General features: G+C 46.7%; 4 protein-coding genes and 1 long non-coding RNA gene across 9 annotated transcripts; 1 reads left to right on the top strand and 4 right to left on the bottom strand.

The window, feature by feature from the left end:
• Positions 1-5,726: 5,726 nt before the first annotated feature.
• On the top strand, positions 5,727-7,489 carry LOC134813624 (uncharacterized). Its single transcript, XR_010160042.1, has 3 exons — positions 5,727-5,876; positions 6,228-6,413; positions 7,437-7,489. It is a non-coding gene; the product is annotated as an uncharacterized LOC134813624 (long non-coding RNA).
• An 8,023-nt stretch (positions 7,490-15,512) lies between these two features.
• LOC134813134 (uncharacterized) lies at positions 15,513-27,206 on the bottom strand. Its single transcript, XM_063820821.1, has 3 exons — positions 27,133-27,206; positions 21,579-21,741; positions 15,513-15,626 (listed from the first exon to the last, which is right to left on the bottom strand). Exons 1-3 carry the CDS (start codon positions 27,204-27,206, stop codon positions 15,513-15,515), a joined length of 351 nt encoding a protein of 116 aa, XP_063676891.1.
• A 2,030-nt stretch (positions 27,207-29,236) lies between these two features.
• On the bottom strand, positions 29,237-37,882 carry LOC134812108 (alpha-mannosidase 2x-like). Its single transcript, XM_063819297.1, has 19 exons — positions 37,497-37,882; positions 36,759-36,908; positions 36,503-36,548; positions 35,280-35,357; positions 34,935-35,044; positions 34,499-34,792; positions 34,256-34,328; positions 34,039-34,124; positions 33,602-33,823; positions 32,984-33,354; positions 32,632-32,869; positions 32,374-32,504; positions 31,824-32,029; positions 31,498-31,620; positions 31,188-31,313; positions 30,774-31,043; positions 30,322-30,594; positions 30,036-30,168; positions 29,237-29,866 (listed from the first exon to the last, which is right to left on the bottom strand). The coding sequence occupies exons 1-17, from the start codon at positions 37,590-37,592 to the stop codon at positions 30,323-30,325; spliced, it is 2,892 nt and encodes a 963-aa protein (XP_063675367.1). The 5' UTR covers positions 37,593-37,882; the 3' UTR covers positions 29,237-29,866; positions 30,036-30,168; position 30,322.
• Positions 37,883-48,559: 10,677 nt separating this feature from the next.
• Positions 48,560-63,209, bottom strand: LOC134812417 (paired box protein Pax-2a-like). 5 transcript variants are annotated; one of them, XM_063819823.1, is made up of 14 exons: positions 63,002-63,209; positions 60,899-60,940; positions 59,718-59,841; positions 58,193-58,254; positions 57,496-57,568; positions 57,141-57,222; positions 53,540-53,644; positions 53,186-53,285; positions 52,615-52,706; positions 50,286-50,322; positions 49,684-50,073; positions 49,477-49,561; positions 49,095-49,306; positions 48,560-48,991 (listed from the first exon to the last, which is right to left on the bottom strand). In XM_063819823.1, exons 6-14 carry the CDS (start codon positions 57,195-57,197, stop codon positions 48,753-48,755), a joined length of 1,317 nt encoding a protein of 438 aa, XP_063675893.1. In that variant the 5' UTR covers positions 57,198-57,222; positions 57,496-57,568; positions 58,193-58,254; positions 59,718-59,841; positions 60,899-60,940; positions 63,002-63,209; the 3' UTR covers positions 48,560-48,752. The 5 variants fall into 5 exon arrangements, with proteins under 5 accessions (XP_063675893.1, XP_063675892.1, XP_063675894.1 ...); XM_063819822.1 differs by lacking the exon at positions 63,002-63,209 and adding an exon at positions 62,262-62,864; XM_063819824.1 differs by lacking the exon at positions 63,002-63,209 and adding an exon at positions 61,354-61,892.
• A 2,250-nt stretch (positions 63,210-65,459) lies between these two features.
• On the bottom strand, positions 65,460-70,918 carry LOC134813133 (mucin-2-like). The gene is made up of 2 exons (XM_063820820.1): positions 70,899-70,918; positions 65,460-70,677 (listed from the first exon to the last, which is right to left on the bottom strand). The coding sequence occupies exons 1-2, from the start codon at positions 70,916-70,918 to the stop codon at positions 65,460-65,462; spliced, it is 5,238 nt and encodes a 1,745-aa protein (XP_063676890.1).
• Between the last annotated feature and the right edge of the window lie 745 nt (positions 70,919-71,663).

Genomic DNA, 71,663 nt, shown 5'->3' with positions numbered 1-71,663 from the left:
GACGTTACCTGGGGACATCCGGCTATCGCGTAATTTTGTTGTTAATTGTGTCCTCGTTCCAAATACGTAAAGAATTAAGCGCTTATAATCGTTTATAATCGCTTATATACCCCGCTTACATAATCGCTTATATACCCCAAATAAATCAAATCAAAACATATTTTGATCGTAGTTTTAAAATGCGTCAAAAAGCGCTTTTCATCGTTTATAATCGCTTATAAGCGACAATTGAAGACAATAACATTTACGATACTTTATAATCACTTATAATCGCTTATAATATCTCGTACCTGACAATTTTTTCCTCGTTTCAAATACGTAAAAAAGCGCTTATAATCGTTTATAATCGCTTATAGACAGCAAATAAATAAGCGCTTATAAACGCTTTTCAGTAGGAAAATTTCAAGAAAAGCGGTTATAAGCGCTGATCATAGTGAAAATATCGCTTTTTAGCAGATTTCAAAAAATCGCTTATTGTCGCTTATAATCGTTTTATAATCGATTTAAACCGCTTATTAACTTAAAATAAAAAAGCGGTTTTTTAACGATTAGTAGGCGCTTTTTAATTTGGAACTTTCCCTAGTGAATATAATCGCTTATAGTCGATTAAAAACGTTTTAAAAACGGTCCAAAAAACGGTTTATAAGCGTTTTTTTGAAAAGCGCTTACGGAGCGATAATAATCGACAACCCTAAAATAAAAGCGTTTTTTTATCACTAATAATTTTAATTCGTGATTTATTATCGCTTTTAAAGCGCTAATAATCGCTTTTGCAAAAAAAATTTATGGAAAAAGCGATTATAATCGTTTTTAATCGTTTATTAACGGGACCGTTTATAATCGCTTTATAATCGCCAAATAACGGTGGGTTTTATCAATAAGCGCTTTTTTAGCGTAAAAAAAGCGGTTATTACCGCTGATCACAAAAAATTAGTTATGGAAACTTGCCGCATGGGGTCCCCAGGTAAAACTTTTAGTGCGCTGTTTTGTAGTAATTCGATTAGAAAATGTATAATGCTATTGTTATTTTCTTGGAGAGAAGCCTATAGAAGTATAGAACCATGATTGAAATTACGAGAGTCATGGGATTCAAGTTATAAACGTGTACAAGTTAGAATATTATTAAAAAGACAACGTTTGATGCCTAATTAACATTAACAAGAATTACAATACAGCGCGGCGCTCTTTTATAATCATTGTCATTGTTATTTTCCACTGCCAGCTGGACGTAGATCACAATTTCGAGTAAATTAATTTTCACTATAGCAAGGTTTATAAATGCATATTTTATATTACCAAGCAGTTCTTTGAGTAGCAACTTTGGTGATGTGTTAAAAGTTAACCGCTACTCAAGAATAAGCTAACGGATTATTGAGTAATCTTTTACTTTCGAGATTTATTCTACGATTCACCTGTTTCCTTTGTTCCTTATTGTTCAATACTAGCTTAGGAATCGAATTCCAGTCATTAAAATGCAAAAACTTCTAAAATATCAAATATTTTGAAATCATTTTTACAGGATCGTCATAAGCTTTAACTTTATATCTTAACGCATGACTGATGACGAAATACCCAATTAGACCCCTAAAATGTTTTGTCATCTATTAAATATTTGTTTCGCCTGACATCTTCACATCACCAAAAAATAAACAAAGCAATATATGACAATATATTATTCAATAAATCAATAAATCAATAAATCAATAAATCAATAAATCAATAAATCAATAAATCAATAAATCAATAAATCAATAAATCAATAAATCAATAAATCAATAAATCAATAAATCAATAAATCAATAAATCAATAAATCAATAAATCAATAAATCAATAAATCAATAAATCAATAAATCAATAAATCAATAAATCAATAAATCAATAAATCAATAAATCAATAAATCAATAAATCAATAAATCAATAAATCAATAAATCAATAAATCAATAAATCAATAAATCAATAAATCAATAAATCAATAAATCAATAAATCAATAAATCAATAAATCAATAAATCAATAAATCAATAAATCAATAAATCAATAAATCAATAAATCAATAAATCAATAAATCAATAAATCAATAAATCAATAAATCAATAAATCAATAAATCAATAAATCAATAAATCAATAAATCAATAAATCAATAAATCAATAAATCAATAAATCAATAAATCAATAAATCAATAAATCAATAAATCAATAAATCAATAAATCAATAAATCAATAAATCAATAAATCAATAAATCAATAAATCAATAAATCAATAAATCAATAAATCAATAAATCAATAAATCAATAAATCAATAAATCAATAAATCAATAAATCAATAAATCAATAAATCAATAAATCAATAAATCAATAAATCAATAAATCAATAAATCAATAAATCAATAAATCAATAAATCAATAAATCAATAAATCAATAAATCAATAAATCAATAAATCAATAAATCAATAAATCAATAAATCAATAAATCAATAAATCAATAAATCAATAAATCAATAAATCAATAAATCAATAAATCAATAAATCAATAAATCAATAAATCAATAAATCAATAAATCAATAAATCAATAAATCAATAAATCAATAAATCAATAAATCAATAAATCAATAAATCAATAAATCAATAAATCAATAAATCAATAAATCAATAAATCAATAAATCAATAAATCAATAAATCAATAAATCAATAAATCAATAAATCAATAAATCAATAAATCAATAAATCAATAAATCAATAAATCAATAAATCAATAAATCAATAAATCAATAAATCAATAAATCAATAAATCAATAAATCAATAAATCAATAAATCAATAAATCAATAAATCAATAAATCAATAAATCAATAAATCAATAAATCAATAAATCAATGAACCGCGTGTCACGCGGTTCATTGATTTATTGAATATCTTATAACTGTTACTATTATATAATTACTGGGCCGCGCTCAGCCTGTCATTCCGCCGAATCTCTATTTATGAACATAATACCCTGAGGTCCCCAGGTAACTGTTACTATTGTAACTGTGACTATTGTAAGCGTGAACTTTACCGGGGGTACACGATCTAATTCTATGTTTGTCTTAACACACGTTGAAACCTGCTGGCCGGAGTGCACGCCGGAGTGCACGCTTCGCTTGCACGAGAGATTAGGTATACAACGTGTAGCAATGTGTGTCTTGTGCACGCTAAAATACTTTGTGTTAAGTTAATATTCCATTTAATAATGATATTTTGATAATGATATTCCATTTCTTGTTTGTTTTATATCTTATTTCTTTGTCTTCAAAGAGAAACATTTCCATTTTGTCTCTTGTCTGGACGCTGAAAACCTTACCGTTCATATTTTTCTCCAAATTCTACTACAAACCTATTATCAGAATATAATAATATCATCGGATCAAAAGAAACAAGCTACTATAAAAATGTTAAATAAGTAACAAGTTGTGGCTAAAATAAAATCTCATTATGGCAACACTTTCTTCGGCTTCCTCGTTCATTCGAAAACGATCGCCAAAAATGAAAATCTACGGATTTTTAAGGTCTTTGAAACTCCTTCGATGATCAATCAGAACTATGTCTATTCACGCAATCTCCGCTCAAGTAACGTGAGATAAGATAGTTGTAAAAGGAAGTTGAAATGCCCCGTACTACCCCGGATGCAGGAATGTTCTGATCTACACTTTTATTGAATTTTAAGTGATGGTATTTGTAACGTTGGAGTTGGCCCTTATACTGTAATTCTATTAGCGTTACTGGAGTACAATTACCGCACTTATCCTGATATACGAAGGTGTACACACAACCCCTCAATATTTGTGTTGTTAGTGTTACTGTGTTTTTACATTCGTGTTTGTGTTGCCTCCCCAATCCCGTATCGGGAAATTATCCAACTCGGCTTTGAGTGTAAATTCGAGATTCGTGTGATAATTCGTGAGACAATATAAATGTCTGTCCCATTTAGTTGAAATATATTTTTTCACTCTTCTGATATCGGCTGCTGTGTGTCCTACATACTTCGAAATTTTAAATTTATCCCAAATTTGTGCACAATTTTACAAACAGACCTACACTTCGAGAAAAAAGAGACCCCCTCTGATGCCCCCCCCCCCCCCCCCCGAATAGCGGCCGAATAGCGGCCGATCCTTTGTTATGCCACTGCAGTTGTTCACTAATTGCTAAAGTGTAAGGCCCCTGAGATCCGGGGTACTCCCACAGTGATCGGATCGAGCAACCATGATCAGTGACGATTAACTTAATCGTATTTGCAACTTTGAACCATCCTGTAACTCTATAATGCCATAGCTTGACCTAATGGCATCTATTTCTATTGTTGCGATATATTTGTTGCACGTGTTGAATTTAGTTTTATAATAACTTTGCAACGGCGCAAATCGGAGTCTTAGAATTGCGCGGGAGATTACGCGGGAGATCTATTAGTTTAATTATTGGGCCAGTTCGTTTTATGACGTGTTGACTACGTTTCAATATACTTTATCCCTACCGTTTTATTACATTTTTACTTTATTTACCTATTACTATACATATTTAATCTTAAATTATCATTTTAGTGGAACTATGTAAAAGGGGATCGTTGCTAGCGTCGAGATTGTCTTAACCCTGCCTTAGTCAGTTAAAAGTCTGATAGCATATGTTCCGTTTGATTTGACCAAACTAATGCCTTTCATTGCTTTATTAGGTACTGCAGTATTGCCGATCATATCATAATAAAGACTAACTCATCCTACGTCATGTTGTACGTGTTGTTAGGGATATTTTGTTTTTACATTTGCGTTTGTGTCCCGTCCCCTATCTCGTCCCCTGGAAATCCGACTCAGCTTTGAGTGCATAACTGTAAATATAGGTTTTACCCGCAATATGGTGGTATAACGTTAAAGGTTTAAAGGTATTTTGGCCCCCCTACAGTTTTTTGGCGCCCGACCGCTGTGTGTCCTACATGCTTCAAAATTATAAATTGTCCTCAAGTTTTGTAAAAATAAAAAATAATGACGTAAGGTTATTCATTAGCTCAAAGGTTGGAAATGAGAAAATTGTAACTCCGATACCAAACCAATTATCAATGTTAAGCGTTCATGGCAGCTTAGTAGGTAGTTGATTCCTGGGTTGCAGTCCATGTTCCTTCGTTCCAGCAGTAATTTTAATTGTAAAGTGTGCCTGGAGGGAGGTATTGAAACATGTTGAGTGTGCGTTTAGTAGCACACTTGGAGTTAATCAATGCCATGATTTTTGTGTGCGGCATCGATTATCAATTATTAGCGAGTAGAAACATAATGTCAAAACAATCATCAGCTTCAAACAGACGTAGTTATATTATATATGTTATACAGGACTGCTTATTAAAAAAGGAGAAAGGAAGGCACTGAAATGATAAAGAAAATAACGAAACCAAAATTAAGGATACTTATGGAGCTGGTGAAATTAACTCCTTCCTTAAATACCAATTCACTGTTGACTTTGAGATAAAATTAGTAAATTCCTTTTAAGGGTCCTGCGTTATAATGAGAACCATTTCAAGATCACTAGAATGGTAGAATACAACGAGCATTGCATGCTCGTTTCTTACTGCTTTTATTTTGTAATTATTTAATTATTTAGCTATATATTATACAATATCTTTGTCGCATAGTAGCGGGGTAGTAAATAAAGTGTTTCGTTTCGTTTCGTATAATTCTGAGTTATCAGCATTGAATTAATTGAAACTGACTGTTCCAAATTTTCATTTAGGGTCACTGGTGTCACATGAGTATTGAGTAATGAGTATGAGGATTTGTACATTAAGGAAGATAGGACTGTTGGGTATTCTTGGTATTTTATCCATCTTCGCCATACACAGTTTAAATGACACGGTAAGTGATTTTTCATAGTTTAGGACGTGTTAGTTCATTTCAAGATAAAAGTTGACCAACAAATTAAAACCGGTAATTAACCTTTTGAGCTGATTTCAGGTGATCACGGGAATACTCACCAAATTCATTGAATTTAGTATTCAATATCCTTCTGCCCGCAAATTGCTAAAAACATTTTAGTTCTCATTCCTTTTCTCCCTAGAACATCCTAATTAAAATTTGAATTAGAAGCTTTCAGGCAAACTGACAAAACTTATAACACTTGTAAGTTGTAATATGCACAAGACTTATACTTATGACACTCGTATTTATATAATCCAAACAGGGCACAAATACAGCAAAATGTTTTAGTTTCAGCTTTATGGACAGTGTTCAACCCCTACCTTGGCATCCTTGACTACGAGTGAGTCTTCCCCTGTTATCACATCTCAAACCATCTTCTCATCCGGACACTGCACAATGGAAGGAAGAGCTGAAAGCGTCCAAAATAGATGTTCCCCTACTAAGGGTATACATCACAATGGGGCGGATCTGCAGGTTAGTTACTAAGGGCATACATCACAATGGGGCGGATCTGCAGGTTAGTTACTAAGGGTATACATCACAATGGTGCGGATCTGCAGGTTAGTTACTAAGGGTATACATCAAAATGGGGCGGATCTGCAGGTTAGTTACTAAGGGTATACATCACAATGGGGCGGATCTGCAGGTTAGTTACTAAGGGTATACATCACAATGGTGCGGATCTGCAGGTTAGTTACTAAGGGTATACATCACAATGGGGCGGATCTTTAGGTTAGTTACTAAGGGTATACATCACAATGGGGCGGATCTGCAGGTTAGTTACTAAGGGTATACATCACAATGGGGCGGATCTGCAGGTTAGTTACTAAGGGTATACATCACAATGGGGCGGATCTGCAGGTTAGTAACTAAGGCCAGGGTATACATCACAATGGTGCGGATCTGCAGGTTAGTTACTAAGGGTATACACTATACATCACAATGGGGCGGATCTGCAGGTTAGTTACTAAGTGTATACATCACAATGGGGCGGATCTTTAGGTTAGTTACTAAGTGTATACATCACAATGGGGCGGATCTTTAGGTTAGTTACTAAGGGTATACATCACAATGGGGCGGATCTGCAGGTTAGTTACTAAGGATATATATATCACAATGGTGCGGACTGCGGATCTGCAGGTTAGTAACTAAGGCCAGGGTATACATCACAATGGGGCGGATCTGCAGGTTAGTTACTAAGGGTATACATCACAATGGGGCGGATCTGCAGGTTAGTTACTAAGGGTACACATCACAATGGGGCTGATCTGCAGGTTAGTTACTAAGGGTATACATCACAATGGGGCGGATCTGCAGGTTAGTTGCTAAGTGTATACATCACAATGGGGCGGATCTGCAGGTAAGTTACTAAGTGTAGGTACATCACAATGGGGCGGATCTGCAGGTTAGTGGAAAAGAAGTTATACTTTGTTGCTTCTGATCGTGAAAGTCAATTATGGTCAATAAATATTTCTACGGCTCATAAATTCATTTCAGGTATCGGATTTGGTGGAAAATCTCCCATTCGAGCAAGGAACATTAGGTTAATTTGTTGCACTAATAGTACAGACAGATCCGTCTGAAAAAATCGATCTGCTGACACGCAAAGCTTACAAAGGACTTTTGACGTTTTTGAGTCCTAATAGATGTCCTTTATGGCTGACCAACTTTTCCAAACTTTTCCACGTGTCGTAAGGCCACTTTTTGCCACTTTACCACTTTTTACCACCTTTCTTGTTTGTCGAATATCTTTAGTTGTGAACATCGTAAAAGGTTGCGGATCAATCGAGTGTGTTCATATTATCAGGAAGAAAAACTTTTATTCAAACAATTTTTACGTCAGATAATAAGTTAATTGGATAATTATCAATTAACTAATTAGCAAAATTCTAAAAAAATTTTATTGGCTCAAAATGATCAAATAGGGTACAGACGGGGGCGGGGTGGGGGACGGACTATACGGGGCGGGGGGAGGACGACGGGACTGGCAACGGTTATAACTGGACCTGCGGCCGCGGACGGCGGGCGGGGGCGGAGGACGGACGCGGGACGGGGGTGCGACGCGGGGGGACGAAGGGGGACGGTGGCGGGGGTGGGGACGGGGGACGGTACACGGGGAGGTGGGGACGGGGGGAACGGGGGACGACGACGGGCGCGACGTGCGGCCGTGGGGGGGCGGGGCGGGGGGGGGGGGACGGACGCGGGACGTGACGATACGGGAGACGGGCGGGACCGGGACGGGGGGGGGGACGGAACGACTGCGCGGCACGTGGCTGAGCGGGCGGACGATAGCCGGACTTGCGATCCAGGTGGGTGGCGGATACGCGGGGGATACGGAGGGGGACGGCGTCGACGGGCGGACAGGGTGGTGGGTGAGAACGGGGGACGGGGGGATACGGGTACGACTGGCGGGGGCGGACGGGACTATCCGCGACGACGGGGGGGGACGACGACGAGGGAGGGGGGGGACTCGGGGGGATAAGGTACGACCGACGTTGGACGTATACGCTCGCATGTGACGGGGACGGGTTCGACGGACGGACGACGCGCGGGGGGACGGGACGAGGCGACGATACGGTACGGGGTGATACGGACGACGGGACGGGGGTGGAGGACGCGCGGGTACGGGGACGTATACGGGGGTTGGACGGACGCGGATACGGGACCGGGGACGACTGACGGGCACGGGACTCGGCCGCGACGGGGGACGGATACGGGTACACGGGGACGCGGATACTACGTGACGACGGGGAGCCGAGGGTGGCGGATACGGGTGGACGTGGGGGCGGACGGGGGACGGTACGGGGGGACGCGGGGACGTACGGTACGGGCGGGGGGGGGGGGGAGGGTACGCGGGCGGCAGCGCGGACAGCGCGGACGAACGGACCGGTGACGCGGAACGGTGGGCTGGGCCCGGTACGGGGGACGGATACGACGACAGGTCGGAGACCGGACGGGGACGACGACGCTGCGACAGGGGACACGTCGGCCAGGCGATCGCCGTGGACACCGGCGCGCGTGGCCGGGTACTGACGCGAGTGGCGGGCGCGAGGGACTGGGCGACGTTCGGACGACGGCGCGGAGCGGCGACGGGCGGACTGGACGGGGTGGAGACGCGTGGGGGTGGTGGGGGGGGGGGGGGGACGGGGCGTTATACGGGGACGGGGTACGGGACGGCCATACGGATACGGCGAGGGGAGGTGATACGGGGACGGACGGGGGGACGACAGCGAACGGCGGTTGACGACGATAACGGGGGGTGACGAAACTTTCGGGGATACGTACCGGACGACGATACGACGCGGGGGGGGACAGACGGATACGCGGGGATACAGGGGATACGACGTGGGGGGGGGGGACGACGCGGACGGGACGACCGATACCGACGTACGGGGGGAACCGGCCGGGGGATACGACGGGGTTACGGGGGGACGTGGATCCGGGATACGGACCACAGGGACGACGGACGGGGGGGGGGTACGGGACTCATGGGACGGACGGGCGCGGGGGGACGGGGACGCGGGGGGACGCGCCGACGCGGATATACGCGCGGGGGGGGACGGTGACGACGGTTGGGCGGGGGGATACGTGGCGACCGATGTAACGCCGACGGGGATACATGCGGGGGAGGCGCGCGGACGACGCGGACGTACGCGGGGGGGGGGGACGGGTGACGATACGGGTCGATACGGACGGAACGGCGGCGGGGGACGGGGGGACGTATACGGGGACGTGCGGCATAGGCAGTACGAGACGGGGTGACTCCGCCGGGACAGGGGGGACGGGGCGGGGGCGAGGGGGGGGGGGCGGACGAGGGCGGGTACGGGGGACGTGGGGTAATACGGACGGTACGGGGACGCGGAAGGGGACGGGGCGTGCGGACGCGAACGGGGGATACGTCAACGGGGCCAGGGGGGTGGGCGCGGGGCGGGCGGGGTGGGGGGGGAGGGACGACGGGGGCAGGTGCGGGAGCGACGGCCACGCGGCAGCGGACGGGCGGGTGGGAGGGGTGACGGACGTGGCGAGGGGGAACGCGCGGCTACGGCTGGCGTGCGGGGTGGCGGAATTAGGACGCCGGGGTACTGGGGACGATGGGACGGGTGGTACGGTGGGGGACGAGAACGGGGGACGGGACGCGGGGACGAGGGGTACGGGGCGCGGGACCGGGACGTGCGGGGCTGCAGGGGGGGACGGGAGACGGGAGGACGGGACGCTGGTGACATCCGGGGCCAGGAGGGTACGGTGGGGAGACGACGGTACGGGGCGGGGGACGGACCGGTACGCGACGGGGGGGGGTACGGGGCGGGGTGGACGGAGGACGGGGTGGGTGGTGGACCGTGGACGATACCGTCAGTACGACTAGGAGGCGGTAGGCGGCGCGGGACGACGGGACGACCCCGGGTGTGGCGTGGGGGACGACGCGGGGGGTGACGGGGGACGCGCCGACGGGCGGGACGGTACGGGGCGTACGGTACGGCGACTGGATACGGGCGGGTGGGGCGACGTTGCCGACGATACGGGGGGGGGGACGCGGGGGGGACCGACGACGGAGCGGACGAAGGTGGGGTCTGGGGCTGGGGGGGGCGCGGGGGCCGGGCTGGATACGGGGCCGAGATATACGACCGAACGGAACGTGACGCGGGTTCGTGGGGGGCGGGACGGTACGAGGGGACGGGGAGGCGGGACGGGGACGGGGACACGGGTGGGGTGGGGGGGGGGGGACGAGGGGGCGGGGGGGGCGGGGGGGGGGACAGACGGAGCAGGGGACCGCGACCGGGGGTGGGACGAGAGGGACGAGCGCGACGTGGTACAGTGGGGGGGGAATACGGGTGCGCGGGCGGGCGGGAGAACGGACCGGGGACTTGGACACGACACACGACCTGACGGACTCCGACGCCGGGGGGGTACCCGGACGACTGGGTCGGCCGGGACGGAGTTATACGGCGGCGCAGGTACGTTTTGGGGGCGTGGGGGAGGACGGGATACGGGACGGGGGACGGTGTGGTGGGGACGGATACGGGGGGGGGGACGGGGTGTGGGGGGGGGGGGGGGGCGGGCGACTGGGGTCGCGGGTGGTCGGGACGGGTGGGGGAATACTAAACGTACTGACGGGTGGGTGGGGGGGACGGGTGGGGATACGTGGACGGGGGGACGCGGACAGGGGGGTGCGAGACGGACGGGGGGACGACGAGGACGGGGGGACTACGGACGGCGACGACGACGACCGGGGTGTACGTGGAACGACGGGGGCGGCTGGGGCCCGGGCGTACGGGGACGACTGACGTGCGACGGGGGGGTGAAACGGGACGTGACGGACGGTACGGGGGGCTCGGAGGGGGGAGGATACTGGGATACTCCAGATACTACTGGTGGGGTATACGCGGCGTAACGGTGGCCGACGGGGCTGCGGCGCGACACGTGGACGACCGTGTGGTAGGACGAGGGGACTCGCGGCACGATACCTGCGACGGACGGGGGGGGGCGGCGGGGAACGACTACTTCGGGGGGACTGGGGCGGGTGGGCTGACGCGGTGGCGGTTCGGGGGGCGGGGGACGGGTGACGGTCGGGGGGCACGAGTCAGGGGCGATACGGGCGGGGGGCGGACCGGCGACGTGGCGCGGGGACGACGGGGGGTGGGCGGCCGCGGGGGGCGGGGGCCGGGACGTGAGGACGCGGGGGGGGGCAACGCGGGACGGGAACGCGGGGGGCGAGGACGGGCGAATACGGGGTGCTCGGACGGACGACGGGGAGTAGTAGGGGGGAACGACGACGGGGGTGGGGGTGTCAGGGCGGACGTACGGACGTAGCGGGTGGGGTGGGGGGGATTACGTACCGTACGGGCGGGGGGCGCGTACTGGGGGGGGGCGGCGGGCGGAGCGGGGCGGGAATCTGGACGCGCGCTGGGTGACGGACGGACGGCGGGGGGGGGGACGGACGGGACGGACGACGTGGGGGTACTGGGACCAGCGGGACGTTAGAGACGGACCGACGCGGATATACGACGAGGACGGGGCAGGGGGCGGGGACGGGGCGGGCGGCAGGACGTGGACGGCGACGGTGGGGGGGGGGGCGTACGCCCGGCGGGGGGCGGGGACGTCGATTCGGGACGCGTACGTCGGGGAGGGGGGGGGAGACGACGTTCGGGCGTGGGATGGAACACACTGGCCGTTACGGACGGGCGTGGCCGACGCTACGGGTACGGGCGGGCAGCCGCTACGGATACGGTGACGTGGGCGTCGTGGCGGGGGGGGTACGCTAGGGGGGTACTGAAACTGCGGAAGGTGACCGGCGGACCGGCGGCGGGACGCGACGTGACGTCGGTTGGTAACGGGGGGACGGGGACGGCGGACGGGGATAATACCGGACGGGAACCGGACGGTGACGGGCTGGCGGTTGCGGTAACGAACGGACTCGCGGTATGGTGGGGGGCCGCGTGGGGGGGGGAGCGTGGGGGGGTGTTGACTCGGTACGTCGGCTGGTACGGGATACGGGACCTAGTGGGGCGCGGGGACGGTTGACCGACGCGGGTACTGGACAACGGGACGCGGGGGGGAGGCGGCCTTATACGGGAACGGCGTCGTGACGCATGACTGACGGGGACCGCGGGGGTGGGACGACGGGGTGGGGGGCCGCAACGCTAACGGGGACGGGGGGGACGACGCGGCGGTAGAGTGTGACCAGGGAACACGGGGTGTGGACGGGGTGGCGACGGGGGGGGGTACGACGGGGGGGGCGGGGGGTACGGAGCCTGACGCGAACGCGCGGGGGGGGAGGGGGGCGGGACGGGGGGGGGCTCGGGGACGTACTGGTGTGGGGAACGACCTAGACGGGTACGCGTTTTACGTGGGGGGGAGGTACCGGGGGTGGGGGGCCTCGGCGGGACGGGACGGGGGGACGGGAAGTTGGTGACGACGGGGGGGGGGCGGGACGGGGGGCGGGGGGACGCGGGGGCGGGTGGGGATACTGGATGGACGGGGATACACTGGGGGCATTGCGGGGGTTGGGGACGTTCCTACGCGCGGCGGGGACGAGGACAGGGGGGACGTACGGGACCGGTCGGGGACGCGGACGCGTCGCGGGGGTCGACGGATAACTGGTGGCGCCGGGGGTTACGACCGACTGGGGACGGGACTACGGCGCTTCGTGTGGGGCCGGGAGACGTGGGACCAGCCGGACCAACGGACGGGACCTGGGGGGCGCGGTGGAAAACGGGGGCTGGGGGCGGGGGGTACGACTGGGGTACGGGGGCTGGCGTACGTCGGACGAGGGTACGAACCGGTGCGGGGAAGGTACGCGGACGGGCCGACGACGAGGGGGGGGGACGACGGGGGGACCGGACGGGGGTACCGGGCCGCGAGGGGCGGGGACGAGACCCGTCGGACGGCGGGAACGGGCGATACGGGGGGGGATTTGACGGCTACGGGATACTCTGGACGGGTGCGGGGGGAGGCGCGGCGGGACGGACGGGCTGCTGGCGACACGGGGGCAGGAGGGGGTGGTAAACGTACCGTACTTCCGCGGAGTACGGCGGGAGGGGGGGGACCACGGATGGACGACTGGACGGCGCTGGTGGACGGGGGTAAAACTCCGGACGCGCGTGTGGGACTGGGCTGACGGACTAGGACGTGTATACGGTACCGTTTACGTGGACTGGGGCGACGGGTATACGACGCGGCGGTACTGGGACGGGACGGAGGTTCGGGGCGGGCGGGGGGGACTTTACCGTCGACTGGACGACGGGGGCAGCGGGCGGTGGGGGTGGCGGCAGATACGGGACGTGGGGTACGATACGGAGGGGTACTCGTGTGAGAGGTGGCCCCGGATACGCCACGCGTTGGACGACGGGGGACGGGGGGGGAGCGGAGCGGGGTACGAGGCGGGGCGGACGGGGGGCGACGCTACGGACGGGTACGCGACGGGGACGAAAGCGGACGGACGATACGGGGGACGGGTGGTGGGAGGGGGAGTCGGGAACGTCGGGCCCGGGCGGGGGACTGGTACGACACGCGACGGTCGTGGGTAGCGGGGGGGGACTTCGTCGGGGACGACATCGGGGCGTGGGGACGGACGTGGGGAGGGGTGCGGTGACGGTGGACGGGTGGGACAGGGAAACGGTGGATACGGGCGCGACGGAGGGGGACGGGGACTGACGGGGCCGATACGGTGGCGGGGGGAGGGATACGGGGAGACGGGTCTGCGAGGGTGCGAGAGGGGGGGGGGAGACGACGCGGACGGCGACGCGGACGAACGGAAAACGGTAGCAGCGACGTCGACGACTGGGGGGGGGGGATACGTGTGGATACCGGCCGACGAGCGTCAGGTGGGCTATCGGGCTTGGACGACTGGGGACAGACGGGCTGCCTATACGGAGGACGTGGGGGACCGTGGCGGACCGCCGACGCGAGACGGGGGCTGGGCGGGGAGGCTTGTGGGCGGCCGGTGCGGAGGTGATGACGTCGCCTACGGTGGTATGGGCACGGGCGGGGGTGCGGGGGGGGGGGACGGGGGTGACGAGGACGGGGGGGGGGACGTGGGCGAACGGGACGTCGTGCTCGGAGAGCGCGGGGGAGGCGTCAACGGTGGGGGGACGGGGATACTGCGCGACGGAACGACGGGGACGGGACGGCGGGGGGTACGGGGACGAGGGGGGGGACGGGGACGTGGGTGACCGTACGGGCCGCGACCGCAGGACGGGCGACGGGGCGGGGGGACGACGGGGCAGACCGGTGGGGAACGGCGGACGGGGGGGGGGTACGGGGATACCGGGGGGGACGCGGTGGCGGGGGGACGGGGACAGGACGGACGGGGGCGGGGACGGGGTGTGGGGCGGGGGGGTGGGTGTACGGGTGGGACGGCGACCGGGGGGGGGACGGCGTGCGGGCGGGACGGGGGTTAGACGGACGACGAGGGACGGGGCATACGGGGCGGGGACAGCGGGACGCGACGGCTCGCAGGGGACTTCGGACGGCGAACGGGGGACGTACGGAGGACGGCCGTGACGCGTGTACGGGTAGGGACGGACGGTGACTGGGGTGACGCGGGGCGATACGGGTGGGGGGGACGGGGAGGGACGGGAGGGATTACGACTACGGACGACGCTACGGAGAACTCCAGGGCGTGGGGGCGAACGGGACGAACGTACCGGGGGCGGCGGGGGGGGGAGGCCGGCGGGCGGACTGACGGCGCGGTCGGCGGGGCGCGGGAGCGGGGTGGGGGGAAGGGACGCGCGGCGGGACCAGCGGACGCCGAGGGGACGACGTGGGACTAGTGGGGTACGGCGTTTGGGGCGGGTACGGGACCGGCGGGCCGGCAGGCGCAGAACACGACGTGGGGGACGCGGACGCGGACGAGGACGGGAACGGACAGGCGCCTGTACGGCCGGTGGGAGTCGCGGAGGGGACCTGGGATCGCGGGGGGGACGCGGAGGCGGGCGGGGGCCGACGACGGACGGACGTATCAGGGACTGTAGATACGTGGGGGCGGACGGACTGACGATACGCTCGGACGTGATACGGCGGGCCGACGGGGGGGGACGCGGACGGGACGACTGGGATACGTGGACTAACGAGTGGCTACGACTGGGCGACATACGGGGGAGGGGACGGGGTACGCCGGATAGACCGTGTGTACGGGGGGGACGACGTGAACGCGGTGGGGGATACTTTGGGTGACGGACTTGCCGACCACTGTGGGGGGAGTGATAGTGGTGGACGTACGGAGGGCGACTGGACGGGTGCGCACGACGCCGGGGACTTGACTACGGGCTTACGCGTCCGATACGGGACGATACGGCGGCCCGGGGTACGTCATGCGCGGGACGGGACTGACTGACAGGGGCCTGCGGTTGCGGGCTGGCGACGAGGGCGGGACGACGGGCTCCGTGACTCGGAGCGGGGGGGCGTGGACGCGACGGGGGGATACCCGCGGGCGGATACTGGGGGGGGGCGAATACGTGCGTACATACGCGGACGGTCATGCCCCTGGGTGGGGAAAGGAGAACGGGGGCGGATACTTAGGGGCGGGGCGAGACGTCGGGCGGGCGTCGGGGGGGGGGGGGACGATACGCGAAGACAGGGCGACGGGGATACGGACGGGGACGTGGGGGGTGTGGACGGGTACAGGGGGGGTGGGAGACCGACGCGGGGGGGGACGGAGGCGGCGGGGGGGGGGGCTGACGGGTAACGGGGGGGCGAGACGGGAGGGACGACTACGGACGGGAGCGGCGGTCGACCGGGGGGCGCAGACGGGCGACGGCGGCGGGTGATACGTGGGCGGGGGGCGCAGACGGGACTGGGGGACGCGGACGACGGACGGGGCGGGGGGGGGGGGGCGGGGGGCGCGTGGCGGACGGACGTGGGACGGGCCGATGGGGGGATGGGGGGGACTTCCGCGGGGGGGGCGGACGCGGGGACCGGTGTCGGGGGGCGACGGCGGCGCGTACGGTAGGACGCTGGTGTTGACGGATATACGGACGGAGGAGGGGACGGGGGGATGGGCGACGGCGTACCGTGCGGGGACGGGGGGGGTGACGGACGGTGACGCGGACGTGGCGCTGTGTCGGGGGACGTATACGTCGCGACGTAACGGGACACGGACGACGGACGGACGGGAACGGACGGTTGGGAGGACGGCGGGGCGGGGTTGCGGGACGGGATACGGTGACGGGGCACGGGTCCCGGCAATAGACGGCGGCGACGACCGGGGCGGGGGCGCGGGGGGGGGAATGACGGGCGGGGATACGACGGACTGATACGGGGGCTGGGGGGGGGTGACCGGTAGGGGTGACGTGGGGGGGGCGACCGTACGCGGGCGGGGGACGGGGGTGCGATGGGCGGCGTGCACGGGGGGGCCGGGGTGATACGGGACGGGGGGACGACTGGGACGCGCGGGGGGACGGGGACGAGGCGGGGGTGTACGGGCGGCGGGCCGACGGGGCGCACGGTTCATACTGTGGGGGTGGGCGGGTGGGGGGGGATACGGACGGGAGGCGGTGGACGTGCGGACTGGGCGGCGGGGACTGGGGGGGCCGCGCAGGGGGGCGGGGGGACGGACGGAGGGGCGGACTTCGGGCTGGAGGGGTACGGAGGATATACGGTAACGGGAGTGTGGTGGCGGTGCGCGGACGGGGGAGGGGCCGGGGACGGCAACGGGCGGGGGGACGTACGGTATAAAAATCTGGACGAGGGGGGCGCGGGGCGTTTGGGATAAGCCGGGGACGACATTCGGGGGGGAGACGCTGGTTACTGGGCGTTTGGCGTGGAGGGGGTGGGGGAGGGGTCCTGGGGTACGACGGTCGGTGGGGGGACTGAAACGGTCGGGTTGACGCGACGGGGACGACCGGTGGACTTGGACGATACGGGGGGTCGACAGGGGGGGCGGCGTGGGTGCGGGGGGGATCCACGGGTGGTACGATGCAGGTCAGTGGGTCGCGACTGACGGGGGGGACGCGCGGGGGGACGGGGTGGGGACGTGCGGGCGGGGAAGCGGGGACGGGCGGGGGGGGGATACGTGACGGCGGGTGCGGGGACGGGCGGGTGCGGCGGACGGACGTGCGGGTACGACTGGGGGGGGTACGGCGGGACGACGAAACGGCAGACGCGGGGGGGGTACGGGGGGGGCAGTGGGACGGACGCGGTGGGGGGGGCGGGGACGGATACGGAAACGGGTGGGACGACGCGTGGACGACGGACGACGGACGGACATGAACGGGCGGACGACGTTGGGGGGTCGGCGGGGGGTTACATACGGGGGGACGGTACGGGGGGGGGCGTCGGGACGCTGCGGGTGGACCGACGGGGGGGCGGACGGCGACGGGGACGGTGGCGAACGGGGTATACGGGGGAGGTGGGGTACGTGGGGGGGACGGTGGGGGGACGTACGAAATACACGGCGGGGCTGCGACGCGCGACGGCGGGTACCGTACGGGACGGAGGGCACGCCGCGACGGGGAACGGGGGGACGGCGGGGGGGGACGGACGGCGCTACTGGGGGGACTGCCGGGACGGACCGGGTGCGGCGGGGGACGCTTAGTATAACGTGGACGGCTGGACGCGCACGTAGACGGACGATACGCGGGGACGGCGGGGGGGCGGGTGGGACGACGGGACTGACGGTCCGTATACGACGGACGTGCTTCGGAAGGGTGGGGGTACGGGGTGGGGGGACGAACGGGACTGGGTGGGACGTACGTGGCTCGGGGGTACTGTGGGACTGGGGACGGGGGGACGTGTGGCGACCGTATGCGGTTGTTGGTTACCGACGTGTATAACCGGCGGTGTTGGTGTAACTGGGTCGGACAGGGGGACAGTGACGGCGACGTGCTGGGTGGGGGGTTTTACTGGGGGGCGCGGGTAACGGACGGGTGGGGGGGGCGCGGTCGATACGCGGACTCGGGGTACGGCGGGTGGCGTGGACGGACCGGGGACGCATAACTGGACGGTGGTTGGATACGGTCGGCCTGACGAACGGCTGATAACGGGACGACTGTGCGGAGCGGGCGGGTGCACGGGACGCCTTACGACGACGGGGACAGGACACGGGGGGGCGGTGGCGGGGGGGACGGACGGGGGCGGAATGACGACTGGACGGGACGGGGCGCGGCGGGAACGGCGGACGGGGATACCAGGGGGGATACGCGGGAGGACGGATCCGGGGGCGATACGACTGGGGGATACGGGGCTATACGTGAGTCGGCGGGGACGACGTGTACGGGGGGCGGCGACACACGGTGGGGGGGGTGGGGCGCGGGGGGCGACGGGGGGGGGGCGGGGGGGCAGGGGGACGGTGGACGCGCAGTGCGGACGATACGGACGCGGCGGCGGTGGGGACGGGGGGGGGGGCGGGGGGGGGGGGTCGGCACGGGCGCGTGCGGATGGACGTGACGACCGGACGCCGGTGGGGCCAGACCGACCGGGGGCTACGGTTCTCGCGTGGGGCGCACGACGGGACGCGACGGGTACGGAGACTAGTGGACGGGCGACCGATACAGGGGCGTGACGGGGGGAGGATACGACGGAGGAGGGTTGTGGGGGGGGACTGCGGGGGAGGGGGGGGACGGTACTGGGGTGTGGGGGGGGGGGCCGCTGGGGGGGGTGGTCCGAGGTTACGGCGGGGGTATATACGGGGAGCAGACTATACGGGTACGCGGGTGGTAACACGAGGACGAACGACGCGGGGGTGGACGACTGGCGTGGGGGACGGGGTGGGACGGCGTACACGGGTGGGGGCAAGACGTGGAACGGACTCCGGCCGACGAGTACGGCGGACTGGGGGGGGGACGTGTGCGGGTAAGCGATACTGGGGGGCGACGGGACGCGGGGGGACAAGGGACACCGGACGGTGCGGTAGTACGGCGCACAGGGGCGCGGGGAGCTGGCGACGGGGCGGGACGGGCGATACGGGGTACGGCGTGGGTATTACGGACGGGGCGGACTTACGGGGTGGGTCGGTATACGGGGTGCTTGGGGATACGCCGGGGGTGCGCGTGATACGGGGGCGGTGGGGTAGCTGGTCGGACGTGGGGTGGGTATACTTAACGAGCGCGGGGTACGGGGTACACGTGGCAGGACCGGGGGCGCTCGGACTTTACGTGGGGAATACGGACGGGGGGCGACGCTGGAGGGCGATACACACTGCGCCTGGGCGGACGGACGACTGTTACGGGACAGGTGGGACAGGGGGCGCGAACGACGACGGACGCTCGTACGGGGGGATGATACGGCGGAGCGGTGGACCGACGGGACGCGGGGGACCGTGTACCGCGGGGATACGGGACGTACGAGACGGTGACTAGGGGGGGACGGACGGGGACGGGTGGTGGGGGGACGGACAGGACCGGCGCTGGGGGGACCGTGACTGGGGCGTCGACGGGGGCGCCCGGGGGTGCCGGGGGGACGGGGGCGGCGGACGGGGCAGGGGGACGGCGAATGCGGACGGGACGCGGGTGCGGGGCGGCAGGGAGATACGGAGCGGATACCTGACGCTTGACTGCGGGGGCCGGGGTGGGGGGGGTGGCGGGCGCGACGCGCACGGGGGCCCGGGGAGGGGACGGGACGGACTGGGGGGGGGGGGGGGCGGAATACGACGTGGGAGAGGGCGCGGGGGGAGGGTGGACAGGGGATACCGCGACGGTACTGACGGGAAACGACGGCCGTGCGATACCGTACGGTACACGGACGTGGACGAGTGACACAACCACACACAGGGGGGGGCGGGCAGGGAGGGGGCGACTACGACGACGACACGGACACGGACGTCGGGGGCGAAGGGACGGGCGGGGTACGACGGGCTTGGGGGACGACGGGTACGACCTGGGGGTGACGACGGGGTCGGACGACCTGACGGCGGGGGACGTGCGGGGGACGAGAGGGGGGGACGACTAGTACCGGACGGGATACGGCGGGTACGGACGACTGACGACGGGCGGACGTCCGGGGGGTGGACGGACCGGGGACGGGGGGGGACGACGGGGGGGACGACGACGACGGAGACGCTCGACGAGATACGGAGGGGGGACGGGTGGGGAGAAATACGACGGCTACGGGCGGGGACATACGGGGACGGACGGACGGGACGACGGGACGGGGACGGGGCGAGGGACAGTCTACGGCGGTTTGGCGGGGCGACGGACGACGAGGCGCGGGGTAACGGACGGGACCGAACGGGGATACTTGGTGACGGGTGGCGCGTGACGCTGCGTGAACGGGGGTGAGACGGGGTGCAGCGGCGTGGGGGACGGTACGGGGGCGGGAGGGACGCGTGGGACTGACGGAGACGGGGGTGGGCGGTTATGTTTACGATGGGGGGGTAGGGAACGCGGCGCAGCGTGGTGCGTGACGGGACGGGGACGAAGCGCGGCGTGACGGTGCGAACTCGGGGGGGGGAATCAACAGCCGGACTGGGGCGGGGACGGGTATACGGCCGGGAACGGGGCGATTGGCTCAGAGACGGGGGACGGTACTGACGGGATACGGGGGGACGGATACGAGACGCGGGGTGCTAACGTACGCGTCGGTTGCGCGGGGGCGAGTGGACGTGGGACGGGGAACGTATACGGAATACGCGCCGGACGGGCGAGGTGACGCCAGGGACGGGGGAGGACGGGACAGGACTGGTGGGGGACACACGACGGCGCGGGCGGGACGACGAGACGCGGACGCGATGGGACGGGGGGGACGGGGTGGGGCGGGTCCGGGGGGGGTGGCTACTGACGCGGCGACACGGGGGACGGCGGGGGGACTAGGACGCCGGGACGGACGACGGATGGGCGACGGGGGGGGGGGGGCGACGGGGGACGGGAGGACGACGCTAACGCACGGGCGTGCGTGGATACGTGCGTGGGTGACGCTGGGGACTGGCGGCTTAGCGGACGGAGGACCGTGGCGGACGGGGACGATACTCGGGCGTGGCGACGGACGCGTGTGTACGGGGGGGCGGACGACGCGGGGCTGAGACGCGGACGTTGGCCAGTGACGGGCGACGTGCTCCGCGCAACGGCGTGCAGGTGTCTTGGGGGGACAGTGGGGGGGCGCGGGGCTGGGACGGGCGGGGGACGGACGATGGGACGGCGACGACCTGGGCGCCTAGGGGTACGACGCTCGGGTGGGCTGTGGTGGGGCGACGGACGGAATACCGTATACGGCGGGGGCGGACGGACGATGGGCGGGACGGGGGCGGGGACTGGTTGGACGCGGACGGGGGTACGACGGCCACGGGGGGGCCGGGGGTGGACGGGACAGCGTGCGGACGGACGTAGGTACCAGATACGGTGGCGGGACGGGGGGGCCGGCGGTGCGCGGCGAACTGGGTCGGGGTGGCGAGACCCGGCGCGTACGGGGACTTGACTGTTGGGCGGAGGATCGATACGGGACGGCGCAGATAGCGGACGGGGCGGCCGGCGGGTGTGACGGGTACGGAACGTACGGTGGGGGATGGGGGGGGGACGGTGGACGTGGGCGGGTTGAGGCGTGAGGCGGTGGACGACACGGGGGACGGTACGGGTGCAGGGGGAGGGGAACCGACGACTTGGACGGGGAACTCGGGATATACGGAGACGGGTGTGACGGAGCCACGGGGGAGGGGATACGACGGGGGGAACGGGGGCGACGGTCGGGAGGGGCGAGAGTGGGGGAGGGGCGGGCAGGTACGGACGACGACGGACCGGGAAACGGACGGGGGGACGGGCGTACGTGCGGGGGGGACGGGGGGCGAGGACGGGGGGCGATACAGGGGGGGGACGGGGGCGCGGGGACGGGGGACGTGGTACTGCCGGGGAGACGGGGACGGTGACGCGCAGGGCGGACGTTACGACGGGGGTGACGGACTACACGGACGGTGCGACCGGGGATAGCGGGCGGGGGGGCGGACTAGGTGGGACGGGGGGGGGTGGGGAGACGCTAACGCGACGGGGCGGACAGGGTGACGGGGGGGGGGGGGTACGTGACTGGGGGCGACGGGCGACGGGCGGACCGTGGGGGGACGGTTGGGTGGGGGGACGCGGGGTAGCCGCGATACGGGACGGGACGCCGACGGTGGACGGGGCGACGGGGGGTGAGTGCGTGGACGAGGGGGAGGGCGGCGGGGCGGACGGAGACGGGCCGACGACGGGGCTGGGGGGTAACGTGGACGAGGGGGGTGACGGGGGGGACGGGGGCGCGGCGACGCGGGGACGGGGGGGACGACAGTCCGGGAACGGGACTCGACGGGGGTGTGGGAGGGTGACAGGGGGAGACGGTACAGGATCGGACGGGGGGAGGGCGGGACCCGGGCAGAGCGACGACGCGGGCGACGTTGACGGGGGGGCGACAGGACGGAAGGCGGGGGGGGGGGAGGTGGGCTGTACGATACGGAGAGGTCGGCGGGGGGCGGATGGGGACCGCGGACGGGGACGGACGTTGGTGTGGTGCCGGCTGACGGGGGCGGACGGGACGATACGCCGTGGGGGATGGGTACGACTCCGCGGAACGACGGTCGGGGGGGCGGTTGTGGGAACTTTGGTGGTGACGCTGGGGACGACCTTACGGGGTGGGGGCCGGGGGGGCGGTGGGGGGGGGGAACGTGCACGGGTGGATCGCGGGTATACGGCACTGGGACGGGACGCCGCGGGCGGACAGTACCGTGGCTACGTGGGTACGGGACCTGTGACGTCGGGGGGGACGGGACGGGGCGGGGATGGCGGGTACGTGCGGCGAGTCGGCGGGACGAACGGCGGGGACGCGACGGCGGATACGGTGGCAGCGACGGACACGGGGGGGGACGGGAGGACGGGGGACCGGTGGGGGACGACGGTACGAGGAGGGGGACGGACGGACGGTGGGGGGGAGGGATACGGGTGGACAGGCGGGGGGGACAGGGGGGATCCAAATATGTTACGTTCAAAGAGAGTATACTTTTGTGATTGATGATAATTTTATGGACACGTTCATTGAAGTTTGAGGATATTGGTAAATTTCTAAAATAGCGTTTTCGACGATAGTGGCTTAATTTTAGCATCTATTAATCTAGCGTGTTCATAAGTTCTGAACATTAGCCACATGACCCATACTCCCATATGCACTGCTCAGAAATAAAATGTATTGCTTTTAGGCACTATAATGTAAAAAATGTCACATTTTTGTGACATTGTTTACCATAGCTGCCCAATTATCATTCCTTGGTCTGATATATAGTAGATTAGGTCAATCTAACAATTATGATACAACATTGGTTAAAGGGCACGGATCGAACGGCTTTAAGGCAATATTTCGTAAACTTTGTCACACTCAGAATACGATACCTCTTTTCTACTGTGAGGTGTCATCAAAACCTTTTCAACTCATTATTTGATGGTTCTTCTGCCAATCATAGCCCTAAAATATGTTGTTTTGAAAAGTTAGCAAATACATGCACTTGGTTATTGGGAAATGATGTAAATTCTGTCACATTATATGGAATTTGAAATTCTGGGTGAATTTCCGAAATCATTTATATCTGATTTTGGTTTGGAAGGCGGGAAAACTCTATATAAGGACGATACACGGATACAGTTGATATAAGTATAGGGCAGTTGATGTAAACATCGTCACAAAATGATACGACATCGTATTTATAGGTTACATTTTGCGGGGAAAATCTATATAAGGACGATACACGGATACAGTTGATTCAAGTATAGGGCAGTTGATGTAAACATCGTCACAAAATGATACGACATCGTGAATAAGTTAAATTTTGCGGGAAACCTCTATATAAGGACGATACACGGATACAGTTGATTCAAGTATAGGGCAGTTGATGTAAACATCGTCACAAAATGATAAGACATCATAAAGAGGTTAAATTTATGTGACGAAATTCACATTTCTTGCCCCTATTTTGAAGAACCATACCTCGGTTAGAATTCAATGTTCTTCCAGGAATTGTTGGTTGGTTATTATTTATCAAATTAGAACTCAAGTTTAACAATGCTGAGTTTAATTTTACTATGTTACTGAAATGTGACGAAATTTACTTTTCCTGCCCCAACAGTATAATTTCAATGTGATGAAAAATTGGCATGGGTTTCTACATTTCTTGTATTAATCCATTCCGATTATAATAAGGACTATCGGTATGAAAGAAAATCTATCTAAATTTTAAAATTACGTATGTGACGAAATTTACATTTCTTGCCCCTATTTTAAAGAACCATACCTCAGTTAAAATTCAATTTTCTTCCAGGAATTATTGGTTGGTTATTGTTCTGCAAATTAGAACTCAAGTTTAACAATGCTGAGTTTAATTTTACTAAGTTACTGAAATGTGACGAAATTTACTTTTCCTGCCCCAACAGTATAATTTCAGTGTGATAAAAAATTGGCATGGGTTTCTATATTTCCTGTGTAAATCCATTCTAACTATAATAAGGACTGTTGATATGAAAGAAAATCTATCTACTAACTAATGCAAGGGCTGATGTGACGAAATTTACATTTCTTGCCCCCTATTTTGAAGAATCATACCTCGAATAGGATATAATTTTACTTTATCACCATACCTATGTCGATAAACTAGTTATTTTGCCAACACGGAGCAAATAAAGTTATAATATTTTTTTTGTGACGAAATTTACAAATTTTTACCCTGTTCAGGTGTTGAAATTTATCCAATGTTAACATATCACTGCCATATAATAATTTATATGACCGGCGTATGGTTGAAATATTGTTAATTGATCCATAGTACGTAATATAGGGTGTTTAAGTTGGTATACTAATATTTACTCAATTTCACACATGTTGAGATATCATACAAATTTATGTGACTAAATTTACCTATTTCTGCCTTCTGTATTTGTATTTGCCTATAACAATGAAATATGTGAACAATTCCAAACACATTCAGCTCACAAAATAATGCTAGACTATTCGGCATTTCTTGTCAGGATGTCATAAACATCCCTCATATAAATTTCTTAAATGTGTGACGGAGTTTACACGGTGCTACCATTTAACGAAAAAAGTCGCTAAATATGTAGATAATAGTCATATACAGCTATTCTATGAATTGGAAATTCGAAAATTTGGTCAAACACGGCAACAAGGGGTCCATATAAACTCCGTCACATTTTTATAGTGTGACAAAGTTTACAACTCACTGCCGGCCGCATTTAAGCGATATCTTATCGTCTGATAAAGAAATCGTTATGCGACAAAGTTTATCTAGAGGATGAAACGATTATCCTAACCATTGAGGGTTTAAATAATTTTATAGTGTGACACATTTTACATCATCGTGCCATTTAGTAAGGTCACTAATATTTACCAATATCCTCAAACTTCAATGAACGTGTCCTTATAATAAATTGTAAATGAAATAAAATATTTTAACAAATTTTTTATGGTTAGCTAACATGAGGAAAATGATAAATATATGTTTTAAATGAACTTAGTGCTTCAGTGAATTGTTATGTGTTAAATGTTATGTGTTAGATGGCGTATTAAATTAGATTTTTTGCTCAATAATTAGAGATGTAAAATAATTTTTGTTAGGAACATTCTTTTGTGTGATATTTATCATTTATTTTTATTATCTTATATTTTAATGTAGACTTTGCATTTGACTAAAGTTTTTTAGGGGGGCCGAAAAAGACCTAAATCTAACCTCTTGGAACCTAAAAATGTTTGTACGACACGAACAAAACTTTGGGGTGCAAAAATGCTCCTGTAACTGGGCTGGCAAAAAGCTGTAAGACTAGGTGGCAAAAATAAGGCCTGAATTTATTTTATTTTTTAGAACATTAGAAAAATTTGAGTGGGGTGGTGAGGGGGGGGGGGGGCAAACATGAAGCGGGGGCGGCACACCGTACGATTCGCCTCTGCCCTCAGAGACAAAATGTAAGTGCGGTGGATGCGGAATCGCACTATTGACCTTATAGTTATACCGCACCTTTTTGCATCATCAGTCGCTATTTGTTCTAATAGATTTATGTACTTGGTACCATCATGTACAATGAGATAAGATTGACGGGACCGGGACCCTAGGGCGTAAGACTCTACGGCGACGCCGTACAAACTGGGACTCTACGGCGTGGGGTGTGAAAAATCAGTAAGGAACACTGACTGAACACATAGCGGATTAAACTTATTTCAAAACGATACTGCAGTACAGATATTACCGGGTCGTTAATATCATATAAACTTTCGAATGGAAAAATACTGATAGCGAGTGTCCTAGAGGTGGGAAGCGCTCTAGCGATTCATTTAAATTGAAAGATCAATTCCAATATTAATTCATTTTCATTCGATTCCGATTACTTCAACTTTAAGACACTAGCTATCAGTATTGTTTCCATTTGAAATTAAATTTTATGATATTACCGACCCGGTAATATCTATATAGTGTACGGTATCGTTTTGAAATAAGTTTAATCTGCTTATAGTTATAGTTATACAGATACTCATGGAATATGGATCTGAAGACATTCCCGTCTATATAACTTCCGCCCCGGGGTTTGAGACTTGGAATAGCTCAAGGGACCCATCAGAAACAGATTTGGCTTGGGTAGAAGTTTTGGCTATGGTGCAGTTTTGCACAATTGACCACGCCCTTTTTTGGTGTTTTCGCGACTTTAAAATCAAAATAAACCCGCATCTAATTGGAATTAGAAGCTCAAATTGGCTTCAAAGTTGTTCAGAATCATCACATTTATGGGGTGGAGCATAATTTTAAAGTTACCAGACATCAGGTTGTTGCAGTTGAGTTATGTGACCACACCCTTTTTTGCTCTCGTCGATCGCGCGAGTCGTCATTTTCACACTAAAAAATCATCATATTATTACGTTGTGTTCAGTCAGCGTTACATTTCATCGGCTGTCGGTCAGAATAAATATTTGTAGGTCAAGATAAATATTTCTTGATGTGATAAAAACTGACTTTCATAGAAGACTCCCTGTGACGGGCTGTGACCACTGGCATCCTAATTTAAAAAAATTCTAATATGGAATTAGATCTATTTTGATCAAAAATAGTAAAATGATATTTGCCACCGTAACGGTATACCGTTACGGCGGCAAATATCATCTTACTATATGCGGTAGAGTCCTGTTTTTCACACGCCGACCGCCGTAGAGTCCTGGTTTGTACGGCGCCGGTTTGTAAACCTACGGGAACAGGACTATTGAGCGGTGGACTGTTGAGCGTAGGACTGTAGGTCGGTGAAGGTCGGAAGTAGGACTGTAGAGCGGTGTCAAATTGCCAGGGTAGGACTCTAGAGCGGCCACCCTTATAGATCTCACAACATGAGGACTTTAGAGCGATACGATCCTAAAATGAGGACTGTAGAGCGGTGGACTGTTGAGCGGTGGACTGTAGGCCGGTGAAAATCGGAAGTAGGACTGTAGAGCGGCCCTCCCTTATAGATCCCATAACATGAGGACTCTAGAGCGGTACCCTCCTATAACATGAGGACTCTATAGCGGTTGAAAATTTGAAGATTGAACACTCAACGAAGCTAAGTTGTAAGTTATACATTGTAACTCGTGATTGATTATGGTCATGACATTCTAGGATGATAACTTTATTAAAGAGTCATGGAGTTAATGAACATTTTCATTTACTTATTATAAATATTTCATTACTAATATTATAGTGTAACTTAATTTAAGATTATTGGTCGGTCTCAACGTCTTCCAAATGATTGAAATATTCCCCTGGGCCTGCTACTCGAAAATGTATAACGTGTCTTCGGTATTTTAGTGAACCTTTGAAATCCTAACAAGATATCGCACTGCGATGGGATCTGATCTGAATCAGTTCCGTCACCAGATTGATGAACATCAGATATCCTTAGTAGGCGCTAAAGCGACACGCGATGCGATCCTCATTCCTAAATGATCTGTACGAACTTGATCGGTACTCTGCTTAGCGAAATCACATTGATACGAACAGTTCACTAAAATACCGAAGACACGTTTTACATTTTCAAGTAGCATGGGGAATATTTCAATCATTTGGAAGACGTTGAGACCGACCAATAATCTTAAATTAAGTTACACTATAATAATATTATTAGTAATGAAATATTTATAATAAGTAAATGAAAATGTTCATTAACTCCATGACTCTTTAATAAAGTTATCATCCTAGAATGTCATGACCATAATCAATCACGAGTTACAATGTATAACTTACAACTTAGCTTCGTTGAGTGTTCAATCTTCAAATTTTCAACCGCTATAGAGTCCTCATGTTATAGGAGGGTACCGCTCTAGAGTCCTCATGTTATGGGATCTATAAGGGAGGGCCGCTCTACAGTCCTACTTCCGACCTTCACCGGCCTACAGTCCACCGCTCAACAGTCCACCGCTCTATTTTAGGATCGTACCCCTCTAAAGTCCTCATGTTGTGAGATCTATAAGGGCGGCCGCTCTAGAGTCCTACCCTGTCGATTTGACACCGCTCTACAGTCCTACTGCCGACCTTCACCGACCTACAGTCCTACGCTCAACAGTCCTCCGCTCAATAGTCCTACAGCCAAACCTACAAGTCGTAGAGTCCGGACCCTGAGATTGACATGCCCACAACTATGGTTAGGGTCCAATGTTTTTCATGACGTAACATCAGGAAGAAGAACTACTTACTATTATAGCTTATACACACAATCTAATGTTGATTGTTGTAAAGTTACAATTTATTGAATACTCTGCATCGATTATACTCATGACCAGCTCAACTAGCCCCAGTTATCCTGCCCACCTAATCACAAAAACTTCTTTAACGGTTATTCTAGATTCACACATTTTGAATTGTCCAGGAACTCAGTGTAAGACATATACCGTGTAACTTGTAAGTTATCTGTTTTGTTAAACTCAACATGATCGCGTAATTGTGTAAGTCAACGTTATTAATATTATTTACTACGCAGTACTGTTTAATAATTTAACCTGGGAGTGCCTAAAGGCTGCAAACTTGGCGAATTGTGTAGCTTAAGTGCGGTGTTTTTTGTCTCCAATTTCAAATAAAAAATCTAGGCAGGCGCGGAATCGACGTGTGTTATCCATGTCTTAACTCTTAAGTGCCCCTTGAGTGTCCCTTGAGTGTCCCTTGAGTGTCCACCGACTCATTGGCGAATTGCCAATATTTCTATCCCAAATCATCGACGGTCTCACGACGGTCCTAAATTAATTTTCAATTTGTCGAATGAACACACGAAATTGTTAAAGTGTTAACAAGTTATAAAAAATACGAAACTTTATAGGAAATGTCAATTATACGGAAATGTGCGTTAAAAGGTGCACCTAAAAGGTTGCTATGTCCAACTCCAAATCCAATCTCCATTATTAAACGTAACGTGTTCTGATGAAAATTCCATTGCTTTTAAATTCCTTTTATCAGGATAGGATTTTTGATGAAATGCTGAAAATGGGTGGTCTTCTATAGTCACATCTTCAAAGAAAATCTCACTCAGACTCTGAAAATTAACGCTTGATAAGTTCATTCTGTGTATAAGCTGATAAATTAATCAATCTTAATAATGATATCAAAGTTACATTTACAATACTGAAATTTCAAAACACCCGTATTTCTATTTCAATACTGGATTCAGGATTAAAATATTGAAATAAAAAGTAGAAACGTACCAGATCGGTGTTATCACAGCTGACCGGCATGTCAATATTGCAAGAAAATCCCAGCTTCCTTCTTATCAGTTGGGAAGTTTGTTTTCCAATGTATCGTAAATTTACCAACTCCTCGTCACAAGGTAAAGATCTCCTGATAATTAAAAGAAATTGTAAAGCTATTTGTTATCTGTATCAAGTGCAATGAAATATGATGATTGTGTCTGTTTTTATGACAATAAATCTGATTATAATACTCTTAGACAATTTCAGAAACCTCCAAATAAAGTGATATAGAATAGCTTACATTAGCTGAATACTTGGTGCTGGTGGGGAGAAGAATTCTCAGCAAGAGTTGCTGACAGTAAAAAAGGAGGATGTAGTAAGGACTGAAGAGTCATGTGACTGACTAGAGATGGATACTCCACCATATAAAGCTCTGATTGAGTCGGGGTCTCTGATCTCGCTTCCACCAATATACGGAGATTAGCAGGGGTGGGTACGTTGTCATCTACTTTTTCCCCCATGCCTTTGTGGTCATCTTGTAATGTTCTTCTGTCTAATACAACCTCGATCCAACCTTAAAATAATTTGACTGTTACTGCCAAATATTATGTACACAGCGCTAACGAAGTCAAAGTCATCACGCACATATGTATTATACAACATGTATCTAATTCATGTACTTACAACTTTACAAATAGTGTCTATCTATGAACAAATAGTTTCTGATGCAATAAGGCAAATAAGATTACTCACCCTCAGCAAGAGAAGCCACCCCATGAGGTTCAGATCCCAGAAGTGAGAAACGAGTTGAGGAGTCCTGGATGAAAGCTGTTGAGGGCATCGGGAAAAAGTTGCCTTGTGTTAGAAGTTTCCTTTTAAACTTGTGCTGCTGAATCGTGTGACCGTTAAGATCTGTGAAGATACTATCTCCACTCTTGATGTCAGTTTTGAATCTGATAGCCAAATCACCATAATCCTTTAAATCTGACATCATCTTCAGCTCCACAAACTGGCCCTCCAACCCTTACAGTAAAATAAGTCAAATCGAAAACATAAAATTTAAAGATTTCACTGAAGTTCACTGAATACTTAAGTCCAAATAAAACACAAACAAAAGTATAGGATACTGCAGAGAATGAGAGTAGCACAAAAAGAGTTTTGTCTCACCCGGGTGATGATACACTATGTAAGTAAGTACCAGTGTGCTCCCGCTAAGAAATTTGAGGGTAACAACTGCTTTATCTCGTATAGGTCCCTTTATAACGATAAACTCCGGTCTTGATGATTCTAATACTGTTGAATAACTAAGATTAAAGAAAATTTAAATAATTTTTGAACATACAGTTAATTTATGTAAGTTTCATGCACACTTACAGTTATACAACTGAACAGAAATGCTTATCTTTAAATTAAAATGTAGACTCAAATCTCGATTGTATACAATAACTTTGTTAATATATTTTAAATTCAGACTAACATATTTGAGAGGGATCACCACTAGGTAAAAACAGGTAAGCTCCACTTCTATCGGATTTGTACAGTAACACTTCTTGCTCTATAGCCACATTTATTCCTTCTTTCTGTATATTCTTCAATCGACCTGAAACGCGCTGACTGAATTCCATTACTTAAGATTCGCATATTTTTGAACTTAGCGTTGTTTGAATTCAACTATTTCTTGGGAAGTCCACAACGAAAAATTAAGGGCCGGAAAGCTTGTGGCCCGGAAAAGTAAAGGCCGATAATCTAAGTATTTTATTGCAGATAACGAATAAGGTTTATCTGCATGTCTAAAAGTATTACCTGTTAGACAGTCTAAGGTTATTACGAGCTTATCTCCTCCAATATCAATGTCCTCACACTCATCCCTCTGTATCTTCATTGTTACCTCGAAAGCAAGTTGTAGGGACATTAGTGTCTTGCCGTATAGAGTATCAGTATTATAAAGTGTTACCTCCGTTCTCCTTTCCTGCTTCTTGGCTGATTCTTCGGAATGTATCAATTTGAACCTTGAAAAGTTAAAAGCATAAGCATCAACACATACCTTTCACTGCATGATAGATAAAGCAGTTTCTAGTTAAAACTTTCGAGTCAAATCCAAAATAATAAGTTGTAACATGTTGAATAATGATTTATAACGTATAATTTACTGTTAATGCTAATAGGAAGTGTGTTTTATATAACTATATAATTGGGCCTGAAATATCTTCTTGTTTTCCGTTTTCAATTTAGAAAAGGTTAATTTTCAATGTTTTATCAATGTCAGATGCATTTAGCGATCAGCAATTATGATCGGCTCGTTCTAGTATTTAAAAACATTAGCTATACACCGATTGAATTAGTAACCACTCACTTATTGATACTGATATAAACTGATGGTAGCTCAGTCCAAAACACGATGAACTCTGAGTTGCGGACTATTCTACCATATTCAATAGATGGTTCAAACTGCTGAGGGACAATCTCACCTCCACTGCTTACAACCTGTGAGTAACACAATTTAATCATAAATTATAGATAAAACATCATTTACTGACTGGACTGGTAAAATGCGACCACTGCATACACTAAACTGTACGTTTGAGAACATAGGAATCCATTTTTGACTTGCCGTGAAATTAAGATTCGATTGAACTGCTATGACTTGAGCAGCAGACGTTTTCCTGGCAATCGTGTTGGCAATCACAATATCCGCTGGATCGATTAGGATTCGGTATTTCGAATAACGTGTAAGGCCACCTATCGATCGAGTAGAATGAAAATCTTTGCCGTCAATACCCAAGTTGTACATAATTTGTCGTATTGCTGTTATAGATAGCTCGTCACATTTGCTCACGGCTTTGCTTAACCTGGGCAATATATACCTGGGTTAAAGGTACATAAAGATCCATATTTGAAACAATCTTCTAACTTTATAGTAAACATTATGGATTAGTCAAAACGTTACCTGTACAACTACTTACATCTGGCCATAGTCAAGAACAACATTCTTCTTGGCAGTTCCGGTGATAGCGTCATGATGTTGAAAAAGAGACAGGGTATTCCTAACATCGGTAAGTTCCTTAACACCTTCCTTTGCTCTGTAAAAAGAGAATAAGATCTCAGTTCGCCGCAGGGACGACTCCAGAACTCTGTCTAGGTTCTTGTAGAATGGCCGAGAAGTATAGTAACCACTCCAGTACTGGTCCGATCTGTCGGCGTATGTGAAGAAGTCACCGCTGAGACTGGGGAATTTGACATTTGATTTCTTTATGTGGTCAAAGTAGTCACTGAGAGTACCCCATTTCACTTGAGTATTGAGCTCTGGATTGTTATTTATGTATTCCCGTATCATCTGCAAGTATTGTTGTCCATAAGTTTAATTTCATTCTCAAAGGATTCGATTAAGAAATACTAATTAAAAGTTTACTATCCATATTTTAACAATCCAATCAATCAACGTTTCAACTCAATTATGGAATTCGTGTTTATGACATGCTCATTGTGCATGGCTCAAATGAACAGCCTGCAGTATGTTTGAAGTAACGCATAGTAAATATCTAGCTATAAGTAAAGCGATGAGGACATTTATATTTTAGTACCGTATAGTTGCTGTAGACAGTTTCCAAGTGGTTTATGAAACGGTAGGAGAAATCACATCCGAGCTCGATGAACACTGCGTTAGAAGCATGTAAAGCTGCCTTCTTACGCCACTGATCTAATATCAACAATGATCTTTCTTTAACATTTTCAGGGGTTATAAAGACAATCGGTGGTCGTTCGGTGAGAAAATCCATTTTAGAATAATCATACTGTACGCAAACCTGTGTAAATACAAACAATTTATAATGATGAATGTACATTGCACAATAGTCTTTATCGAGACTATTAACCGGGTGGACACTGTGAAATATAGGCTGTAAAATGATTATTACAAAAAGAAACGGAGCAACAGTTAAAACTGTGATAGGCTGTAAAATGGTTTCTACAAAAAGAAACAGAGCACCAGTTAAAACTGATCAAATTTGAAAATTCTAACATTAGTATCCGGACCACAAGTATCGGAATCGCAATAACCATTAAAGGGGCCCATATGGGTCAAAATGTCTGTATCTTCATCGGAATCTGAAAAATGTCAATGATGATGTTAATTTCGAAATTCCGAGTTGCTGTAATAATTTAAAAACGAAAACGCTTGGTTTTAGCTCAACCATATCGTTTTTTGAAAATGTTTAGTTTAATTACCAAATATTTACCCCATGATTGACGCCATCTGAATTCTAGCTTCCTGTTCTCAGCTAAATGTTTCTTCAGCGTATAATGTACTCTCTGAAACACTCATGATCATAACAGCACTTTCAAATTCCTATTTTATGTATCCGGTAGATACATTGTTCAGTGACTCAACAAGCTGCCAATTGGCACAGCTTCGGCTGAACATCCACACTCTCTGGCTCGTTATATTTAATAAAAAGGCGGGTGCAACGAAATGTTCATACCTGAATGTGCATTGCGTCTAAGCCAAACATTTTGTTGACTTGTGCCATAACGGGGGACAAGCCGAACGGATCAATGGCCCACCCAGTTCTGGGTCTAGCATCAGGTAAGTTCTTCTTCAGCCATTCGTGGCCATCCAGCATCTGGTTTAAAAGTGCAAAGTAGTGGCTGTTTGCCTCATCTGCTTGAACCCAACCTCCCTGGACAAACTCAAATCTTCCTTCACGAGCAAGTCTCCCCATGTCATCCCTAACTTTTTTAGTTTGATCTTCCCACCACAATTTGAAAAAAGAGACCTGCAAATAGAATAAGTTAGTATAAACGGCTACAAACTAAGTTGGTCAGTGATGTACGGTAGTCAAATTTTGATCTGTCAACAAAATGGATCAATGTAGTACAACCATTATTGAACATTACTGAACTGTTTGGGTTAAAAACCTCAGCATAAATGTACTTGAAGTCTTGGTGGTCCATTGCCCACTGATATAGGTTTGTAAGTAGCGGTTTTACTTCAGTTTTGTAATACTTAGTGTATGTCTCCAGCCATCCTGTTTTGGTGAGTTAATTTATCAAAATCGAAAGAATAAGGTTTTCAAAAACAATTTTTGTCAGCCCATCGAAAGTTGTAAAAAATTTGAAATAAAATTAAACGAATACTAAAATTAATATAATACAGATATAAAATAATCAAATAGTGTTTTTATTTAAAAAATAAAAATAATGGCAAAAAAAGATGTATTTAACATTATCAAATAACAAAATAAAATGAAATAATAAACTTGCCTGGGTCGCAGTGGGAATGGGCTACCAAATATACCGTCAATTCATTAGTGAAAGGTAACGGTGCAACATTGATTTTGACTGAAAATAAGTTTAGTTTCAATCCCAATTGACCTACCCCACATAAAAGTTTGTGCTGGATGCAACCTTATTGCTGCGGAATCCGAAGATTATTAAAAGCTTGACCCCCTTCCCAAAGCTTGCATTGAAAGCTTTACATCAAAAAAATAAAAGTCTCTGTAGCGATTGCTTTTTGCTCTATTAAGTCCCGCTGTTTTTATAACTGATTTTATAATTATGTTATCTCTTCCCACACGATTTATCGTCAACAAAAATATATAACGAATAACCATTTTAAATATTTTATAAAAATTGGATAAACTACAGGGTGGGCCAAAAGTCAGTGTGCAAACGTTGGGTCTTATACCTCCGCCGTGTTTTATATTTGAGAGCTGTTGCTTTGCAGATGGCATATTGTACTTACTGGTTCGAGGATTCCGTCGTCAAAATTTGAAAATTCGAATATTTTAGACCACGCCCATTCAATATTAAAACACCTATATTGTTTTCTCTGAACATGCTGAACGCCTAATTTTTTTCAGAGACGGTAGATTATCAAATGTTGCATATGATCTGAAAACATGAGGCAAAACGGATTAGAAATGACGAAGTTATCAAGCATTTTGTGTATCTCGTTAACAAAATTGACTGGGTGAATTTGTGACACCGTGACACGACACCTTAATTGGGCACCCTTAACAATTCCCATAATGTTTAACGGGGTAGTTAACGGGGTTACCTTATCACGTGATTAGGTAAACCAATCACCTGATCACACGTAATGAATAAACTCGTTATGCTTCATATCTCGGTCATCTGAGAAGCTACAGTTCTAATTCTTTCAGGACAAACGTAATTCGAATGGCCGAACACAATTCAATAACATTTAGCTTGATCCGACTATCCAAACTATCAAATAAATGTGAAAATGAACCTCCATTTGAAAAAAATGAACGCGAATATTTTTCGAGTTGACAAATTCCTCGAACCAGTGGTGGTACTAAGTCATACCAGAAGGAAGTATTTCAATTGGGCACTCAGTGACTGAGCTATTAAGGCCAACGTTTGCACACTGACTTTTGGCCCACCCTGTATTAATTAATTAAAGACCATGCCCTACAACACAGCAGCTCTTTACAGACTAGTAACGAAATCAATATACAAACCATTTTCCTCAAGCTTGAATTCCAGGCTTTCAACTAAATCTGAAACCTGAAATGTGGAAGGAGAAGATCAGTCCACATCTATTTCTTGGCAACACTTTTTATCGACTTATTGTATAAAAATAAAGTTTATTTACATCTCATCTAGAGTATATGCCCCAACAACTGCATATCATTATTGACATGTTAAATGAATAGATGAAGGGCGGATCAGGTTTTATAACTTGAATAATATTATTTATAATGACTTTTAATTAACCTGCAAATCTGCACCATTATGATGTATATCCTTGCTAGGGGAACATCTTCTTTTAACGCTCTCTACTCTTCTCTTAATTACTTCTTCAGATAAGTTGGCATCTTGATTATGATTTAGTGTGTTCCTTTTCTGAATTAACGACTTATCCTTCTGAAATTAGATTGAATGGTAATCAATATTATGCTGCAGATTTATATCATAGCCGGTCACTACTCACTAGTTATTTTATCCCGAATTACAGCCAATAATTGCACTAAAAAACACAATCGCTATCTTTAGTTCACTTATGAAATGTCAAATTGTCAAAGTACTTGTTTAGTCATGCTTCTTTTTATAACTAATTCACAATATTAATAAGCAGAATTAACAAATAATTCTTTAAAGATGAGAGTAAGGAATAAGGAATAAGGAATAAGGAATAAGAAATAAGGAATAAGGAATAAGGAATAAGGAATGAGGAATAAGGAATAAGGAATAAGGAATAAGGAATAAGGAATAAGGAATAAGGAATAAGGAATAAGGAATAAGGAATAAGGAATAAGGAATAAGGAATAAGGAATAAGGAATAAGGAATAAGGAATAAGGAATAAGGAATAAGGAATAAGGAATAAGGAATAAGGAATAAGGAATAAGGAATAAGGAATAAGGAATAAGGAATAAGGAATAAGGAATAAGGAATAAGGAATAAGGAATAAGGAAAAGTTTCGGAGACTGTAGAGATTACTGCAGAACACTTACTGTTGTTTTGTAAACAGCTACGATCACTAAAATAATTCCAAAGATTCCCAAATTTTTAAGTAATCTTCTCCGCCTTCTGAATAATCTTATTGCCATAATATCTACTATTATCTCTAATGTGTCTATTTATGAGAATAGTTATTTTTATCAGTAAAATAATTGATTTATAGTTTAATAGAAATCCTGACACTCGAAACACAACTTAAATCAAATCTTGCAATCAAATGTATGCGAAAATGTCACTAACATAGAGACATCATTCGTTTTAATTGATAAGATACTGCATTGTAAGGCAAAACCCCCGCTATCAGAACGTAACAAATGCGTAGCAAATCAAACAAAATAGGAAAAAGAAAGTGAGCTGGCAATTTGAGCTATGAAATTCCAATTCAATATTAAAATAGAAAACGATGGCGGGTCGTAGCCACCGTATACCTTTTTATAATTTGTCTTCCTACTTCTACTGAAATTACGTATCATAACAGATCTCATTATGTATAGCTTAATTTGACCAAAACCCATAATCATGGGTAGAGTGTACCGCTGCCAGTGTCTCTCTTTTCCAAACAAAAGGAAATGATATTAATTTGAGGAACCGTCCGCTAATGCAAATTGATACCGAGAATGAAATCGGTCGCTCGCTTTTCCCATTCATTCACGGCTTACGAATTGTAATAAAGCTTATTAAATGGGAAAAGCGAGCGACCGATTTCATTCTCGGTATCAATTTGCATTAGCGGACGGTTCCTCAAATTAATATCATTTCCTTTTGTTTGGAAAAGAGAGACACTGGCAGCGGTACACTCTACCCATGATTATGGGTTTTGGTCAAATATCATCTCTTTTTGATTATAATGTCAGGATAATTTACACAATCGAAACTTCGTTAACAAGGAGGTAATTCCGACGATTTCGAAATTCTGCCTTTGAAAACGTTTCCTTGTGTTTAATTAGGTATATCTGTCGATAACCGACTGAATATGGCACTTTTTACTCATTCAAGTTGGCATTAAATTCATATATAATGCCATTTAAATATCGTGGAAAGCAGAATATATTCGAAATCACGAATGAGCAAAATTCTCACCTTTCGCACGTGCAAACTTTGAGCGGACGTTGCGTGCGCATACAATATTGAATCACCGTAAATTTTTGCATAGTGGTATTTAATATATGGTTTGATAAGCATGCAAAGTTTCAGAAGATTTCAAAAAGAACTTGGATCACAACGGGACTCCAAAGTTGATAAAAATCGTGAAAATCAAAATTTTTAGTGATTTTAGCTATTTTAAATAAATTTGGGCGTGTCCCCACGTGTGCAACTTTTCGATTTTTAACTTTAAAACTAGCCTATAACACAATTTACACCTTTAAGAAGCAAAATTGAGCTCCACACTCCAAGGGATGACCCAACACCAGAGAATACTAATTCACAACTTTTGTGTTTTTATAAAATTATTCTTCAAAAAAGCACTAACTTCAATAGCAAATATCTTTATGAAGGAGCAAGGTAGGAAACTATTCCGGTAGATTTTCGGAATTCTTGAACAATTATCTAAGGTGAAAATGTCCTCAGATTTTGAATAAAATTACTCCTTAATAGCGTAAAATCGATTTGAAAAGTTGTTACTTTGTCAAAAATCAAGTTTTTAAAACACTTAATTTGATGACGTCATCAAGTGATGATGATGACGTTAAATTATTTTTCAATACAATGTAAACTAAAGCTTAAACAATTATCTTTAAAACCTGTGGTTCGAGATGACTGTATCGTTTATACTTTCGAATCTACGGACACTTAAATGTAGGCTACAATTGACTGCAAAAAGCGTCTATATTATATATTATATATCTTCACGACAATCTGTTGTAAAACAGGGGTTCCAGAAAACCCACTTCACGATACTCCTGAAACATGAAATTTTTTTTACAGTCGATTTGGACAAGGTCTAGACGCCCTGCAAAGTTTCAGATCTCTAACTCAATTTTAACATGGTTTTTAAGGCACCTGAATATGGCGATTTTGGGTTTTTTACCTAATTTCGTATAACATGCTGGCGCGTATTTTGCGCAAATTTCTTAAAAACCTCCATATAACTATTTCTTATTCCTGTCATCTTTAACATTGAATTAGAATGTTTTGAACTTAAATGTACCTGCTGATCTACTTTCGATGAGTCTTAATGCCTGGAAATCAATAAAGGGGATATAATAGTATAGGGGGTAAATAGTATTGTGAATATAAGGGCGACGGTAATGCTTGCCAGCATTGTGATCATATACCCTGATACATATTTCCAACAAATTACTTAATAAGTGGACTCGATTGTCAAATCTATAACCTTATAACAAAGGTCATCTAGCTTAATTGATTCAAAAGGGAGAAAATAAATTCCTCTGTAACACAAAACGAATCCCGAACAAAGTAAATGAGTTTAAGGAGGGGAACCACGTCTCTGAGAAGTAAAATACCTTTGTACACGTCATAAGCTTTCTCAGTGTAACATAACAACTAATTTGCAATTCTATCTTGTCATATCTTCATATCAACATCCTATAATGAGAAACAGGAGCATCACTAATGATTATGTGATCCATTTATCCGAGATGCGCTGCTGGACCTAGTTGCGTCCAATATAGATCAAGCTACCTATACCATCAACCATGGGAAGATGACGAATCGGAATCAATTGAGCAACTGCTTGATCAGATAACGCGACAATTGCGTATAATCCTGTTTTATGAGCTTAAGATGAGATAGAGATATAGACTTAGAGCCAAGTTATGTAGGTAGATTGGCTCATGCCATGGGTCAAGTGATCTCAATAGTGATTTGTTGTTGGCTTAGGCTTGTTTACTTTGCTTTTAAATTATATTTCTAAGTGGAAACCTTCAACCATTTACCATATCGCTTACTTGCAGGGATAGTATGGGTCGATCAAAACCATTTCATAGTGATTCCAATGCCTAATATAATACCTTCGCTGTTTCGTGCCCGCGCGTTCCCTCCAGCAAGAGCTGTCGCGTCGGGAATTATCGCGCTCAGCACTCAGTAGCGAAGGTATTATAGTATTATAGTACCAGCTCGACCAAAATTCGTGAACAGGACCATAAATGCCGATTCGTCTCTTAGGACCGCTGCTAGTAGTCCGTTGCTGGATGCTAATAGGACTGCTAGCAGCGGTCCTAAAAGACTGATATCCTTACGTTGGTTGTACGTACCGAACATATGGAAGTTGGCCATATAAATGAGTACTTGATAACGAGGACTGACGAAAGACATTATCATTGTAGTCGACGGACTCAAGGGGTTGTATTATACTTATAGAAAAAGGTTCTGCCATGCAAAGGATGATATTATTAGAATTTTATCTATTTACTTTTAGGCCTTATATTTTTTTGTTATTAACAATAACAATGGAAGAGAAGAAAAAAACAGACTTAAAATGAAATTAAAAGCAGTGAATGAATGGGAAAAACGAGCGACCGATTTCATTCTCGGTATCATTTTGCATTTGCAGACGGTCATTCAAATTAATATCATCTACTTTTGTTTGGGAAAGAGAGACACTGGCAGCGGTTCACTCTACCCATGATTATGGGTTTCGGTCAAATAACATCCCGAAAAGTTTGAAGCTCTATCGTGGTGTAAAAACAAAACGGCTATTACACGGCAACCGGCTTGACTGGCCTTTACGGGGCGCTCCCTGGTCAACGGATAGGGCGACTAGAGCTAAATGAACCTGTATTAAACCAGGTCTAAAACTTAATGGACTGCTCCCGATAAACGAGGAGTAAGGAACGATATATTTAGGTTTTAACTTTTTAAACGAGATATGTACTGGTAAATTAGTGACCACTCCCGATGAACGAGGAATTAACACTAAAAGCTAAAATGGACTGCTCCCGATGAACGAGGAGTTAATAAATAAACGTAACTGTATAAAACGAGTTACGGGTGCACCTGTCTAAAACAAGATACAATCTTAATATTTAAACTCCCGGTAAACGAGGAGATGAGAATTCAGCAACTCGCGGTAGTGGCTGCACGTAGCTCTGACAGTGAACTGCGATTCCCGATGTGATGACTCAGTCTCTTTAAAAACAAGAAAGGTGGAAGGCTGACGGGGTCTGTATATTAAACAAGACTAAGATTTAGACATTTAGTGTATTGTACCAAATAAAACGCTCTCGCAACGGTCGAAAACTTATAATTCAAAACCTGACGAAGGTAACACGACATCTGTCCGACAGCGACATCTGTCCGACAGCACTATTTTTGTGTATTTGAAGTGATATCTCAAATTTGGCACATAGAAATTTATCCAAACTTGCACAAGTTATTTGTCTTAAAGCTATCTTACTATCTAGAAAGTTTCAAGAAAATCGTATCGTTGGATTTCCAGATATATGCTATGGAACCACTGAAACAACCGAATTGGATATATTTTTTGTGTTTAAGGTAATATCTTAAACTTGGCACATAGAAACTCGCTCAAACTTACACAGATTATTCGTCCTATAACCAGCATACTTTGTGGACAGTTTTAAGAAAATCGTAGGGTAGGATCCGACATAAACTATTGTCCAAATAACCTATTTTCTGAGTCGGACAGATGTCGCTGTCGGACAGATGTCGCCCAATCCCCGACGAATACTCGGTTACATTTACAGAAGTGCCTTCTCTCCCAAAACCCTTATCTCTTAACAAAAGGGCACTTAAAAATTTGATAAATAAACAAAAGGCCGGAAGAACTATAGATAAGAAGGTAAATGTACGAATATGAAATAGAAACAAGATAAAATTAAAATAAAGACGTGGCAAAAAAAACGGTGAATTAAAATATTAAAATGTGAAATAAATCCTACACTTACTTACCTAAACTTGATAAGGTCTCCTCAATCATTCGAATGGCCTGCATCAATGTCTGGATCTCCTGTAAATGTTACTGCGTCTTCCAGGACACAGGTTCGCCAATTCTTTCTTGGCCGCCCACGTGATCTTCGGCCGTGAGCAGGTATCCAGTCAAGTAGATACTTTGGTAGCCTGGTGTCCGGCATTCTAGAAATATGTCCAAACCAGCGAAGACGGTTGGCACTGATGTAGGTTATAACCGGGTTTATTCTTGCCCGCTCCAACACTTGAACATTGCTCGTCTGCGGTGGTCGGTGGAACCACTTAATTCGAAGGATTCTCCTCAAACAGTTTTGATGGAAAACTTCGAAGCGATGTAGTTGCTTCGAAGTAGTGTTCCAGACTTCGCTTCCATAAAGTAATATTGTTAGAACCGCTGCAACATATATCCGTATTTTGGTGTTAGTTTGGATATTGCGATTCTTCCAAATATTACCGAGCTGATTGAATGCTCCTGAGGCTTTCTGGATCCGTGCAGACAAGTCCCGGTCAATAGTCCCATCACTTGATATAATCGACCCAAGGTATAAGTGAAGTTGCTGACTTGCTGGATAGCCGTGTCTCCTACTGTAATGTCCACCGTTGATGCTTCAGTATACGGCCTCTGTGATGTATTCGATGTATCCGATGGCCATAACCTCTGTTTTCTTCGCATTGATTCTGAGGCCAGCCTGAGCCGCATACTTGCATAAAAAATCCTACAATGAGGATTACAAAACTACACCAATCGTGCTTAGTATAGATTTTCAAACTTTCAAAGCACGAAGGGCGAATGTTATTTTCGACATTTCAAAAAAGCCGAATGTTATACAATATTTGACCAAAACCCAGAATTGGGTAGATAAGAGAGGACTGCTGCCAGTGTCTCTCTTTCCCAAACAAAAGTATAAATAACATTAATTTGAATAACCGTCCGTAAATGTAAAATGACAAACGATTATCGTTTGGCATTTTACATTTACGGACAGTCAACTAAGAAACGATTCTGAGAATGAAATTGGTCGCTCGCTTTCCCATTCATTTACAATCGTAATAGATTAAGAATAAGATTAAGAAGAACTATCCGAAAGCAGCTGTACTCGGCAAGAACGATTCAATAAACATAAGCTAATTTGTAATTGGACACTAACTATACCGTCCTTATCCCAAAATACTAGGTATCGACCCGAAAGCAACCCAAAGAGATTTTTACAGCATGTGATTGATGTAATTAATCGAAACTTATTACAATTCGTGAGTATATTTTTATAGTATAGAATGTATAAGAGCCATGGTCGTGATTGCCAGCACTGTGATGTTATACAGACAATGTCACACATTCGCCCTAAAACATTCCAGAAAATTGGTTACACAAAAGGGCCAATGTTAACGTTAAGGGGTCATTATCTCGAAAACTTTTTAACATTCGCCTTTTTAAAAAAACCACGACGATACATGATTTTACAATTTTAAGTTATGTGAACCGAATTTTAAAAGCATGTGACTTTATATTTGATCACGTATATTTAAAAATAGAATTTGAAATAAAAAGTAGGAATTAGAAACGTACCAAAATGGTTTTATCACAACCGACTGGCATGTCAACATATCATGGTCAATATCACACAAATCCCAACTTCCTTAATATGAGATGAAAATTTTGGAAAAAGGATATGAGATTGTTAAAAAGTGATGAAAATACGAAGCTATATCATGTATCATATATGGGAAATGCAAATTATACGAAAATATTCGTAAAAAGCTGTGCACACTAAAAGATTTCTACCTTACCGGACTTTATAATTATATTTGAACAGACATTAATTGGACCGGACGCTGGAAGTGAAGGTTCTAGCTTTCATTTTAAATAAAGTCTGTCCAAGTCAACAATTTTTCCCAAAAGAATTTTAATTTTGGTCAATTTCATAGTTGTACAACTAGCTCGTACCTGTGTACCAGGTGAAAAGAGATTTTTACTGCTAAACATGAGAGATACTCGAATCTAACCTGTCGAGTTTTATTACTAATTGTTTTTCTTGGGTGAACTTAATATTATTTGTCTACTTGAACTGAATTGTGAATTGTAAATCATTTTATTATTTTACGCATACCACATATTCCAAAATTGTTATTGCTTAACGATCGTTTAAACGATCGTTTTTTTGCTGTATTAGAAATTGATAGAAGAATTATTTGCTAAAGCATTAAAATGACGGAAAAACGCCAAAAAAGATGAAACAATTTCGGATTTTGAATGGTTTTAAAAATTATGTCCGTTGACGCAATGTTCGGTCAAGTAACATTCTGTCTAGGCATGTTCTGTAAAACCGTAAGGAATTGAATAAAGATTAAAGAATTATAAGGAATGCCAGATTTGGAAACAAAACTCAACAGTAAAGCACTAACCGTTGTTTTGTAAAAACCCAAAATCATCATGTCAGGATTCAGGAGGATTTTTATATAGGTCGGCGCGGGCTTCTTCGTAGCACTTGCTTCGGGCGCCATAATATTTTGAGAAAAAAGCAGCGCACGCTACTTCGAAGAAATTTAGACCAGTAACATTGAACATCCGTCAAGAGGATTCCAAAGATTCCCAAATAACAAATAAGTTTCTCCGCCTTCTGAATATTCTCATTGCCTTATCCAAACATTTTAATAATTGACAAATTTATGGGGAATCGGTCACGAGGGCGGAAGTCGCGAGGACGGAGGTCGCTAGGACGGAAGACCCAAGTTTATCCAATTTTGATAAACTTAAAGCTTTATATTTGTGCTCAGGATATTAGTAGCTACACTGTACACGTTAAGCACCCCAAAGCAAATCAGGGTGAAATCCCCTTAAAAGTACCCTCTAAAAAACGGATCGCATAATCTCATGAGTACAAACTAAACCGCAAAAAGAGTCTTCAGGCGAAGATTCAAACAAAAGGAGCTACTTCAGTTTTGCTGTTACTGTTGGAGTAAAAAAGATTATTACTGAAAGTTTTGAGTGTGCTACTAATACTATATAAGAGGTTGATTTAAGATTTTAGAGGAAGGGAGCTGAAGAAGCTGGCGAGGGAAAATTGGGAGGAAGCCCACTGTTTTAGGTGGATCTACCTGTTGGAGTGGAAGTTGGAGTATGGTATGATTTTATGGTATTCCTGGTGCGGTGCAACTACATTGTAGCTGTAGGGAAATTGATCGTGCGACGTGCATGGTGTAACCGCGGCGAAATTTAGACTCGTGCGACGTGCTAATAATAATATTCGCAGGTTATTTTACTTAATTGGTCGATGAAGCAGTAAAATAAGAATTTAACTCGGTTACCGGACTTATTAGTAGAGGCTCTTACGGGCAAAAAGACGTGTTTTCTGCTACGAGTTTAGAGACCTAACCGCTAATTGGACACAATAGTATGATGTCTAAGAATCGATAATATGTTAAGAAGTATAAATTTGGCCTTATTAGTCACGTGCTATACCAATGCGCGTTTTAAACTTTGACAGTCTATTACTCTAAGGCAAATACAGTAATTATATTCATATTTTGTCAGCAATAAGATTACATTGTTTTCTATTTGGTGTGAAAATATGAGCTACAACGGACATAATCTCGCTGAGTTATAGCTGTTTAAAATTTATGATGAACGCGCGGATGCCAGTTGATAACAACTAAATGCTTTTGCGCGTAGTGCGCGTCGAAAATTTGGCAAAAACGCTTGCGGAGTGACAATATTCAAACTTCGATAAAGTATATGAAGTGGGTACTTCTCGGAAAGGAAAAATTTAGGCAAACACGATGTGACTATTTTTGGGTTGATTTAATACAACTGCAAAAAATTATTCAAACTTCAAGCAAAAAAGTCAAAATTTTTACTACTTTTTTGGATTTTTACCCCCAAAAAAATAGAGGGATTTTTCAAATTTTTAAACCATCTTGTGCGGCTGTGTTTTAGCTATCTCCATGCAAGTTTTGCTGACATGCCAACAAAATTAACTTGTTCAAAATATCAAAAAACATGGTTTTTTGGCCTATTTTTTGCCCAAAAATTGGTTTTTTGCGATTCTACCCCCAAAAAGTCAGTCCAATCATCTTAAAACCACTTTTAATCGATTCTACGGTCAAAAATACGTCTAGTAAGGTGTGTCTGGGGCGGGGTCCCTAGCGTATCGAGCAGACAATGCCCGTAAAAGCCTCTACTATATTGATAACATGCATCATCCTGATTTATCAATGTATCAATGAGTGTTTTATTATAAATTAAGGCACACATATCAGATTTAAAATAAGATCTGGCGCTAATTTCATCACTTAAAATTTAAGTTGAATTCAAATGTTCTATGATCAATTGTTAAACATTATTTGATCTCCCTAATCACAATGCTGGCAAGCATTACCGTCGCCCTTATATTCACAATACTATTTACCCCCTATACTATTATATCCCCTTTATTGTTTTCCAGGCATTAAGACTTTTTCGAAAGTAGTTCAGCAGGTACATTTAAGTTCAAAACATTCTAATTCAATGTTAAAGATGACAGGAATAAGAAATAGTTATATGGAGGTTTTTAAGAAATTTGCGCAAAATACGCGCCAGCATGTTATACGAAATTAGGTAAAAAACCCAAAATCGCCATATTCAGGTGCCTTAAAAACCATGTTAAAATTGAGTTAGAGATCTGAAACTTTGCAGGGCGTCTAGACCTTGTCCAAGTCGACAGTAAAAAAATTTCATGTTTCAGGAGTATCGGGAAGTGGGTTTTCTGGAACCCCTGTTTTACAACAGATTGTCGTGAAGATATATATATATGATAGATATATATATAGACGCTTTTTGCAGTCAATTGTAGCCTACATTTAAGTGTCCGTAGATTCAAAAGAATAAAAGATACAGTCATTTTGAACCACAGGTTTTAAAGATAATCGTTTATACCTCAGTTTACTTTATATTGAAAAATAATTTATCATCATCATCATCACTTGATGACGTCATCAATTTAAGTGTTTTTAAAACTTGATTTTTGACAAAACAACAACTTTTCAAATCGATTTTACACCATTAAAGAGTAATTTTATTCAAAATCTGAGGACATTTTCATCTTAGATAATTGTTCAAGCATTCTAAAAATCTACCGGAAAAGTTTCCTACCTTACTCCTTCATAAAGATATTTGCTATTGAAGTTAGTGCTTTTTTGAAGAATAATTTTATAAAAACACAAAAGTTGTGAATTAGTATTCTCTGGTGTTGGGCTATCCCTTGGGTTGTGGAGCTCAATTTTGCTTCTTAAAGGTGTAAATTGTGTTATAGGCTAGTTTTAAAGTTAAAAATCGAAAAGTTGCACACGTGGGGACACGCCCAAATTGATTTAAAATAGCTAAAATCACTAAAAATTTTGATTTTCATGATTTTTATCAACTTTGGAGTCCCGTTGTGATCCAAGTTCTTTTTGAAATCTTCTGAAACTTTGCATGCTTATCAAACTATATATTAAATACCACTATGCAAAAATTTACGGTGATTCAATATTGTATGCGCACGCAACGTCCGCTCAAAGTTTGCACGTGCGAAAGGTGAGAATTTTGCTCATTCGTGATTTCGAATATATTCTGCTTTCCACGATATTTAAATGGCATTATATATGAATTTAATGCCAACTTGAATGAGTAAAAAGTGCCATATTCAGTCGGTTATCGACAGATATACCTAACTAAACACAAGGAAACGTTTTCAAAGGCAGAATTTCGAAATCGTCGAAATTACCTCCTTGTTAATGAAGTTTCGACTAGCTGTGTAAATTATCCTGACATTATAATCAAAAAGAGATGATATTTGACCAAAACCCATAATCATGGGTAGAGTGTACCGCTGCCAGTGTCTCTCTTTTCCAAACAAAAGGAAATGATATTAATTCGAGGAACAGTCCGCTAATGCAAATTGATACCGAGAATGAAATCGGTCGCTCGCTTTTTCAATTCGATCACGGCTCACGAATTGTAATAAAGCTTATTGATTTGAAAAAGCGAGCGACCGATTTCATTCTCGGTATCAATTTGCATTAGCGGACTGTTCCTCGAATTAATATCATTTCCTTTTGTTTGGAAAAGAGAGACACTGGCAGCGGTACACTCTACCCATGATTATGGGTTTTGGTCAAATCTTATTTACAGAAAATGAAAATACTCCAGATAAAAGAACTGAACATTTCTCTCACATTGTATCAGTATGAGTAAATGGTATCGGATAAATGTTTGACGATCATCCTCTTTCATTTTTAGGAAACAACAAATTTCGAGCTGATTCCCACTCAAATTGTTGCTTTTCAAAAATAAATTAAAACGTATGACCTGCAGTCCAGCACTCTCGTTTGGAGGAAGGTCCTCAGAACGCGACTCTCGAATTGTCGATGATATCGCTTGAGAGGTTCTGAGATTGTCTGTGCGAGGAGATAAGGGGCTGGATGCCGTGCTGAAAGGGGGGCGGAACCCCCGAGTAGGCGGGCTGGTAAGTTTGGGGCACGGGAGTGAGGTGCGAGTTGCCCCAGATGGGGGTGGTCGGGGTCCATCCTACTACTGGAGGGTTGGAGGAGGCCCACTTGTCCTCCAGCCACGAGCTGCTTCCTGGAAAAACACCATGTTACATTAACTGTTTATCTAGTGGACTCAATTATCCTTTTAGCCAAGAAAATGGCAGATGATTCAGACGATAACAATTCAAACAAACCTCTTGAGTGAGGGGTAGGTTGGTTGGGGGGAGGGGCGGGAGGAGGGAGAGAGGGTGAAGGAGGAGGGAGGGAGTTACTAGGGTGAGATGGGATGGAGGACGACCCAGAGTGGGTGTTGTAGAAGTAGGAGGAGCACTGTTCTCTTGCGTTGTAATGAATGTTCCTCCCACCTGATCCCGTTACACCTGCGTTACCATAGCAACACGACGCACTGAAAAAAAATTATTTAGGGAATCTGTATTTTTTACAGGAGGCAAATATCAAGTCAAGATAAAACAGCGTTTCGAGCTTTTTCATAAAGCTCAAACGCAGTTTTAAAAAGAGATCTGACTGTAACAAACACTCATTCGGACCCTAATTATAAGCTATGCGTGAACTAACTTTTGAGAGGTGGCAGGGATTGAGGAAGGGCTTTGTCCCAGGATAGAACTCAGGTGAGGGTGTTGTCTTCCACTATTTGTCAGCACTGTAGGGAAAATACCAACTAGAGTTTTACAAGATAGGTTTGTAACTCTAAATTGTATTTATCAAGGTTTCACAGAAAAATCAGAACACATTCTTAAAAGCACGTTAAAAGCGGCACATTACCAGTGAGGAGAGAGTCAGGAGTTTCACTGGTAGGGAAGGAGCAGCTGATCGGGTTGAGCTCTATTCCTGGAGATGTTAGGTTCAATGCTGGACTGGAGTGATTCATAACGTGAGCTGAGGACACCATCTGCGCTTCAGGGGTCACGTGAGAGCTGCTTGAAGTCATTAGGGACTGAGGTGACGTTACATGTGGCACCGGTGACGTCATCATCGAGGCTGGTGACGTCATCATCGAGGCTGGTGACGTCATCATTGAGGCTGGTGACGTCATCATCGAGTTAGGTGACGTCATAAGGTTGGGGAGAAGAGGAGAGGTGGGTGCCGTGCTTTGTGGAGATATGGAGGAAGGGTGAAGCTGATCTGGTGACAAGCTTGAACTCGGCGAGTGCACTGAAAGAAGTCAATTTATCACATTATTTTTGTAGTATTATGCTTTAATCTCCCGAAAAGACGCGAAAAAGATTGCATTTTCAAGATTTTTCAGCTCAATTGTTGACCCCCATGTTTGAAGATGTGAACAGTAGAGAAAATGTCAACAACAAAATATGATACTAATATAATTATAAGATAATAGAAAATCTTAGCAAAATATGGGCACTTACTCTTTCCAAATGATGATCCCGTTGGACTACTATCCATCTGAAAAATTTAAATTATTTATGTGTAATTCATTAATTAATCGAGTAGTCTAACTTCAGAAGAACTGTAAATTTTAACTTGTTCTTGAAATTGAATATGTAAACAAACACGAACAGATAACTGAAAGTTTCTGGGCAATATCCAAGAATATCCAACAATTCGTTTGATCCATTGCTGAGTGCGCAGTAACTAATCACACTCAGACCTCTAAGAATAGCTCGAGACACCAACCCCCAGCGTTGTTTCACGCCTCACTTGAGTCATCAACCCCTCATGAGGCATGGTCCACTGGTCTAGGTCATTGAGCTCTTCTCGTCCTCAACAGATACATGGTCCAGTACCCCAGGTCATTGCCAGCGGAGTAACGCTATCTAGTGACACCCCATCATTCGTCAATTAGAGGCACTGATCTGCAGCCTGCTGTCTCGGTGCATGCTCCGACCAGCGGAGGAGGAGGAGGTGGTGGTCATTGGCCCAGTTACGGTCGCTGAGCCGCCTAATAAAGTATTTGGTACGGTTGGGTAGGCACTGCAGGTCATGTGTATTCTGTGATACGCTTGAGCAGCCTGCAGGGGGATCTGGGGCCGTGACACGGTCTGATGGAAACAGGGTCAGCTCTCCTCCTCCTCACTTCCTAGCTCACTCTCCCTCTTCCGTTGTGTAGCTTCTCCAAACCGCACCGATACCTCTCATATCGGGCGATTTGTCTCTGGCGAGTAGGCGGTTTCTTGTGAGTCCACCGCCTAAAGTCCTGGAAATGGATCAGTGAACTTTACCTTTCTGCTTGACTGCGCTGACTAAATGTTACTTCCAGTGATTGCATCCTTTGGGCTGAGCATTGCCACCGACAGTAACTTTTCTTTCTCATCTTTTTAGTGAACAAATCATGGCGGGTATTATCTTTGATTCGAGCAGTTAGTCATAAACTCACGGGAAGGGGTTACCCTCGGTTTTCTTAATGTCAATTTGATTGACAGGTTGCTCTACCAACTCGTTACGTGACGTTCATCTTTATTGGTCTAATACTTCTCAGCTTCCCTTACAGTGTTTTGTTGCTTCAAACTTTTTTCTTCAAGAGCATTGCCAAATTTACCAGTTTCAATTTGTCACTAAGTTTCCAACTTTTTTGTAAGTTTGATCGAGTGATTTATTGATTTGTGTAAGTGTAGATATCTAATTTCATGCTTCAACATTCTCAAAGTAATTCCTTATATGTTAGAATTTCTATTTATTTTAGTTTATATTTATATAAACTGCTTTATAAATCAGTTTTGACAAAACGCTCAAGATAACTTCCGCTTCATTTGACCTAGAGATAGTTACTGTGTTATATCCGTGAAGCCTGTTACTTCCAGCTGATGTTAGCACTCATTATACTTCATAAACACCAATCAGCTGATGTTAGCACTGATTATACTTCATAAACACCAATCAGCAGCCGAACATTAGAACAGAGCAACGTTGTCAGTAATTAGTTACCCAGGTAGCTGCAGTTAAGTAACCAAGTGAAATGTAGCAAGTAGCTAGATACAACTAGTAGCTGATATAGCCACTTATATAGCTGGCTTATCCTCTGGTATGTAACCTACCCTTTACATATCTTTACATCACGGGGCAGCATTGACTTCTAGTTAAGTGCATATGTCTGGCAATTATCAGCGAGCAAAGTCCCGATCCTGAAACCTTATCTGTTCCTTAGAGCCGCTACTTAAAGGCCACGTGACCCGGAACGTGACTCGTGACGTCACGCTGGCTCCATTCTGGGCCCGGCCAAAACTCATCTCACTATCTAGAGCTACATAAATATATTCCCAATACCATGCCTATATTACCGATATTATTTACGCTGAAACCACCAAGGTAGCGAACATCAAAACGGTTTTAAATCTATGTATGCTAAGATTTCTGGTCGGGCAGCTATATCGGTAAGGATGTAAAACAGCTATATCAGTCCTAGACTGCCAGGCAGCTATATCAACGTCAGGCTGCAAGACAGCTATATCTGCCAGGCTGCCACTATAAGCTTATAAGTATTATTACACTGCATCCGACATCCTGAGCTACTTGCCAGTGATTTAGTCTTATGGGAACCTACGCACGGTAGAGCACAGCAAGGCCGACCAAGACAAAGCTACTTGTCTATGTTACTGAATACTGAAGGAAGTTGGGACAAAATCTAAAGAGGAACTGCGAACCCTGATGCGGGACAGGGATACATGGAGGGGGTTATCTGGCGTAGATCGGACTTAGTTCCGACATAGTAGTAGTAGTAGTAGTAGTATTATAACTTACCTTTACACGGTTGTAAGGATCTGACTCTGATCTGTTGTAAGAGTAAACACAGCCCCCGACACTCCTGTGTCTGCGTGGTCGCTTCCTCACTTCTGTAATGGTACTGCTTTATAACCTCATAACTAATATTTTTTAAAGGGGGGACCCCCAACCCATGTTGCTGAGACACATCACAGCAAGTAGACCAAAGTGGCTCTTGCTTGTGAAAGGTGTATCAACTACCCGCCGAAGCGGTGGGTTGGGAGTTACCTCATAACTAATACTCACTCATCACTAAAGTGTTAGTGAGAAAGTATACGTTATCATGGTAGAGATAAGAACCCCGTCCTTATACCACTCAAAAGTGGGTACGCTCGGTAGTCGGTACGCTAGCGTACCGGGAAACAGGATTTAATAAAATACTTTTGAAAGGTTAGACCCCGTTATCAAAGTAGAGATTAAGCCACCCGGATATGTAAGATTATCTTGGTTTAAATTTGTGTTGTAATGTTTCCGAACTGTAAAAACACGCCCCATACTTTAGGGTTTGGTGATGTTTACCTGTTGCTAAGAAAGGGTTGGTGATGTTTACCTGTTGCTAAGAAAGGGTTGAAATCAGTGGCTCTGTTGAAGTTAGTAGGAACCTGTCCCATTATGTTTGGGGGTATCGTGAAGGACTGTTGTGGACACTCCTGAGGGTTCCAACCGTTAGGTTTATATTCAGCTAAATAAGAATATAAAATTTGTAGGGTAATTGTTTGTCGATAACAAAGAATTAACGTTCTATTCCTACATAATACATAGTTAACTCACACAGCCCCAATTTAGAATTGTATTCATGAAACTCCCTTAATTCCCGGACCATACAATTCCTGGTAAGTTCAGGTTATGCTTAGGATTATTAATGAAAATGGCCCAGAGGTCGGACCTCCGTAAACAATCTCACCTCCGGCTCAGCTTTAAGCTTGAGATCAGGTGTTTCAGTTTTAGGTCGGACAGTTTCCGTTACTTTGTTCCGTAGGATTCGGTTGATCGTACTAGCACTTGGCACCTGTATCAGGAAACAAATGTTAATATCTCAGTAGTGAAAGGTATGGTGACATGTTGGTTCCGTAACGGCCTCGTGTCTAGTAATCAAATTCGATCAAAGGAGTTTTTAATTGCAATAATTCTTCCCCTAATTTAGCAGTCAAAGAATAATTCTTTGACTATCGGAATTAAACTAATCTATAAAAGTTAATAAACGAAAATAAATATATTCTACTTATGATGAACACCCGGATCACACACTGATCCAACAATTGCAATTATCTTAAAGTTAAGCGGTAAATTGTCATCCGATTAACGTCTTTCATAAAGCTGTTTAATGCAGTTTTCTAAAAGTTAGTAGGACAATAAAGACAGTAATTTAACAATACAGCGGATAGTTATTGAGGTGAGTTAAGGTGAGAGGAGGAGAGAGCGAGGTAACTAAGGAGGGTACTAGTCGGTAACCACGCTAATTGAGAAGACTTGTCAGCTACACGACGTATCAATGACACTAAGCCCTGTTAGGGAGGGAGGCGAGTGTGATTGTAATTCTGGGAGGGTATCTAGCTACTTAGGGGCCCTGTTACTGACAAAACCAAACCACCAGTAAATTGGAGTAACTCTTCACACCTCCTACTCAACCCTCACTTTCCTTTCTTCTAGTTCTCTTCTTCGTCTCATCGGTACACTTTCTCTAGTCCTCTCTCTTTTATTTGTAATTTGCCTTTTTTTTCCCTTTTTTTCCACAACAAGTCATTTTGGTGAACGTTATTTTTCGTTTTCTAAGTTTACTTTGTCCTATATTTTTGCTGGCTCAGCATTATCTCGCCCCTTAACTCTTTCTCCCCACATTCTTTGCCTCTACTTCCTCCCCTCAATAGTCTTATCTATTTTCTCCCTTCGATTCAAATGGTTGTATCGACTACTTTTAGTGATCTTTTATTTTGTAGAAGAAGAAAATGAAACTTTTCTTTGCAATTCATCGTAATTGTTTTAGCTCGACATTCCTAATTCTATTGCGGTAGACACGTTCCCAGTAAATGTAACACATAAGAGAAGTTATAATTGTGAGCTCCGAGATCATATCTAAAATTAGGACGGATTGTAAGTCCTCAACTTACGAAGGGAGGTATTGTTTAACCCTGGGTTTTCCTGTCAGAAGAACCGTGTAAATTGATATGAACGATTGGCGGGTCTAAGCATGATGCGGGGACTAGACTAAAGAGGCAGGTAAACGTGATACCCTGACCACTTCTTGAAGTGAAACTAGGTGTAAATTGGTTGGGAGTCTCAGGGCTGATCTGTGGGGCCCTATCCATTGTTATCGTGAGTTGCCCTGCACCACTCACTCACACACAAAATCAATACCTAGCCTATTATTATGGCAATTCTTGTAATCAAATTAGGATGACTTAAAATCGACAGTAATTTTGTAATTTTGTGTGCTAAGTGCAGCACTGAGAAGCTGTGTTTGATTGCGAGGTATGCGGTTGAGAGTGAAGTAAGCGTTATAAGGACCCTGTCCGTGTAGTACTGGCATCTGAGCAGGGGAACCTGGCTCACTCCCTCCTCACCGGGTGTAATACTGATCTAATCAGGTAGAATAGCCCTGCCACATCGCGCTCCTTCCCCCACATACAAGTGGCTTGTTAATCTACAGGGAATTCGATCTCTCACCCTTCTGCCGGGAATGTGGGACATTATTTGTACCCCTTTTAGGAGAAACTGGTTGGAAAACTTAGGTGATGTAGCAGCTCTAATCCAGCTTCGCAATTAGAAATGCCCTGAGCTCCGATTGAGAAGATTCTGTAAGATTCTCGTAGACAGGCTAACTTTAAACATTGTTAAATTCTAGAGACACATCTTTGGGGACTTGTTACTCGTCTTAGAGAAATATTATCGTCGAACCGGCCAGTCACCTTAACAACATGTCTAAGTCTATAATACCGGTACATTGTCAAATGTCAAGACCAATTCAAGGACTGCCCTTCCAATAAGGTATACCGAATTTAAATGATATTTAATGGACTCCTCCTCCTCCGAAATGTGAACAATAGAGTAGGGTGCAGGTGGGGCGACTATTAAGTTAATGTGCTCGATTTGTAGAGGTCCAGACAGGTGCCACTATTGAACTGAAAGCAGTTTACAGAACATGGTCACTAGGTACTTGCTCTACTTGGTGGACAATGTGTTTAGTAGCCGTGTTCCTCACTCTGTCTGCACACATTATAATAATATGTTCCCATGACAGGTGAAGTGAGTTGTCGTTAGTGCAGCTGTTAATGTCCCCCTCTTCTCTTATCCCCCTCTTGTCCCCCTCTCTTATACTGATGATGTGCACCAACAGACCGAAACCTCCCTCCCCACCAGCCCCCCTGGACCAGGTGGCCCCCCACTTTTTGCTGCTAATTTTCCATGTGATTCCTTGGCCAGGGTAGCTGAGTGATAGGTGGAGGGTATGTCACGTGACAGAGCCAGGTTCAGTCACTGGTCCCCACATCACCACCTCTCACGTGTCCATTTAATAGGGCTCTGGGGAGGCGAGATGTTGCGATTATCAATATAGTAAATTGTAACATGATAAGATCGAACTATTGCTCTATTGGATACCTGTGCCGCACTAGGCAGAAATTAATAATATTATTCATATCTGCAAATGTTGGTGTATCTAGGATCAGTCCTATCTATGTTGAAGTCGTATCTTGGTCGTAAGATACTCTCTATATTTTAATACTCTAAAGTATAATGTAATCTGGTATAGGTCTGAAAATACGCTGAAATCTAAGTTAAATTGGGAAGTGTCTATATTCTACAGTACAACGATACAGAATTGGTGGTTGAGATATCTGATAATAATAACAGAAGATCTAGCGGTATTTCTACTCGAAAGGCTAGGAACTCTTACTTTACTTAACGTATTTGTGGCCGTGTAGAATCAATTAAAATGGTCCGGTAATGATAGGATTGATTTTTTTGTGTATTTTGATTGGCTGACTGGCAATTTCTAAAAAACTACCAATTCTATAGCATGTAGATTGTAGGGGCGTATCTAGATACCTTGTGTTACAGTCGTATCACGAAGACATGTTTTAATAGAATCGTAACGATCCCCTCTATACTCGTGCCGGGGGAAATAGTCTGCTAATATGCCGGTCCTGTGCTAACTAAATCAGGCCTCTTTAGAATGATAACTAACATCTGGTTGATGTTAACAAAGGGCTGAAACCCAATAATGCTCTAAAATATGGTGTTCTCAAAGACTCATGAACCACGCAAACCGGTTTCACAATCCAAGATACCGCCTCCCCACTCAAATAAGTGACAATCTATTTAGCACTTACTTCTCATTGCTTTACCTTTGTCTTTTAGTATTTCAGTAAGTTCACAAAGTTTTATCATAATATATTATAACTGCTAGACAATAATCCAGGCTATAGTTGAATAATCAAGTACCGGTTCAGATAGTGTACCATCCTAGTGTACCATATTCGGTGCACTCTCGAAAAACACTATCTCACCTTGTTGGCTGGCATACCGTCCATAAGCAATCGGTCCCTTATCTCCCAAGCAAACATACTCGGGTTCCTTCTCTTGTACTCACTGAGGGGGTTACTATGGTTACTAGGGGTTACTATAATGACTAATTACTTAGTAATGTTGGAAATTATTACATTCAGAAGAGTTTTCAAGATCTATTTTCCAATAATTTTATGAATAAAAATATTACAATGACAATTACTTATACCATGACAAATAATTAACATACAAATAACCAGTACTTAGTCACCATGACAGCTAATTAGTCAACATGACAACTAGTCAGTCAACATGACAACTAATTAGTAATTAGTCGCCATGACAACTAAATGTCACCTGATAATGGCCACTACTTCTGGAGTTGCCACTTTGGGTTTGCTCCCTCCAATGTTCCCTGGGAGTATGGACCCTGAAGTGAAGATTATTTTAACGACATTTTCGGCCACATCTAATCAGGTTATATCCCATCCCCCAAAATTAACTCATGACTGCCTCCAAAACCTGTTTTTCATCATTAAACTTTTTATGTTGGGATACGATTAAATATTGTTTGGTTCTGCTCGGATAATTCAATACTTGAGCGGACGTGATTTCGGCCATCCTATTAAGTCTAAACTCAATTACTGAGGGTTTATTCCACTGTTGATTTTCAAAGTAGTGGAGCAGTGGTCTGCACTCTCTCAATTACAACTCGGCAATCTCTGTGCGCCAAGTAACATTATTCGATTAGAGGGGATCAAAATCAGGTTTTCTTGATTAAAATCCAATAAAGAGGTAAAATGTAGGGCGCTTCTCAGTGGCGAAGTTGGGAACATCAGGCTCTGTAACTCACTTAATTTGAATTTCATTCAATTCAAGAGTAAAATGGTGAATTGTTTGAGGTTCGGGCGAAATGATTCAATGTTGGACAATAAGGATAGATACATCCAGAGCGGAGAGCGTCACTGTTCTCAACTTATATATTAATTTTTACTGCAGTGAATAATTGGAAAAACGTTTCTGTGTCACGGAATAGTTATTCTTAAAGTTTTACCTGTGTCTGAGTACCGGCCGAGAATCTTGCTAACACAACCGTGACTCACTCTTAACTGTCGACTGTGGGATATAAGTAGTTACTAAAAAGCTATAATATCAAATTACCACGAGAATAAATTACTATAACGACAAGTTTCAATAACAAAAAGTTACCATGACAGCAAGTTATCACGACAACAAGTTATCACGACAACAAGATACCACAATAACAAGTTACCACGATAACAAGTTACCACAATAATAAGTTACCACGACAACAAGTTACCACGGCAACAAGTTACCACGATAATAAGTTACCACGAGAACAAGTCATCACAATAACAGTTTGACATGATACAATTTAAGCACAGTACTGTTAATTTTGAGATTAGAGTCAAGGTGAAAGAACTAAGAAGAAGCGAAGAAAAAAGATAAGAAAGATAGTGACAAGTGAATTTGGTTGCACCTCGCGCGCGAGTGAACCGTTGTTAACGTTTGGTGCATTGTGAAAGTCTCGCAGAATTTTATGACGTTATAACACAATCTTTCAGTTAAAGTCAAACTCCGCAAAACCGTGCTTGGCAGCCGTGGAAGGGTGATGAAAGAGAATCATAAATGCACATGGTTCGAAAATATCACTTATTATATAGGGTGCACGATTTAACCTGATGTTTGGGGGGTAAGGTTTACTTAATGAAAAGTTGTATGGTTTGTAACCTTGGAGACTGACCTGATATCACAAGGTTCTATGGTTTGTAACCTTGGAGACTGACCTGATATCACAAGGTTCTATGGTTTTTAATCTTGGACACTGACATGATATCACAAAGTTCTATGGTTTGTAACCTTGGAGACTGACCTGATATCACAAGGTTCTATAGTTTGTAACCTTGGACACTAACCTGATATCACAAGGTTCTATGGTTTGTAACTTTGGAGACTGACCTGATATCACAAGGTTCTATGGTTTGTAACCTTGGAGACTGACCTGATATCACAAGGTTCTATGGTTTGTAACCTTGGAGACTGACCTGAATCCTGATATCACAAGGTTCTATGGTTTGTAACCTTGGAGACTGACCTGATATCACAAGGTTCTATGGTTTGTAACCTTGGAGACTGACCTGATATCACAAGGTTCTATGGTTTGTAACCTTGGAGACTGACCTGATATCACAAAGTTCTATGGTTTGTAACCTTGGACACTGACCTGATATCACAAGGTTCTATGGTTTGTAACCTTGGAGACTGACCTGATATCACAAGGTTCTATGGTTTGTAACCTTGGAGACTGACCTGATATCACAAGGTTCTATGGTTTGTAAACTTGAAGACTGACCTGATATCACAAGGTTCTATGGTTTGTAAACTTGGAGACTGACCTGTCACCTGATATCACAAGGTTCTATGGTTTGTAACCTTGGAGACTGACCTGATATCACAAGGTTCTATGGTTTGTAATCTTGGAGACTGACCTGTCACCTGATATCACAAGGTTCTATGGTTTGTAACCTATGGTAACCTTGTTAACTATGGAGACTGACCTGATATCACAAGGTCTAACTCCGAAGTGAGCCAGATCGACGATTCTCTTTCTGATGTCCTCCGGCAAGGGTCGTCCGTTTTTAAAAGAACCTCCTAGTTGATTCACTCCAATACGTCTATTATCTGCGAATTGATCATGACTAGAAACAGCAAGATTTTGAAAAGAGAACTATAAGAGCCAACTTCAATGGCGGTTTGGAAACTGTGTGGCAGGTTCATGCTTACTTCCCCCGGAAATAACCTAACCAAAAACATTTCCGGGCCCGACAAGGACAAAATTGGTCGTCACCCGATATCTTGTCGGTTCCTACAGCCGCAGGTAAGATAAGGCTACGTCAAGTAAAAACAAAATAAACCGGAGAACATAGCTAGAATTTAGCTTAATATCGGGAGAAAGTTTAAGCAGCAAAAATCTTAAGTTTAAAATTTTGCACGTACAAATAGAATTTTCTAATCAAACCCTACCCAGCATCCAAATTAGCGAGGGGAGTCGAACATTTCGCTACACCGCAGATGGAACATAATAATAATTATACTCAATTTCGAACGTGTAAGACATTTACAATCTCAAATGACACATAATATTGGCTGGTGCCGTTCAATGGACCGTGACTAAGAGTCAGCATTGCCTGCTCTAATCAGCCAATCGGCACGCGGTGTTGACGTCACGTGCCGGTAATCAGCAAATAGGAGAGTTCGGCGATATCACGTGATTGAGCGATTGAGCTAGGGCAACAGTTTCACGGTGTCTTATCTCGGAGGGCTTGGGAGGCTAGGGTTACTGGTATTGTCGGTGATACTTATCACTCAATAGGCGGTCCTTAGCAGAGCGACCATTGTTCCTAGCCCCAGTCGCTAATGTGCTAATAGAAACATGCCGAACTGTTTCGTTTGATTCTTGCCGACATCGAGCAGGATTAACCAACTTTCCGGTAGCTTCCAGGCCCCGGGTCTACCTTAAAACGTGATTCTAAATACACCGAAACAAAACTCTCAGCATTGTTACTCTGTCTCAATCGCTTTGGTAAAGGATTTTACCTCTGCTCCTCAGACCGGACATTACATTGTATTGTTTTATGAAGGAGCATCGCTACTCCGGGACGCTCGTGCCCCTGTTATTCGAAATTTAGGATTAATTGAGTTAGAGGGCTCTATTACTGTATTAATGAAATTAAATTACCTTTGGCGTGGTCGTTGTGATTCCTAGACGCTCGGCAATCCCCTGTGGGCGGGCTCAGTTAGTGAAGATATGACACTGTCAACGTCAGGGATATACGGCACAGAAACAGCAGACAAGACACAAGGACGACAAGTGAAGGGGAGAGGGACCGGAGAAGGGGTAAGGAAAGTGTTCGCCAAGAAGTAAGCGATATACCGACAGTATGAGGGAAGGTATGGAACCAGCCCATACTTGGGGGAGTCTGGGTCTGCGATCTAGACTCAGTGGTTAGGGGCAGACACCTTCCCTTCACTACCGACCACGTGCTCTATTTCCTCGCTCTGATTGGTTTATAACATGTCACGTGATAAGTTTCCTAACTCGCTACACACCACACTTATCGGCCTGGTTCAGGGCTCATAGCTCTCCAAGGCCTCTGATAGATATATTGTACTGGTAAGCTGCTAAATACTTACAATTAATAATCTCAACAAGGGCATGGTCCACTAATCAGCTGCCTGATAGTGAGCGATTAAACCAGATAATGTTACACTTTCTTCCTAATCTAGATGCACGGGGGCAGAAGCTTCAGTCCAGATTCAGGTGACTAGTGATGATACGAGTGGACAGGTTGTATTGGGGTTTAAAGTTTACCAGCCCGATCAGGAGACCATGCGACTGCAAACAGTTCCTCTGAAATCCCTCGGAGTCGATGAGTGCTTTTGTAGGCTGCTCTCAGATTACCTGCCTCAACCTGACACTTATGCCACACTCATGTCAGGCCACGTAGTAAACTGCTGTCTTTTTCCTCTGTCTCCAACAAGTGATGCTGTGTATCCAAACACTGGACATGCAGTGTGCAAATAATCTTTAACAAAACCAGCTCATAGTCCTCTCGTGAACAGGTTCCTGGTGTCAGTGTTGAAAACACCAGCTAGCGGTGCAGGTTGGAGGTTCATCACCAACAAAAGTGGATAATAAGTATTAACCACTCATAACTTCATAAGATCGAGCTGAATGAGTCATCAATTTAAGAATTAATCTCTGACAAAATCATGCTGGCTGTGCAGTAGTGTGATACATAATGAACAGTTTTACAGAACACAGAGTTCACCCTTCATTAGTAAACTTTATGTCAGTGGTGGACGGGAGGGAAGCTTAAAAATCAGTCACTACAATTATTATAGCCGATATGGAATGTTTTTCAAACTTTTAATGGTGCTACAGATGCAGATCCAGAAAACAGAAGACCCAGAAAAAGCTTAACATTCAGAAAACTGAAACATCATTGAGGACAGTTGAATAGTTGCAGGCTGAAGAAAGTCGAGAAATTAGAGGGAATTGAAATGGTGTGTAAAAATTAGAGTTATAAAGAATGGCGTGCCTTCGGACAGAATCCTTCCGTACGGTTCTTCGGCAATAATCAAAATTACATCTCTGATATCGTCCTTCTGGCTCGGGAGTTTGCGTCCAAGATTACTGAGTGTACTTTACGAACTATCTGTTAAACCAAAGTATAATTTTGTTTACTTAATCTAGGTAACTCAATCACGTCACCAAGGTAACTCAATATACGTCACCGAGGTAACTCAATGTACGTCACCAAGGTAACTCAATGTACGTCACCGAGGTAACTCAATGTACTTCACCAAGGCAACTCAATGTACGTCACCAAGGCAACTCAATGTACGTCACCAAGGTAACTCAATACACGCCACCAAGATCACTTAATTCAAATCACCAAGATTACTTAATGCACAAATCACCAAGGTGACTTTATTTGCGTCACCAAGGATACGGATTGAGCGTTACCAAAACGTACACTTTTGTGAGTATGACCACTCCCGAAAGTCAAGACAGAACTATGCAAAGTAAGCCTGAAGGGTAATATCTAAAAAGAGCCGTTGTCAAGTTTTAAAAAAGGAACGGTAACGAACTACAGTTAGCGCTGGATCGCGTAAAACGAGAGTGGTAGCTACTTTAAAATACTGAGTAATGAAAACGCCAACTTTATGTAATCTATTTACCTGACATTAGTTAGGGGGCGAAGCAAAATAAAAATGAATTTAGCAATAACTCGGTTTGCGATATAAGAATATTGCTCTAAAACTAAGGTCACGTTACTTGGTGTCGGGGGTGCATGATGCTGATAAGTCGGTGGGACTGTGCACGTGGGCGCCTCCGCCAATCAGGGAGCTCTCACGTGACTAGGAGAGCCAGTGAGGAGCTGGTGTAAGTAGCGTATCAGTTTCTAACTTTACATTCCTGCCAGTAGACCTGAAGAGGAGTGTGACTATGCCAAGAAATCCCGTAAACAATACGACTGCTGCATGATCTCTGACCACGGTCCCTGGTAAAGTAAACAGCACATTCTTGCGCGTTCCACTCAACCTGAACCCCTTGTGCTTCCTAGTTACCTGCCTTGCTATTGATTGTAGTTTGCACTGTCATCTTATTCAGTAATTGAGCATACAGTGACAGGCAGCTTATCAGTTTCCTCATTCATAATTACCGCTACGAATAAGTTACTGGGCCGCGCTCAGCCTGTCATTCCGCCTAATCTCTATTCCGCCTAATCTCTATTATGAACATAATAGCCTGAGGTCCCCAGGTAACGAATAAGGCTCACTTCAGGCCAGCCATTTATTTCCGCATTCGATTGCGGTCCTTGGAAAAAAGTCATTCGGTGATTCAGTGGCAATCAACGGACACTAATCCTGCTGGAAGAGCCTCCTGTGAAGTGTGACTTCTTCTATGAGGAAGGGTCGTTTACGAAAAACCTGTAATCCATGGCTCTGAGAGTTCTGGTTAAGCGTTCCACGATTTTGGTCTGTGTTATGGCCCATAATTTATGGGTTCGGGACTATTAGGTATAAACCCCCACAAAATTCCAAACCAAAATTGATTCTAATAACCCGAATTGTCAAATCAATTGTTGGTATTTTGGCTGTGGCTGTGGCTGTGGCTGTGGCTGTGGCTGTGGCTGTGGCTGTGGCTGTGGCTGTGGCTGTGGCTGTGGCTGTGGCTGTGGCTGTGGCTGTGGCTGTGGCTGTGGCTGTGGCTGTGGCTGTGGCTGTGGCTGTGGCTGTGGCTGTGGCTGTGGCTGTGGCTGTGGCTGTGGCTGTGGCTGTGGCTGTGGCTGTGGCTGTGGCTGTGGCTGTGGCTGTGGCTGTGGCTGTGGCTGTGGCTGTGGCTGTGGCTGTGGCTGTGGCTGTGGCTGTGGCTGTGGCTGTGGCTGTGGCTGTGGCTGTGGCTGTGGCTGTGGCTGTGGCTGTGGCTGTGGCTGTGGCTGTGGCTGTGGCTGTGGCTGTGGCTGTGGCTGTGGCTGTGGCTGCGGTTGCGGTTGCGGCTGTGGTTGCGGCTGTGGCTGTACAAATGCTACTCAAGCGAAAGACAACGACGACATGTATTATATTAAGATTGAAAAATAAAAATTATAGAAAAGACCTCACAGCGGTAAACAGCTGGTTCTTTATTCGAGGGAAGTCTAACAAACGCTCAAATGTATTATACGCTAGCGACCAATGTATGCTAATAGCAAACTCATCAAAGCTTTAAAAAGTTCAAAATCAGAATACCGAATCGGTGTAAGGAAAATAAATTTTTGAAAAAAATAGAAGAAACGAAATCAGAAATCTACGAGTACGATTGAAAAGACAGGAACGTCCGGAATATTATTAGTTTTATTGAGAACCTAATAAATCCGTGACCAGATGCAGGACAATAACACGTTGTCAGAATACACACCAGAGTGTGGTGAACCGTGCACAGCGTGAAATTTGCGGGCTACAAACAGATTCTACCGAGCATCTCGTACCTTTCTCTGCGGCGGACCCCGTCGTCTCGTTCTGTTCCAACTCAGTGAGCAACTCTGTTTTACAACTCCAATCCTCCGCAAAGTTCTCGGGGGCGAGAACCTCAGACTTGGTGGTTAACATCTCGCGAACACATGCAGTACTACACACAGCCGGGAATGAGGGGTCCCAGGTACATCTCTTCTTGTTTGCTGTTCTCGGCTCGTAACATTGCACTGACCACGTGTTACGCACGTGTCCGTCCCGTGCTCCCCACGTGGTCACCTGACCGGTGGCCAGTGGGGCAGCAGATGGCCGCCCTACCTAACAGGACCCCTACCAAATTCCTCGTTTTTCAGATGAATGTGCGGTTTTGTACCTTTATATTCATAATCTGAGAGAACCGATACTGCTATGAAACTACAGCCTCTGAAACGATCGGACAGTCTTAAATCGTCCGATTTGGTATGCGTTGTGAATAAGAATTCGAATAATATAATATGATAATACGAGGCTTGGACGTAGTTAGCTCGTGAAAAACACGTGGGAGTCGGGAACCACGTGTTACAAAGTTGACCACGTGACACGTGGAACTATATGAGAATACTAATGATCTGGAATTGTAACAAATCAACCATCCAGCCGCTCAATCAAAGTTAATTCCATCACTATCATCTTTCCACGACACATTTCTTATAAAAGAGCCTTGTGGTTATTTGCAAGATGACGTCATAGTGTAGGTCGTTAGCGTGAAGCTGTTGCTAGACGTACGTTAATCATAGTGACATTTATGATAGTGACGTCAATGTTACAGTTGATGGAGCGGAAAGAGTCGGAGTCATTAGTTGAGGAGGAGGGGAACTGGTGACGTGATTTATAGCTTCAGGAGGACGGGAACTGGTGACGTACTTTATAGCTTCAGGAGGAGGGGAACTGGTGACGTACTTAGCCTCAGGAGGACGGGAACTGGTGACGTACTTAGCCTCAGGAGGACGGGAACTAGTGACGTACTTAGCTCCAGGAGGACGGGAACTAGTGACGTACTTAGCTTCAGGAGGACGGGAACTAGTGACGTACTTAGCTTCAGGAGGACGGGAACTAGTGACGTACTTAGCTTCAGGAGGAGGGGAACTAGTGACGTACTTAGCTTCAGGAGGACGGGAACTAGTGACGTACTTAGCTTCAGGAGGAGGGGAACTAGTGACGTACTTAGCTTCAGGAGGAGGGGAACTAGTGACGTACTTAGCTTCAGGAGGACGGGAACTAGTGACGTACTTAGCTTCAGGAGGACGGGAACTAGTGACGTACTTAGCTTCAGGAGGAGGGGAACTAGTGACGTACTTAGCTTCAGGAGGACGGGAACTAGTGACGTACTTAGCTTCAGGAGGACGGGAACTAGTGACGTACTTAGCTTCAGGAGGAGGGGAACTAGTGACGTACTTAGCTTCAGGAGGACGGGAACTAGTGACGTACTTAGCTTCAGGAGGACGGGAACTAGTGACGTACTTAGCTTCAGGAGGAGGGGAACTAGTGACGTACTTAGCTTCAGGAGGACGGGAACTAGTGACGTACTTAGCTCCAGGAGGACGGGAACTAGTGACGTACTTAGCTCCAGGAGGACGGGAACTAGTGACGTACTTAGCTCCAGGAGGACGGGAACTGGTGACGTACTTTGTAGCCTCAGGAGGACGGGAACTAGTGACGCACTTAGCTTTAGGAGGACGGGAACTAGTGACGTACTTAGCTCCAGGAGGACGGGAACTAGTGACGTACTTAGCTTCAGGAGGACGGAAACTGGTGACGTACTTAGCTTCAGGAGGACGGAAACTAGTGACGTACTTAGCTTCAGGAGGAGGGGAACTAGTGACGTACTTAGCTTCAGGAGGAGGGGAACTAGTGACGTACTTAGCTTCAGGAGGAGGGGAACTAGTGACGTACTTAGCTTCAGGAGGACGGGAACTAGTGACGTACTTAGCTCCAGGAGGACGGGAACTAGTGACGTACTTAGCTCCAGGAGGACGGGAACTGGTGACGTACTTTGTAGCCTCAGGAGGACGGGAACTAGTGACGCACTTAGCTTTAGGAGGACGGGAACTAGTGACGTACTTAGCTCCAGGAGGACGGGAACTAGTGACGTACTTAGCTTCAGGAGGACGGAAACTGGTGACGTACTTAGCTTCAGGAGGACGGAAACTGGTGACGTACTTTATAGCTTCAGGAGGACGGGAACTAGTGACGTACTTAGCTTCAGGAGGACGGGAACTGGTGACGTACTTAGCTTCAGGAGGACGGGAACTAGTGACGTACTTAGCTTCAGGAGGACGGGAACTAGTGACGTCCTTAGCTTCAGGAGGACGGGAACTGGTGACGCACTTAGCTTTAGGAGGACGGGAACTGGTGACGTACTTAGCTCCAGGAGGACGGGAACTGGTGACGTACTTAGCTTCAGGAGGAGGGGAACTGGTGACGCACTTAGCTCCAGGAGGACGGGAACTGGTGACGTACTTAGCTTTAGGAGGACGGGAACTGGTGACGTACTTAGCTCCAGGAGGACGGGAACTGGTGACGTACTTAGCTTCAGGAGGACGGGAACTAGTGACGTACTTAGCTTCAGGAGGACGGGAACTAGTGACGTCCTTAGCTTCAGGAGGACGGGAACTGGTGACGCACTTAGCTTTAGGAGGACGGGAACTGGTGACGTACTTAGCTCCAGGAGGACGGGAACTGGTGACGTACTTAGCTCCAGGAGGACGGGAACTAGTGACGTACTTAGCTCCAGGAGGACGGGAACTAGTGACGTACTTAGCTCCAGGAGGACGGGAACTAGTGACGTACTTAGCTCCAGGAGGACGGGAACTAGTGACGTACTTAGCTTCAGGAGGACGGAAACTAGTGACGTACTTAGCTCCAGGAGGACGGGAACTAGTGACGTACTTAGCTTCAGGAGGACGGGAACTAGTGACGTACTTAGCTCCAGGAGGACGGGAACTAGTGACGTACTTAGCTCCAGGAGGACGGGAACTAGTGACGTACTTAGCTCCAGGAGGACGGGAACTAGTGACGTACTTAGCTTCAGGAGGACGGAAACTAGTGACGTACTTAGCTTCAGGAGGACGGGAACTGGTGACGCACTTAGCTTTAGGAGGACGGGAACTGGTGACGTACTTAGCTCCAGGAGGACGGGAACTGGTGACGTACTTAGCTCCAGGAGGACGGGAACTAGTGACGTACTTAGCTTCAGGAGGACGGAAACTGGTGACGTACTTAGCTCCAGGAGGACGGGAACTAGTGACGTACTTAGCTTTAGGAGGACGGGAACTAGTGACGTACTTAGCTCCAGGAGGACGGGAACTAGTGACGTACTTAGCTCCAGGAGGACGGGAACTAGTGACGTACTTAGCTCCAGGAGGACGGGAACTAGTGACGTACTTAGCTTCAGGAGGACGGAAACTGGTGACGTACTTAGCTTCAGGAGGACGGAAACTGGTGACGTACTTTATAGCTTCAGGAGGACGGGAACTAGTGACGTACTTAGCTCCAGGAGGACGGGAACTAGAGACGTACTTAGCTCCAGGAGGACGGGAACTAGTGACGTACTTAGCTTCAGGAGGACGGAAACTGGTGACGTACTTTATAGCTTCAGGAGGACGGGAACTAGTGACGTACTTAGCTCCAGGAGGACGGGAACTAGTGACGTACTTAGCTCCAGGAGGACGGGAACTGGTGACGTACTTAGCTCCAGGAGGACGGGAACTAGTGACGTACTTAGCTTCAGGAGGACGGGAACTAGTGACGTACTTAGCTCCAGGAGGACGGGAACTGGTGACGTACTTAGCTTCAGGAGGACGGGAACTAGTGACGTACTTAGCTCCAGGAGGACGGGAACTAGTGACGTACTTAGCTTCAGGAGGACGGAAACTGGTGACGTACTTAGCTTCAGGAGGAGGGGAACTGGTGACGTACTTAGCTTCAGGAGGACGGGAACTAGTGACGTACTTAGCTCCAGGAGGACGGGAACTAGAGACGTACTTAGCTTCAGGAGGACGGGAACTAGTGACGTACTTAGCTCCAGGAGGACGGGAACTAGAGACGTACTTAGCTCCAGGAGGACGGGAACTAGTGACGTACTTAGCTCCAGGAGGACGGGAACTAGTGACGTACTTAGCTTCAGGAGGACGGGAACTAGAGACGTACTTAGCTCCAGGAGGACGGGAACTAGTGACGTACTTAGCTCCAGGAGGACGGGAACTAGTGACGTACTTAGCTCCAGGAGGACGGGAACTAGAGACGTACTTAGCTCCAGGAGGACGGGAACTAGAGACGTACTTAGCTTTAGGAGGACGGGAACTGGTGACGTACTTAGCTCCAGGAGGACGGGAACTAGAGACGTACTTAGCTCCAGGAGGACGGGAACTAGTGACGTACTTAGCTCCAGGAGGACGGGAACTAGTGACGTACTTAGCTTCAGGAGGACGGAAACTGGTGACGTACTTAGCTTCAGGAGGAGGGGAACTGGTGACGTACTTAGCTTCAGGAGGACGGGAACTAGTGACGTACTTAGCTCCAGGAGGACGGGAACTAGTGACGTACTTAGCTTCAGGAGGACGGGAACTAGTGACGTACTTAGCTCCAGGAGGACGGGAACTAGTGACGTACTTAGCTCCAGGAGGACGGGAACTGGTGACGTACTTTGTAGCCTCAGGAGGACGGGAACTAGTGACGCACTTAGCTTTAGGAGGACGGGAACTAGTGACGTACTTAGCTCCAGGAGGACGGGAACTAGCGACGTACTTAGCTTCAGGAGGACGGAAACTGGTGACGTACTTAGCTTCAGGAGGACGGAAACTGGTGACGTACTTTATAGCTTCAGGAGGACGGGAACTAGTGACGTACTTAGCTTCAGGAGGACGGGAACTGGTGACGTACTTAGCTTCAGGAGGACGGGAACTAGTGACGTACTTAGCTTCAGGAGGACGGGAACTAGTGACGTCCTTAGCTTCAGGAGGACGGGAACTGGTGACGCACTTAGCTTTAGGAGGACGGGAACTGGTGACGTACTTAGCTCCAGGAGGACGGGAACTGGTGACGTACTTAGCTTCAGGAGGACGGGAACTAGTGACGTACTTAGCTCCAGGAGGACGGGAACTAGTGACGTACTTAGCTCCAGGAGGACGGGAACTAGTGAAGTACTTAGCTTCAGGAGGACGGAAACTGGTGACGTACTTAGCTTCAGGAGGACGGGAACTAGTGACGTCCTTAGCTTCAGGAGGACGGGAACTGGTGACGTACTTAGCTCCAGGAGGACGGGAACTAGTGACGTACTTAGCTCCAGGAGGACGGGAACTAGTGACGTACTTAGCTTTAGGAGGACGGGAACTAGTGACGTACTTAGCTTCAGGAGGACGGGAACTGGTGACGTACTTAGCTTCAGGAGGACGGGAACTAGTGACGTACTTAGCTCCAGGAGGACGGGAACTAGTGACGTACTTAGCTCCAGGAGGACGGGAACTAGTGACGTACTTAGCTTTAGGAGGACGGGAACTAGTGACGTACTTAGCTCCAGGAGGACGGGAACTAGTGACGTACTTAGCTTCAGGAGGACGGGAACTAGTGACGTACTTAGCTTCAGGAGGACGGGAACTGGTGACGTACTTAGCTTCAGGAGGACGGGAACTAGTGACGTACTTAGCTCCAGGAGGACGGGAACTAGTGACGTACTTAGCTTCAGGAGGACGGGAACTGGTGACGTACTTAGCTTCAGGAGGACGGGAACTAGTGACGTACTTAGCTCCAGGAGGACGGGAACTAGTGACGTACTTAGCTTCAGGAGGACGGGAACTAGTGACGTACTTAGCTTCAGGAGGACGGAAACTGGTGACGTACTTTATAGCTTCAGGAGGACGGGAACTAGTGACGTACTTAGCTTCAGGAGGACGGGAACTGGTGACGTACTTAGCTTCAGGAGGACGGGAACTGGTGATGCACTTAGCTTTAGGAGGACGGAAACTGGTGTGTGGTGATTATTTGCAGTTTTTGGTAAAAGTATCATCCGTAAATTGACTTTGTACTCAGACCTTGGCTCAGTGGGTCAGTGGTGATTGTTTCGCTCTTTATCATTTCTAACACATTTCACATTTCATTATAATTATATTTATCATCTCAACTACCGTGATTGTCACGCCTGCCAAGTGCAGCAGTAGTTGTAATTGCAACCAAATCCATAGAACATTTTGACTGTCAGTGTCATGTCATCGACACGTGTGCATATAGCCAGTCAAATTATTAACAGTGAATTCGGTTTATTCTTTCGTTTGCAGCTGTGCCATGTGAATTTTTCGTGCCGTTTGTAATATTTTAATAATTATGTTATCTTGGCGTTATTCAATCTTCATCAAAATCTTTAAAATACAGATTCAAGATTTTGTACAGTGAGACACTTGATGAAATGATAAGGCTAGGGAGGTTCAACATTTACTTTATCATAAAATTAAATACAGGGTGTTCACGATTAACCCATTAGGGACGATAGGGTCGTTTACGACCCACCTTTTCTAGAGGCTATAGAGGACAAACCATAAGACTAAACGCAACGAATCTTTCGCACATATGCTCAACATTTATTGGGCTACATTATTGACTTTCCAGTCGAGACCCAATTAATTACTAACAACTAAATAATTAGGCTAATTAGTCGTCATAATTGGAAAATATTTCACTTTACTTCTTGCCTTGATTGGGACATTAAAACTTTATGTAGGCTTATTTTGTTGAGGACAAAATAGTTGCGGGCAACGATTTCCTTGAGACATATGAAAAGCCCGTGATAATCAGATGTTCACAAACAGAGCTAGACGCTGTTTACTAACTGCGGTCGCATACGACCCACTCGTCCGGGTCGCAAACGACCCATCACGGTTTTTCGGCTTTAACTTCTGAAACAAAGACGTTATGATAAAATAAAAACTGTAGCATAAGTTAAAAACATATGGTCA

Source organism: Bolinopsis microptera, chromosome 3 (genome assembly GCF_026151205.1).
Source record: "Bolinopsis microptera isolate Bmic1 chromosome 3, MBARI_Bmic_1.0, whole genome shotgun sequence".
NCBI classification, from domain to species: domain Eukaryota; kingdom Metazoa; phylum Ctenophora; class Tentaculata; order Lobata; family Bolinopsidae; genus Bolinopsis; species Bolinopsis microptera.
Note: the sequence above shows the minus strand (reverse complement) of the source record. Positions and strands in the feature narration are given on the sequence as shown.

Excerpts from the sequence above, each read along its gene's own strand:
- LOC134813134 (XM_063820821.1), bottom strand. The coding sequence starts at position 27,206 with ATGACGACTCGCGCGATCGACGAGAGCAAAAAAGGGTGTGGTCACATA. Across the intron at positions 21,742-27,132 it reads CTGCAACAACCTGATGTCTG|TTCGCCGCGCACCGCCGGCC; the intron begins GTAACTTTAAAA and ends ACCCCGACCCAG. Across the intron at positions 15,627-21,578 it reads ATCGTCCGTCCGCCCCCGCC|TGGTCGGCAAGTCCGTCACC; the intron begins GTATACGGTATT and ends CTCCCCCCACAG.
- LOC134812108 (XM_063819297.1), bottom strand. The coding sequence starts at position 37,592 with ATGGCAATAAGATTATTCAGAAGGCGGAGAAGATTACTTAAAAATTTG. Across the intron at positions 35,358-36,502 it reads ATTCAAGCTTGAGGAAAATG|TCAAAATCAATGTTGCACCG; the intron begins GTTTGTATATTG and ends ACTTATTTTCAG. Across the intron at positions 31,044-31,187 it reads CATAGTGTATCATCACCCGG|GGTTGGAGGGCCAGTTTGTG; the intron begins GTGAGACAAAAC and ends TTTTACTGTAAG.
- LOC134812417 (XM_063819821.1), bottom strand. Across the intron at positions 50,074-50,285 it reads GGGATCATCATTTGGAAAGA|TGCACTCGCCGAGTTCAAGC; the intron begins GTAAGTGCCCAT and ends GACTTCTTTCAG. Across the intron at positions 49,562-49,683 it reads TCCTGACTCTCTCCTCACTG|TGCTGACAAATAGTGGAAGA; the intron begins GTAATGTGCCGC and ends TTTTCCCTACAG.
- LOC134813133 (XM_063820820.1), bottom strand. The coding sequence starts at position 70,918 with ATGACACTGACAGTCAAAAT. Across the intron at positions 70,678-70,898 it reads ATGACACTGACAGTCAAAAT|TTTCCGTCCTCCTAAAGCTA; the intron begins GTTCTATGGATT and ends ACCACACACCAG.